Source organism: Capra hircus, unplaced genomic scaffold (assembly GCF_001704415.2).
Source record: "Capra hircus breed San Clemente unplaced genomic scaffold, ASM170441v1, whole genome shotgun sequence".
Taxonomy (NCBI): Eukaryota; Metazoa; Chordata; class Mammalia; order Artiodactyla; family Bovidae; genus Capra; species Capra hircus.
Window position 1 is genome coordinate 12,678 of NW_017189531.1, and position 72,089 is coordinate 84,766.

Below are 72,089 nucleotides of genomic sequence, written 5' to 3' on the forward strand. Positions count from 1 at the left end.
AGCAGCTCTAGTTCAGTTCAGTTCGGTCGCTCTGTCATGTCCGATTCTTTGCGACCTCATGAATTGCAGCATGCCAGGCCTCCCTGTCCATCACCAACTCCCGGAGTTCACTCAAACTCACATCCATCGAGTAGGTGATGCCATCAAGTCATCTTATCCTCTGTCGTCCCCTTCTCCTCCTGCCCCCAATCCCTCCCAGCATCAGAATCTTTTCCAATGAGTCAACTCTTCACATGAGGTGGCCAAAGTATTGGTTTTAGCTTTAGCATCAGTCCTTCCAATGAAAACCCAGGACTGATTTCCTTTAGAATGGACTGGTTGGATCTCCTTGCAGTCCAAGGGACTCTCAAGACTCTTCTCCAACACCACAGTTCAAAAGGATCAATTCTTTGGTGCTCAGCTTTCTTCATAGTCCAACTCTTGATTCCAGCCTGTGCTTCCTCCAGCCCAGCATTTCTCATGATGTACTCTGCATATAAGTTAAATAAGCAGGGTGACAATATACAGCCTTGATGTACTCCTTTTCCTATTTGGAACCAGTCTGTTGTTCCATGTCCAGTTCTAACTGTTGCTTCTTGACCTGCATATAGGTTTCTCAAGAGGCAGGTCAGGTGGTCTGGTATTCCCATTTCTTTCAGAATTTTCCACAGTTTATTGTGATCCACACAGTCAAAGGCTTTGGCAACATCTGGAAGTTCACAGTTCACGTATTGCTGAAGCCTGGCTTGGAGAATTTTGAGCATTACTTTACTAGCATGTGAGATGAGTGCAATTGTGCAGTAGTTTGGGCATTCTTTGGCCTTGCCTTTCTTTGGGATTGGAATGAAAACTGACCTTTTCCAGTCCTGTGGCCACTGCTAAGTTTTCCAAATTTCCTGGCATATTGAGTGCAGCACTTTCACAGCATCATCTTTTAGGATTTGAAATAGCTCCACTGGAATTCCATCACCTCCACTAGCTTTGTTCATAGTGATGCTTTCTAAGGCCCACTTGACTTCACATTCCAGGATGTCTAGCTTTAGGTGAGTGATCACACCATCGTGATTATCTTGGTCATGAATATCTTTTTTGTACAGTTCTTCTGTGTATTCTTGCCACCTCTTCTTAATATCTTCTGCTTCTGTTAGGTCCATACCATTTCTGTCCTTTATCAAGCCCATCTTTGCATGAAATGGCAACCTTCTCCAAGAGGACTTACGCCACACACTGTGCTTCCCAGGACTATTGCTGCCAGAGCCCCTGTCCCCGTGGCAGGCCACTGCTGGCCCATGCCTCTACAGGAGACAGTCAAACACTCAAAGGCAGGTCTGGCTCAGTCTCTTGTGGAGGTCACTGCTCCTTTCTCTGGGTCCTGGTGTGCATGAGGTTTTGTTTGTGCCTTCCAAGCATCTCTGGTGGGCATGAGATTTGATTTTAAACATGTTGCACCCCTTCTACCAACTTGTTGGGCTTCTCCTTTGTCCTTGGATACAGAATATCTTTCTTTTGTGGGGTCCAACATTCTCCTGTCAATAGTTGTTCAGGAGCTAGTTGTGATTTTGGTGAACAGTATGAAAAGGTAAAAATATGTGACACTGAAAAATGAACTTCCCAGGTTGTTAGGTGACCAATATGCTACTGCAGAACAGCAGAAAATAGCTCCAGAAGGAATGAAGAGGCTGAACCAAAGCGGAAACAATGCCCAATTGTGGATGTGTCTGGTGGTGAATGTAAATTCCAATGCTGTAAGAACAATATTGCATAGGAACCTGGAATGCTAGGTTCATGAATCAAGGTAAATTGGAAGTGGCCAAACAGTAGATGGCAAGAATGAACATCGGCATTTTAGGAATCAGTGAACTAAAATGGACCGGAATGGGTGAGTTTAATTCAGATCACCATTATATCTACAACTGTGGTCAAGAATCCCTTAGAAGAAATGGAGTAGCCCTCATAGTCAACAAAAAATCCAAAATGCAGTACTTGAATGCAATCTCAAAATGCCAAAATGATCTCAGTTTCCAAGGCAAACCACTCAATATCACAGTAATCCAAATCTATGCCCCAACAACTAATGCCAAAGAAACTTAAGTTGAACAGTTCTTTGAAGACCTACAATACCTTCTAGAACCAATGCCAAAAAAAGATGCCCTTTTCATCATAGGGGGCTGGAATGCAGGAAGTGAAGAGATACCTGGAGTAACAGGTAACTTGGCTTTGGAGTACAAAATGAAACAGGGCAAAGGCTAACAGAGTTTTGCCAAGAGAAGGCACTGGTCATAGCAAACACCCTCTTCCAACAACACAAGAGATGACTCTACACATGGACATTATCAGATGGTCAATATCAAAATCAGATTCTATTCTTTGCAGCCAAAGATGGAGAAGTTCTATACAGTCAGCAAAAATAAGACTGGGAGCTGACTGTGGCTCAGATCATGAACTCCTTATTGCCAAATTCAGACTTAAATTGAAAAAAGTAGGGAAAACCACTAGGCCATTCAGGTATGATATAAATCAAATCCCTTACAATTACACAGTGGAAGTGACAAATAGATTCAAGGGATAAGATCTGATAGAGTGCCTGAAGAACTATGGATGGAGGTTTGTAACATTGTATAGGAGGTGGTGATCAAAACCATCCCCAAGAAAAAGAAATGCAAAAAGGAAAATTGGTTGTCCGACAAGGGCTTACAGAGAGCTGAGAGAAGAAGAGAGGCTAAAGGCAAAGGAGAAAAGGAAAGATATACCCATCTGAATGCAGAGTTCCAAAGAATAGCAAGGATAGATAAGAAAACCTTCCTAAGTGAACAGTGCAAAGAAACAGTAGAAAGACTAGAGATCTCTTCAGGACAACTAGATATACCAAGGAAATATTTCTTGCAAAGATGGGCACAATAAAGGAGAGAAATGGTATGAACCTAACAGAACCAGAGGATACTAAGATGTGACAATACTACACAGAAGAGCTATACAATAAAGATCTTAATGACCCAGATAACCACAATGGTGTGATCATTCACCTAGAATCAGACATGTTGGAGTGGGAAGTCAAGTGGGCCTTAGGAAGCATCACTACAAATATCTAGCAGAGGTGATGAAACTCCAGCTGAGCTACTTCAAGTCCTAAAAGGTAATGCTATTAAAGTGCTACACTCAATATGCCAGTAAACATGGAAAACTCAGCAGTGACCACAGGACTGAAAAAGGTCAGTTTTTATTCCAACCCCAAAGAAGAGCAATGTCAAAGAATGTTCAAATATCCACATCATCGCACTCATTTCAGTTCAGTTCAGTTGCTCAGTCGTGTCTGACTCTTTGTGACCCCATGAACCGCAGCACGCCAGGCCTCCCTGTCCATCACCAACTCCCAGAGTCCACCCAAACCCATGTCCATTGTGTCAGTGATGCCATCCAACCATCTCATCCTCTGTCATCCCCGTCTCCTCCTGCCCTCAATCTTTCCCAGCATCAGGGTCTTTTCAAATGAGTCAGTGCTCCAGATCAGGTGGCCAAAGTATTGGAGTTTCAGCTTCAACATCAGTCCTTCCAATGAACACCCAGGACTGATCTCCTTTAGGATGGATTGGTTGGATCCCCTTGCAGTCCAAGGGAATCTCAAGGGTCCTCTCCAATGCCGCAGTTCAAAAGCATCAATTCTTTGGCACTCAGCTTTCTTTATAGTCCAACTCTCACATCCATACATGACTACTGGAAAAACCATAGCCTTGACTAGATTGACCTTTGTTGGCAAAGTGATGTCTCTGCTTTTTAATATGCTGTCTAGGTTGGTCATAACTTTCCTTCCAAGGAGAAAGTGTCTTTTAATTTCATGGCTGTAATCACCATCTGCAGTGATTTTGGAGCCCAGAAAAATAAAGTTAGCCGCTGCTACCACTGTTTCCCCATCTATTTGCCATGAAGTGATGGGACTGGATGCGATGATCTTAGTTTTCTGAATGTTGAGCACTCATTTCACATGCTAGCAAAATAATGCTCAAAATCCTCCAAGCTAGGCTTCACAGTATGTGAACCATGAACTTCGAGATGTTCAAGCTGGATTTAGGAAAGGCAGAGGAACAAGAGATCAAATTGCCAACATCCATTGGAACATAGAAAAAGCAAGGGAATTTCAGAAAACAACATTTAGTTCTGCTTCATTGACTATGCTAAGGCCTTTGAGTGTGTGGATCCCAACAAACGGTGGAAAAATCTTAGCGATGGGAATATGAGACCACCTTACCTGCCTCCTGCAAAACCTGTATGCAGGTCAAGAAGCAACAGTTAGAACCAGACATGGAACAACAGACTGGTTCCAAATTGGGAATGGAGTAGTCAAGGCTGTATATTGTCACCCTGTTTATTTAACTTACATGCAGAGTATATCATGCGAAATGTTTGGCTGAATGAAGCACAAGCTGGAATCAAGATTGCCAAGAGAAATATATAAATGACTTCAGATATGCAGATGACACCACCCTTATGACAGATAGTGAGGAGGAACTAATGAGGCTCTGGATAAATATGAAAGAGTAAAAAAGCTGGCTTAAATCTCAACATTCAAACAACTAAGATTATGGCATCCAGTCCCATCACTTCATGCAAACAGATGGGGAAACAATGGAAACGCTGACAGACTTTATTTTCTTGGGCTCTAAAAATCACTGCCAGTGGTGACTGAAGCCAGGAAATTAAAAGACACTTGCTCTTTGGATGAAAAGCTATGACAAACTTAGACAGCATATTAAAAAGCACAGATATTTCTTTTCTGTGGTCCATCTAGTCAAAGCTATGTAGCTTTTTCAATAGTCTTGTATGGATGTAAGAGTTGGTTTATAAAGTAAGCTGAGCACCAAAGAATTGATGCTTTTGAACTGTGGTGTTGGAGAAGACTCTTGAGAGTCCCTTGGAATGAATGAAGATCAAACCAGTCAATCCTATAGGAAATCAATCCTGAGTTTTCATTGGAGGAACTGATGCTGAGGCTGAAGCTCCCATACTTTGGCCACCTGATGCGAAGAGCCAACTCATTGGAAACGACCCTGATGATGAGAAAGATTGAAGACAGGAGGAAAAGTGAATGACAGAGGACAAGATGGTTAGATGGCATCACTGATTCAATGGACATGAGTTTGAGCACACTCCCGGAGATGGTGAAAGCCAGGGAAGCCTGGCTTGCTATAGTCCATTGTGTCATAAAGACACAACTGAGTGACTGAACAGCAACAATGTCTTTGCTCACTGATTTTCGCCCACTAATACCTTTTTTTTTTTTTTTTTTTGCTCTCTACCAATTACATTTTTCACCATTCAAGGCCAAGATCAAACACCACCTATTCCACTATCCTTTGCCTCAAATTAGTAGCTGAAGGAGAACTCTCTGGTTTCTGCAGACAGTGGACCATTTGCAATTTGGATCTTGTCTTTGGTAGCCACCTTTCTGAATAAAGGAAAATAATTTTCCTACTGCAGGAAAGAATGCAGACTTGTTAGTGTCATGTGCAGAGTATAGCCAGCCCTAGGCTCATGGCAATTCCAGTATAGAAGGGAGGGTAGGACATAGGGAGAGAAGAAAGGAAAATAAATGTTAGAAGGAGAGAGGGAGAGAAGGGTTAAAGTTTGGCTTTTTTGGAAGCTGTATTCCCACTAGTCTAGCTTATAGTCAAGATCTAACTGGGAAAACAAAGTACCTGGAAACTGGTGATTGTAATGGGGGATAGGAAGGAAGCTAGATTATCATCTAGGGGCAGTGCCAACAAGAGACTGAAGGCCAAGAGTGAGTTTTCATTCCAGGCACCTCCTCCTCATATCTCCTAGGGAAAGTTGCCTCAGAAGATTCATCATCAGAATTTGAGATGATCCATTTTAACTCCTGGTCTCTTGTCTGGATGGGAAAGAGACCAAGGTACCAGGCCTTAAAGTTGTTTCTGTCCATAGAAGCACAGGCAAGTAGAAGAACAATAGCTCAGGGATCTGGAGAGCTGAGCTACCAATAACATGGGCACTTAATTTTGAAAGGTTCTCAATCTGCTTATCTTGGAAATAGGGCATAGTTTCAGCCTTTCCTCTCTGTCAAGGATTTGATGTGCTCCTACATTCTCATCAAGTGCAAGTCTTCTGGCATGCCAAGAGTATCCACACGTTTTCAAAGGTCAACCAGAGAATCTGTATTCTAGGTGGCACAGGAGAGGCTACTCTGGGCAGGCCCCATTTGAAGGGTGTATTTCCCCAGGGTCCTAAAGTATTGGGCTGGCCAAAAAATTCATTCAGGTTTTTCCATAATATCTTATAGAAAAACCCAAATGAATTTTGCGGCCAACCCAATAGATGGGGCTGCTGAACTTGACTCCAAATCTCCTAAACCTTGACTAAGCGGATGGGAAACAGAGCAAGGAGTGAGGTCCCAGATAACTCACCCATCAGGAACCCAGATTGAAAGAAAGGTAAAAGATACCTGTGGCTCTCTGCCCTGAAGTCTTTGTTTATAGTATATTCCAGTCCTTTACTTCTCGTTTCTTGGACATAAACAGTTGCACTGCTGTCCAACATGCCTTATGCATTTGAAAGTCTGGAAGCTGTGTCAGGCAGGACCTTGGGGATAGATGGCCAGTTTTCATGCTTTCCTTTCTAAAGGCTCTCAAGCACTAGGAGCTAAGGAGTGTGCAGGTGATAAGAAGGAGAGGCAACTAATTTTCGAACCCATTCCTTGCCTCCCATCCTGCATGATAGGAGATAATTATGTAGGGGTGTGGGGGGGTGGGTCTGTCAAGGCAGCTCTCAGGAAAAGCTCTAAACATCAAAAGTACTTCCCACATAGCTATTATCTGGGCTTGCATCCTCTATGCCTTCACCTTGTATCTCTTTAACTGCTCATCCATATCCTCACCCACAACTGTGCAGGAGACATAAAAGAGGGAACTGTGAAAGGATGAAGATTTAGCAAAATTGAAGGTGTCTAGATCTGGATTTGGGTGGCTATCTGTGCTGGTTCAGGTTCCATTTGCCTCCTTCCCCTGTTCTTCTCCACACCATAGGTTGACTGACCACTGCAGGCTGTATTTCCCAGGCTTCCTTGTCAACCATCTTCTGGTTGGGTTCAACCAGTGGAAGGCACTGATGGGAGGGTAAGAAATGTGGGGAAGCCAGGGTACTTAGGCTCTACCTTTTGTGCCTTTGGTGGCATCTCTGCTGTGTCTCTTCTATGGCTTCTGCTGTCAGTATACTTTCAATTCTGCTGTGTGATCCAATTCCTGGCTCAGGTCATACCACCTCCGTCCACTGTCCATTTTTCACCTTGCCCTGCTCTGCCAGATGTTGCAAGAGGGGCTGACCCCTCTAGGTTGTGTTTCCCAAGCTCTCATATTATTTGACCTCTAGTTTTCTCCAGTGAGATACTGGAAGCAGACTGATGGGCAAGAATGACATAAAGGAGAGGGTGTTTATTCCTTTCCTCTTGTTTGGATAATCCATGATAGACCTATGATTTCACTTTCCATCAGGTGACCCAAGTCCCTAGACTCTGGACATACTTCTTCCCTTATCCATTCAGCCTAAGGATGGTGTTAGACTCCTGCTATCACTAATCTATAACTTCCTGTCCTTCTTAGATTCTCTGCCTATCACCTATGTAACCATTTTCCATGTTAAATCTGTTGTCATAAATATTTGTTAATTTGTGTTCCTAGCTAGATCTTGACTATAAAATAGACTAGTGATAATGCAGCCTATGATTCAAGGTGAGTGAATGGGAGACTCCTTGGCCATTTGACTCAAATAAGGTGTTTGGCAACTGTAGGAGACAGGAAGAATAAAAGAAAAGCAGGCCCTGGCAAGGGCTGCAAAAGAAATGTATAATTATTGATAAACTGGATGCTATAAGGAATGAGGCTCTTGGAACAAGTCCAGAGGGAATAGTTCATAATCTTGAAAACAAGATATGATCCTGGGGTTGGAAAACCAACTCCAGACTGTTTCTCAACTGGTGTCTGAGAGTCACATGTTTTATGTATCTGATGGAAAATCTATAGATAAGAATATTAGTCTTAGTTACTGATTTGTTATTGATTACTGTTTCTTAATTAATTAATGGCTAATGATCATTTTGTTCTTTGGCCCTGAATGCCACGTATGTTATAATTTAACTCCCCACATATTCTTTCATTTCACAGCTGAAAGTATAATAAAGCTGGCTTAGATTCAGTTTTGGCACCTTCACCTTGGAGTGCTGTTGGTCCCCTGGTCCTCACTTTTCTCTGAATTCTTGTGCCTTCTCATTTTCTTGCCATATCGCACTTTCGGAAACCCTGCTTGTCGAGCCTGTATCGACAGGCAACAGCCCCTGAAAAGATGGCTTTCATTCACCACAACCTGGTGTCAATAGATTAGTTGTGGACCCATGTTTGGTTCAGTAACAATAGCAGCCAGAGATTCAGTGGAGACACTGGGCTGAACAAGATGATGCTACCTTTATACTTACCTGATTTCTTCAGGACCTTGCTCTTAGGACATTACTGTGCCAATTGTTTCAAGGATCTTGGTGGGGAGGTATAGGCTACTGGGTTAGTTTTATCTTTCAGTAGTGAGGCTCCTATGCCTGTTGAATGCCAGATCAGTATAGTTCTTTCCCATGACCAACCAGACACCTTCCCCCAGTGAACTCTGTGCCCCCCCAACAACCTAACACACACCAGACAAAACAGCCCCCAGGATTTATTTTCTGAGGATTTTATTGTGGAGGATAATACAGGAGAGCAGCTTTGGGTGAGTGTAGAGCTGTAGTTCCCTCCAGATACCTGGGTCCCCAGGTGATTTCTTGGAGGCATTGTAGGTTTCTGGGCAGGCTGTAAGATTACAGTTGGTGTTTGAGGTAGCTAATCAACATGGGGGGAATATCCAGCTGGTCGATGGCCTGTGGCTGGCTGGTGTGGCACAGGGATCTGCGGATAACTAAACGAGCCTGTGATAGTAGTGATCGTGGAGTGGCTACAGTAAGGAAAAACAGGTTTTGAGAAGCAATTCTCAGGATGGTTCTCCCACTCAAGCCTACATCCATCCTACCCTGGCTACTGCAGCCCTAACTGATATTTCCGTTCTAAGAAATGCCCCCCTCCCTGCCCTAAAATGCATGGTACCAATGGGGACACATTGAAGCCTAGAGAGGGCACGTTCAAGGCCACAAAACTGTCATTGGCAGAGCCAGAAACACAAATTGGGATTGTGCAAACCTTACCTCATCTTAGTAAACCTTCCCCTAAAAAGGAATCTGTAACCTCTTCTCAACTGGGGCCCCAAGAAAGGGAAGACAATGGTGCTTTCTCCAATTCACCCCAGAAATATTAACTTAGGGGGTTATTTGTGTTCCTGGGACATCCAAGCCAGGAGACCTATTAGAGCTGGTCTGCTTGACACTCACCTCGGGCCTGTACCAGCAATGCAGTGCCTTTATCATATTGCGAGTTCAGGTCCAGGGAGAGAGATGGAAGGTAGATGTTAGCACCAAAATCAATTAACAGCCGGATGTACTCTGGCTCACAATTATGGTGGAGGCAGATTTCAAGGAGGGTGCGGGGCCGTGAGACTCGAGCCAACAGGTGCTGGTCAGTACAGTTGTAGTCAGGGTCTGCCCCATGGAGCAAAAGCAGGCGGAAACAATCAAGGTGACCATAGACTGCAGCCAAATAGAGGGGGCCAGAACATGAAGCTATGTTCGATGCCCAGACTGGTAGTTTTGCCTTGACATTGACCTCTGCACCATGACGCAGGAGCTCCTGCAGGATGGCAACAGCACCATCACGGGCAGCTGTGAGCACAGGAGAGCAGTTGTTGTAGATGCTACCACCAGGACAGGCACCAGCTTCCAAAAGCACACGCACGCAGTCCAGATGGCCATGACTGACAGCGGTAAAAAGTGGTGTCTGTGCCTTGACGTCTAAGCTATCAACATCAGCACCATGTGCCAGGAGGACCTGCAGGCAGCTAAGGTGGCCATAAGAAGCAGCCAAGCGCAAGGGTGTCCCAGGGACACCCCAGCCACTCCTACTGTTGATAAATCTTTTGTAACGCTCCTGGCACAAAAGCTGGTCCAAAGTATAGGAATCATTGTTGTACACTGCTTGATTGAGAGCTTGTATCTCTCCTGTGTTGGTGTCCTCCTTCTCATCAGGTTGCAGGATGGAGAAGATCTTGGTGATGTCCATGAGGTTTTCACCTTGGCTGATTGGAGCAGAACTATTCTCATTATGAGCAGGAGGATATGCCAGATCTGTGGGTGACAAAAACAGGAGACTGAGGGCTGCCATCAAAAGCCTGGATGCTTGGTCCCCTATCCTGTACTATCAGGCTCTACACTCATTGGCTCTCTGCTTCTAACTCCTACTCCATCTTATTTCAGACCCTAGAGATGGCTGCCAAAATAGATCAGGTCATTTCACAGCCTGGTACTTTTGCATATGTTGTTCTGCCTACCCTTCAAACTCCTACTTCTGGGAAGCCTTCCCTAATCTCTGCCCCTTCTCAGGGTTTCTAAAGGATTACAACTAGGCTTTAGCTATGAACTTTCACATCTTATTTCCACTTATCTGTGCTTCATCAATGTGTAAACTCCAAGGTGAGGACTCCTGTATCCATCTTATTATTCCTCCATTCCCAGCAGAGCCTACATCATGGCTAGGGAGTTGGTAGATGCATCTTAGTTCAGAATGTGTGGGCTAAAGAGGTGGTTCTGGTCTGACAGTTGCTAGGCCAACAGAATGGTGCTTTGTGGTGTCAAGTGGTCATCCCTGAGCATTCTGACAGCAGTCTTATGGGGGCAGGCCCTCAACTCTACCCCTCAGCCTTTTAGATGAGATTCAACAACTTCATGGGCTTCCCTAGTGGCTCAGATGGTAAAGATCTGCCTGCAATAAAGGAGACCTGGGTTTGATCCCTGGGTCAGGAGATCCGCTGGAGAAGGAAATGACAACCCATTCCAGTATTCTTGCCTGGAGAATTCCACGGACAGAGGAACCTGGCAGACTACGATCCATGGGATCACAAAGAGTCTGGCACAACTTTGCAACTAACTTTCACTTTTACTTTTCAATCTCTTTATAGCCCCTCATATGTGATGTCCACTCAGACTCAGGCCCCATGCTTCAGGCAACAGAGTTGCTCAGGAAATGGATGCTGAATGGCATCCACTGATTAAATAAAGAAATGGCATTATAAGAAATACACTTCAAGTAAAACAAACTTAAAGAGATAGTAAGAAATAGTTGAGGTTTCCAGGGCAAGTCCTCCTCTCTGTTGACAACTAGATTTTCCACCAGGACCACTTCAATCTAGGAGTCCCTTTGATTGCCAGCAACTCTTTGGAAACTTTGGCTTCTCCATCTCTCTGCTGTTGTTGTTCATGTCCAACTCTTTGTAACCCCATAGACTATAGCATGCCAGGTTTCCCTGTCTTTCACTATCTCCCAAGGTTTGCTCAAACTCATGTCCATTGAGTTGGTGATGCCACCCAACCATCTCATCCTCTGCTGCCCCTTTCTCCTCCTGCCTTCAATCTTTTTCATCTCTCTGAGTTAAGAATTTTCCCATCCTCCTGCTCTACCCAGCCTGGAGCCTTGCCTCAACCCTCAGCTCTTGTCTCCTCATTACCCCCAGGCTCTACAAAATCACTCATTGCCCAGTGACTGACTCAACCTAATGCTTTGACCTTTCTTGTCCTGTTTGTAATGCTCCAAAGTCAAAGTAACCCATCTCTGTAATGTCATCAGGATTAGCTGGTAGCTTTTTCAGAAGTTGAGTCTTCATCCTCTCCCATACCCTGCAGCCCTGGGCTCAAGGCCACACACCTTTTATTCACTGTAGACCTCAACCCCTCTGTTAGCCTGGGACCTCGAATATACACTTCACAGAATAAATTGTGAGGTGGGTGGATGGGTCTCCCTCAACTTTAGCTCCCCCATAAGTCAGCATCAACTCCATATATTTATTATTTATCCATTGGGGGGGTGCAATTATAACAAGAGGATTTTAGAAATCAGGCAGATCTAAGTTTGCAACTCAGCACCCCTATTTTCTATCTGAGTAACCTTTGGGCAAGTCTCTTCCCTTCTTTGGGATTCAGTTTCCTCATTTATAAGACAGAAATAGTCGTTCCTGCCTCATGGAACTGTTGAGAGAAAGAGTGTGTGTGTGCATGTATGCTTAGTCATTCAGTCATGTCTGATTCTTTGTGACCTCATGGACTGTAGCCCATTAGGCTTCTCTGCCCACAGGATTCTCCAGGAAAGAATACTGGCATGGGTAGCCATTTCCTTTTCCAGGGGATCTTCCTGACTCAGGGATCAAATCCAAGTCTCCTGCATTGCAGGCAAATTCTTTATTGGGTGAGCGACCAGGGAAGCCCCAAGAGAAACAGAGATACCACATATTAGATCTTCAAAGGTGAGCTTCCTCTGTGTCTTCAGTCTCTCCACTGGTTCCTCTCCCTCAGACATCTTTGGAAACAAAACACTTCTATGGTCCTTTGTCCTACTCTAGCTACCTTTCTTTTCTTCTTCACCTCCAAGTCACTTTTCCACCCTCTGCAGTGGCTCCATCCACCCTTAATCACACACTGAATAGTTCTTTAAAAGTCATCCTTGTGGTTAAATCTACTAGCTATTTCTCAGATCTTTCCTTTTCTGACTCTTCTGGAACATCTGACCACTTCTTCCTTTGTGGTCTTCTCTTGGCTTCCTGGCCAGCACACTCTTCTGATTCCCACCCCCTCCTCTGTTCTCCCCTGAAATAGTTTTGTCTTCCATGTTCTCTCCTTCTTCTAGAGCTATAGCTTTCATCTTTATCAGGATGAGTTCAAGCCCACTGCTCCAAGTACCCCAGCTCTCTCTTCAGCAAAGGTATGTATTCATTGAATTCTTTCAGGTACTTAAAAATCAGCAATATCACACCATCACCACTACCATCACCATAACCAAACTAGATCCACATCTCAGTTCCTCATCATCCAACTGGTCAACCAAACCAAATACCCAGACTAATGTCAGGTCTCTTTATCTCTTTCTTCTACCCCCATCTAACTGATTACCAAATCATATGGATTTTACTTCCTAGAGACCTCTATAGGCTACCCCTCTCAGGCTCATACTCATTGCCTGTACTTTATCTAGGCCTCTATCATCTATTGCATCAACTCTTACAGTAGTCTCCTAGCTAGTTTACTTTTTCAATAATTTCTTCTTCTTATGGCTAAAGTGATCACTTAAAAATATAAATCTTGTCTGTGCCAATCCTCTATTTTAAATCCTTTAATGACTCCCCTTTCTTTCAGAGTATAGCCCAGATGCCTTGCCAAACTTACAGGTCCTTCATGAGAAAACCTTGGCCAAAATCTCCAGCCTCACTTTCTACCACTCCTCTACTTATACTCCAAAATCTGTCAATAAGGGAGGAGAAGTTATATATATAACTTGACATATATCATGATATATATCTTGCTATATCATGCTTCCTTCTTTCACATGCAACTTCCTCTGATGGATTACTTCCTTGAGTCTTTCCTCTTATAGCACTATAGCAGTCATCACACTGTATCATAACTCCTGTATGGATCTGTTTTTTTCCCCACTGCAGATTGGGAGTCCCTATATGGAAGTAGTAAAACATGGTCTAGGATTCTGTTTCAATCTCATCTCTACCACTTAGTAGCTGTGTGACCTAGGGCAGATCATTTAATCTCTCTGTGTCTATTCCTTTATCTGTAAAGATAGAGTAATAGTAGTATCTATCTCAGAGGACTATTGTTAGGATTAAATGAGTTAATACATCTTAAGTATTTATAATACCACTTGAATGTAGTACTCAGTAACTATTTTCACTATGATTATTATTATTACTTAGGTCTTCAATTTCTATGACTGCTGCTCCCTCCTGAGGTTAAAGCTCCATAACTTCAATTTAGAGATGGAATAGAAACCAAGTTTCCCTACTCCCCATCCTGTTCTTTCTATTACCACCTGAAAAGCAAACACACATCCCTCCTCCTTGCCTCAAGCAGTTGTATTGTAGCTCCCAGAATCCTCAGGTTTGAGGGTCATGCTGGATTCCAGGACCTTAATCATATGATTTGTAAAGAAATGATTTCTTTATGAAATCATTAAATAAAATAAATCTTACTATTTTACAATATTACTATCTTACTCTTGGGAGAGTGATGTTCAGGGAAATGAAGAGGAAAGGGAGTGTGAAAGGAAATGCTGAAGATCTTACCAAGGTCATATTATGAGCCTACAGCAGGGCCAATATAATGAGCCTCCAGAGGGAGAACAAGACATAAACCCCAGCAGCCTTGGATACTTGAGTGAACTGTACCTCATTTCATTAGATAGGGTAAGAAAATCTAACTCATCTATTGTCTAACCTCACCATACTATTGTTTATTAATCAGAGTTATTATGTGTGGCCATTCTGTGCAAGGATCCTTCTCCTGATCCCCAAAGTGCAGGGGTTTTAAACTCTTTTTTGGTGACATCAGCCCCTGTGACAATCTTGTTAAGTCTCTGGCCCCATCTCAGAATGATTTTTAATTTTTTCTTTCGTTTTTAGATTAATTATCTATTTTAATTGGAGGATACTTATTTTATAATATTGTGATGGTTTTTTGCCATACATTAACATGAATCAGCCACAGGCATATGTGTCCCTCCATCCATAAGATATATAGAATTAAAGGAAACCAATTATATTGAAAAATAGCTATCAAAATATTTTTAAAATTGCATGACATAGTAATAAAAGTTCTTTATTAACACATTAAATAACAACTTATACTAATAATTTCTAAGTTATAATGAGCACAAATGACATTTCTAGATCTCTGTCACAACTGTAATATGAAAGGAAATATCTATGATTTCTTCTGGTGACCAAGTTACAGGAACTAGTAATATGATTGCTATTTGCTGCCTGCATTCATCCTTGAAGGAAGTAGTAAATTTCAGTTAGATTAGGGGAAAACAAAAGTGTTTGTTCATATCATCTGTATTTTTGGACTCTTTGAATTCTATCTAAGGCCCTCTTGTGGGGGTGTCTCTGAATCTAGGTTAAGAACTCCTTTGGGAGAGTGGCTGGTTTCAGTGGGCCCCAGAATAGTCTGCCAAGCATTAATAGACTATTTTTAATGCTCATTTTCCCCTCCTCCCCACATCGAGGAGCTCTGCCTTTCTGTCCTTGAGTCTATCCTTCTGCATCCACACATACTCACAAATACTAAACAAGGACACAAAGACAAACAAACCTTCTCCCTTCCTGTATTGCATAACTGCAGCAATTTCCCTGTAAGAAGTAGGACCATTTGAATCCCAGAGCCCAGGCAGACATACTTTCCTGGGACAAACACAGCAGGAACCCGTCCTTCTCTCTGTGGGGAGGTTTCCTCACTGACCTCCCAAGCACCGACAGAAACCAGACCCAGTGGAAACAGACTACAAAGGGTGGTGATCATAGGTTCACCAGCCAGCAGCCCTAAGAGTTCACTTGTTCCTGATAGCATTGTCATATTCTAGGCTCCAGGTACTTACCAGGCTGCCCCAACACCTCTGCGAAGCACTGGGCCTTGGTGGCCCCTCCAAGGGGAGCCCCCTACTTGCCCCAGGGGCTGGAGCAGGCAGAGCCCCCAGTTTCCACTATTAATAACACTGCCTGCAGTCTGGCTGGATAGATCCAGAGGGCTAATTTTAGGCTACCCTCCACCCCGCCTCCACCTTGCTCTGAAGGCCGTGTTATCTTACTAATGCCATTCTGGGAGAGATCCCTTTGAGAACAGGGCCATCCATGGGGAAGTCTTGGAAGGACTGACTGACAGGTGTCTGGCTGTGCTGAGACTTAGGCTCCTAGTGTGTCCCAGGGTACCCCTCCCCACCATTAAAATAGGCTACAAGGCCAGACTCCTGGCTGTGGGTGTTCCTATCCTTTCACCAAGGGTCCAGAGAAGGCCCAGTCTTCCTTAGCACACCTTCCTCTGGTCCCAGGCCTCTTCTTTTTCTCTTTCTAACTTAGCCTCTTTGGATTTCCTATTTCCTTTTTTGAACAACCAACAACAGATTGCCCTCTACTTCCCTCACCCAAATACCCCTACTCCCAAGAGTGAGGAGGATGGTGGGAAGCAGAAAATGCCATACTGGAACATATATGAACAAGGTTTGCCAAAGTTTAGAAGGCCCTATGTGTGCTAAGTCATTAAGTTGGCCCTGATCATTTATAAATGCCTCCCCCATCCACCAACCCACCAGACTCAGCTTAAAGAAAATATCCACAGCCTTCCCACCCTTTTCACACTTAATACATCAAACTAGATTCATGTGTCCAGCACTAGGAACTCTGTCAAAAGCTCAGATCTTTAAAGTGTTTTAGCTCTCTGGTTGCCATTAAATGAAGGAAATGGTAGAGAGATATCTTTAGAAATAGTCACATTATCTACCTTAGATGTCACCCAAAAAAGCAAGTGGAAGCGAGCACCTTCTTCCTCCTAGGAAGAAATGCCAGCCTAGCATTTGTTATACAAACTACACCACAAACCATCTGATCATGCCTGAGAAACATTTTATGGAGAAACTATTGAGAAGCCACTATGTGTAACATTCTAGATGTAGGAAGAATTAAAAAAAAAAAACTGTAAAATATGGTATCCTTGAAAGAGTTCACAGTTTATTAGGAAAAACAGACATGAAAGCAATTGGTATTTCTCATAATGCAACAATGGTTATCTTGTGTCCATATCAATCTCTCAGATTAGTCCAGGGGGTAAATGCAGGGTTCTGTGTCCCTACATGCCACAAAAAACAATAAAACTTGATTTTTCCTGAAGAGATTACAGTCTATATAGAACATTGATCCCAAGACCTCAGAGTGCTTTTTTTCCCTTCCAATTATCACAGAAGAGAAGGTTTCAGTCAGGAAAAACAGAAAAGTCATTGAGGGAACGAGAGATGTGTTGCAATTAAATACCAGCAGCTGTGTTTTACATGATTACTTTGGTATTAGAATCTGCATATTGAAAGGAATGTCCACATTTCTGAGATGTTCAATGACTTCTGCTTAAATGATTCCAAAAATAGGACACTCTACATCCCAAAGTAGTACATCTCATTATTGGACAGTTCAGTTGGTCCTTCTTTCTGCCAAGCCTCTATCTGCATGTATAAAGCAATCCTGACGTCAACTGTTGATCCAATCTTCACTTACCATTAGAACCTCAGACAACACAGTCACTTTGTTTGTCCCAAAACAGCCCTCTGGGGATCTGATCCCAGATATCACCCCATTATTTTATCTCAGTGGAAACAGCTCAGTTTCATCAACTGCTTATTTCAGATCAGTTCAGTTCAGCTCAGTCACTCAGTCATGTCCCACTCTTTGCGAACCCATGACTCGCAGCATGCCAGGCCTCCCTGTCCATCACCATCTCCCAGAGTTCACTCAAACTCACGTCGATTGAGTTGGTGATGTCATCTAGCCATGTCATCCTCTGTAGTCCCCTTTTCCTCCTGCCCCCAATCCCTCCCAGCATCAAAGTCTTTTCCAATGAGTCAGCTCTTCGCATGAGGTGGCCAAAGTACTGGAGTTTCAGCTTTAGCATCATTCCTTCCAAAGAACACCCAGGGCTGATCTCGTTCAGAATGGACTGGTTGGATCTCCTTGCAGTCCAAGGGACTCTCAAGAGTCTTCTCCAACACCACAGTTCAAAAGCATCAATTCTTTGCCACTCAGCTTTCTTCACAGTCCAAATCTCACATTCATACATGACCACTGGAAAAACCATAGCCTTGACTAGATGGACCTTTGTTGGCAAAGTAATGTCTCTGCTTTTCAATATGCTATCTAGGTTGGTCATAACTTTTCTTCCAAGGAGCAAGTGTCTTTTAATTTCATGGCTGCAATCACCATCTGCAGTGATTTTGGAGCACTCAGAAATAAAGTCTGACACTGTTTCCACTGTTTCCCCATCTATTTCCCATGAAGTGATGGGACCGGATGCCATGATCTTCGTTTTCTGAATGTTGAGCTTTAAGCCAACTTTTTCACTCTCCTCTTTCACTTTCATCAAGAGGCTTTTTAGTTCCTCTTCACTTTCTGCCATAAGGGTGGTGTCATCTGCATATCTGAGGTTATTGATATTTCTCCCAGAAATCTTGATTCCAGCTTGTGCTTCTTTCAGCCCAGCTTTTCTCATGATGTACTCTGCATAGAAGTTAAATAAGCAGGGTGACAATATACAGCCTTGATGTACTCCTTTTCCTATTTGGAACCAGTCTGTTGTTCCATGTCCAGTTCTAACTGTTGCTTCCTGACCTGCATATAGGTTTCTCAAGAGGCAGGTCAGGTGGTCTGGTATTCCCATCTCTTTCAGCATTTTCCACAGTTTATTGTGATCCACACAGTCAAAGCCTTTGGCATAGTCAATAAAACACAAATAGATGTTTTTCTGGAACTCTCTTGATTTTTCAATGATCCAGCAGATGTTGGCAATTTGATCTCTGGTTTCTCTGCCTTTTCTAAAACCAGCTTGGGCATCTGGAAGTTCATGGTTCACATATTGCTGAAGCCTGGCTTGGAGAATTTTAAGCATTACTTTACTAGCATGTGAGATGAGTGCAATTGTGCAGTAGTTTGAGCATTCTTTGGCATTGCCTTTCTTTGGGATTGGAATGAAAACTGACCTTTTCCAGTCCTGTGGCCACTGCTGAGTTTTCCAAATTTGCTGGCATATAGAGTGCAGCACTTTCACAGCATGATCTTCCAGGATTTGAAATAGCTCAACTGGAATGCCATCACCACCACTAGCTTTGTTTGTAGTGATGCTTTCTAAGGCCCACTTGACTTCACATTCCAGGATGTCTGGCTCTTGGTGAGTGTGAGTGTTCACATCATCGTGATTATCTGGGTCGTGAAGATCTTTTTTGTACAGTACTTCTGTGTATTCTTGCCATCTCTTCTTAATATCTTCTGCTTCTGTTAGGTCCATACCATTTCTGTCCTTTATCGAGCCCATCTTTGCATGAAATGTTCCCTTGGTATCTCTAATTTTCTTGAAGAGATCTCTAGTCTTTCCCACCCTGCTGTTTTCCTCTATTTCTTTGCATTGATCACTGAGGAAGACTTTCTTATCTCTTCTTGCTGTTCTTTGAAAGTCTGCATTCAGATGTTTATATCTTTCCTTTTATCCTTTGCTTTTCACTTCTCTTCTCACAGTTATTTGTAAGGCCTCCCCAGACAACCATTTTGCTTTTTTGCATTTCTTTTCCATGGGGATGGTCTTGATCCCTGTCTCCTGTACGTCACGAATCTCAGTCCATAGTTCATCAGGCACTCTATCTATCAGAACTAGTCCCTTAAATCTATTTCTCACTTCCACTGTATAATCATAAGGGATTTGATTTAGGTCATACCTGAATGGTCTAGTGGTTTTCCCTACTCTCTTCAATTTAGGTCTGAATTTGGCAATAAGGAGCTCATGATCTGAGCCACAGTCAGCTCCTGGTCTTATTTTTACTCACTATATAGAGCATCTCCCTCTTTGGCTGCAAAGAATATAATCAGTCTGATTTTGCTGTTGACCATCTGGTGATGTCCATGTGTAGAGTCTTCTCTTGTGTTGTTGGAAGAGGGTGTTTGCTATGACCAATGCGTTCTCTTGGCAAAACTCTATTAACCTTTGCCCTGCTTCATTGCATATTCCAATGCCAAATTTGCCTGTTACTCCAGGTGTTTCTTGACTTCCTACTTTTTCATTCCAGTCTACTGACAGAATGTGGTCCACTGGAGAAGGGAATGGGAAACCACTTCAGTATTTTTGCCCTGAGAACCCCATGAACAGTATGGAAAGGCAAAATGATAGGATATTGAAAGAGGAACTCCCCAGGTCAGTAGGTGCCCAATATGCTACTGGAGATCAGTGGAGAAATAACTCCAGAAAGAATGAAGGGATGGAGCCAAAGCAAAAACAGTACCCAGCTGTGGATGTGACTGGTGATAGAAGCAAGATCCGGTGCTGTAAAGAGCAATATTGAATAGGAACCTGGTCCTATTCAGGTCCCTGGATCAAGGCAAATTGGAAGTGGTCAAACAGGAGATGGCAAGAGTGAACATTGGCATTCTAGGAATCAGCGAACTAAAATGGACTGGAATGGGTGAATTTAACCCAGATGACCATTATATCTACTACTGCAGGCAGGACTCCCTTAGAAGAAATGGAGTAACCATCATGGTCAACAAGAGAGCCCGAAATGCAGTACTTGGATGCAATCTCAAAAATGACAGAATGATCTCTGTTTGTTTCCAAGGCAAACCATTCAATATCACAGTAATCCAAGTCTATTCCCCAACCAGTAACCGTGAAGAAGCTGAAGTTGAACGGTTCTATGAAGACCTAAAAGACCTTTTAGAACTAACACCCAAAAAAGATGTCCTTTTCATTTATTTAAAATCTATCCAATCCCTTCCCAAGTCTTGTCTGCCAATTCATGAACTGGTAGTGCAGCCTGTTTACACATTAACAGCATCAGGGAGTTCACCGGAGGTCAGATAACTCCTTAGGAAAGTGTCAAGTGTGTCCCAGTGTGATCAATGACTGACATTGGAAACATCAAAAAGCCTATCTCCTTCAGCTTGGTTTGAGGCAGTGGCCTGTAGCTGTTTATTACCTGAGGTTTCATGCAAACCTGATTAGTAGCCAACAAACAAGTTATTTATGATTCAGTATTATTCTTGGAAAAAAATAGTAGGATTTTTTTAATAGAAAATTTTGGAGATAATTGCATATTAACATACAGAGATCCCCTATAGACTTTACTATTTTCTCCAATGGTAGAATTTTGTAAGACAATGCAGTGTCTTATGTAGAATTTTGACATTGATTCACCTGTCTTATTCAGATTTCCCAAGTTTACCTGTAGTCATGTGTGTCTCAGTGTTTGTTTACTTCTATACAGTTTATCACATAGTAGGTGATAAACTCACCTCAGATTTCCTTTTTAAAGCTATATCTATTTCTTTCCCACTCTCTCTCCTTGGTCCTTAACCTAGCAATCTCTAATCTCTTTTCCATTTCTATAATTTAGACATTTCAAAATTATATAAATGAAACCGTACCCTTTGCAAGTAGCTTTTTTTCCACCCAGCATGCCCATGGGACTCATCCAAGTTGTTTCCTGCATCATTTGTTTCTGTGGTATGTATGTACCATGATTTGTTTAACCATTGACCCAATGAAAGATATCTAGATTGCATGTAGTTATTTGGCTATTAAGGAAAAACATTCTATGAACATCTGTGCACAGGTCTTTATCACTCCAGTTATATCATAGGATTTATGAGTAAAGTGATTACCCTAACCCTAACCCTAAAGTGATTACTCCCATTTACTCTTCCATGTCAGGATTGTTTTAGCTATACTAGGACCTGTAGCTTTTCATTATCAATACCATTTAGAATTAGCTTGCCTATGTCTACAAAAAATAGCTGAGACTTTGGTAGAAACTGTGTTAAGTCTATATAATAATTTCAGAAGAATTGACTGCTTTACTGTGTTGAACCCATGGTATTTTTATTTTTTTACTTATTGCAGTATAGTTGACTTACACTGTTGTGGTAGTTTCAGGTGTATAGCAAAGTGAATCAGTTATACTTATACATATATCCACTCTTTTTTAGATTCTTTTCTCATATAGGCCATTACAGAGTATTGGGTAGACTTCCCTGTGCTACAGAGTAGGTCCTTATTATTTATTTTTATATATAGTATTGTGTATTTGTCAATCCCATTCTCCCAATTTATCCCCATCCCTCCTTCCTCGCTGGTAACCATACACTAGTTTTCTACATCAGTAACTGTTTTGTAGATAAGTTCCTTTGTATCCTTTCTTTAGATTCACATATAAGTGATATTTTATGATATTTGTCTTTTCTACACATGGTATGTTTTTACAGTTATTTAAGTCCTTAATTTCTTTCATCACATTTTGTAGTTTTTAGCATATGTATCATGTACATATTTTATTAAGTGTATATCTAAGTATTTGAATTTCTTTGGATACATTGTAAACTACATTGGGTTTTGATTTTGGTTTCTATGTATTCATGTAGAAATATGATGTGTGTGTATGTGTGTTTTGATTTTATATCTTGCCACAGTGCTGAATTTACTAGTTGCAGTGTTTTTGCTTTTTGTATATTCCTTTGGATTTTCTATGTAGTCAATCATCTCATCTGCAAATAGGGACAACTTTATTTCTTCCTTTCCAATCTGTATGCCTTATTTCCTCTTCTTGTTTTATTGTAGTGGTTAGAACTTCCAGAATTATATTGAGTAAGAGTGGTGAGAGTGGACATCTTTGCTTTTTCCCAGTCTTGTGGGGAAACATTTAGTCTTTCATCACTAGGTATGATGTTAACTATAGGTTTTTTATTTTTATTTTTTAATTTAAATTTGTTTATTTTAATTGGAGGCTAACTACTTTACAATATTTTATTGGTTTGTTAAATAGATGCCCTTAGTCTAGGTTCAGGAACTTCCCTTCTATTCATAGAATTTTTTTTTTTTTTTGAAGTTGCTCAGTCATGTCCGACTCTTTGTGACCCCATGAACTATAGCCTACCAGGCTTCTCCGTCCATAGGATTCCAGGCAAGAATACTGGAGTGGGTTACCATTTCCTTCTCCAGGGGATCTTTGTGACCCAGGGATAGAACCCGGGTCTCTCTCATTGGAGGCAGACGCTTTAACCTCTGAGCCACCAGGGAAGCCTATAGCTTACTGAGTGTTTATATCAGGAATGTACTTTGGATTTTGTTAAATACTTTTTCTACATCAACTGATGTGGTCATATAAGTTTTCTTCTTTAACCTGTTCATATGGTGGATTAACATCATTGATTTTGAAATGCTGAATCACTTTCATCCTTGAAATAAATTCCACTTGGAAATGGTGAATAATTTTTAGTGCCTCATGGGCTTAGGTTCCTGGAGGAGGGCATGGCAACCCACTCCAGTATTCTTGTCTGGAGAATCCCATGGACAGAGGAGCCTGGTGGGCTACAGTTCATAGGGTTGCAAAGAGCTGGACACAACTGAAGCAACTTAGCATGCACAGGGTTACGTTTGCCAATATTTTGGTAAGGAATTTTATGTTTAGGTTGATGAAAAATAATGGTTTGTAGATTTCTTTTTTCTTTCTCTCTTTGATTTTGGTATCAGGGTAACACTGACCTCATTAATTGAGTTTAGAAATCTCTTTTCTTCCATTTCTGGAAGAAATTGTGTAAATTCATAAGATTGGTGTTAATTCCTTAAATGTTTGGTAGAATTCTCCAGTGAAACCATCTGGACCCAGAGATTTTTTGGGGAGGGGAGTTTTTACATAATGAATTGCACTTCTTTAATGGATACAGAACTATTCATATCAGTTATTTAATTTTTATTAAATTTTTGGTAGTTGATGGATTTTGAAGGTCAATTTTCTCTAAATTGTCGTGATTACAAGTGTGAAGTTGTTTGTAGCATTTCCTTTTAAAACTAATCAGTCATTTTAAAATTGATATTTATTTACCATCTTACTTAAAAAAAAAACAATATTTTGAGAAGTCTTATGTTCACAGCAAAATTGAGAGGATGGTACATAGATTTCCCCAATATTCTGTCCCTATGCACAAATAGTCTTCCCCATTATCAACATTCCCTACCAGAGTGGGCTATTTATAACAACTGATGACCTTACATTGACACATCATAATGAGCCTAAGTTCATAGTTTGCATGAGAGTTCATCCTCTGTGTTGTATGTTCTATGGATTTGGTCAAATATTGATATCTAATGATATGTAACCATCATTATAGTATCATTCAGAGTATTCTCATTGCCTCAAAAATCCTCTGTGCTCCACCTATCCATCCTACCCCTACCCAAGCTCAGGAACACTGATATTTTTATTATCTCCATAGTTTTGCCTTTTTTAGAATGCAGCATTTTCAGATTGGCTTCTTGCACTTAGTAATGTTCATTTAAGATTCTGTTGACCTAAAACAAGTAGACTGTCAGATATCTCTCAAGCAAAAATGAGTTTATTCAATATCAGCAGAGAATTGCAATTTGGAGTCAGTAACCATGGTGAGTTATGTGGAAGTCCTCCAAGGAAGGAGAACACTTTTATAGAGAGGAAAAGAAAGTTGGGAGAGCTATAGTAAACAGAATTCATGACTTTTCTTTGTCAGAGTTTTTGCCAGGAAAGAGTCCTTCTTTTCTTTCCATTGGGCTCTGCTATCCTCACAGGGCATGAGAGCTCCTCCTTCTAGTCTCCCAACTCTATTTAATTGAGGGTTCTGTGGTTTTGTTTTTGTTTTCACAGTTCCTGTATGTCTTTATATTACTTAACATCTCATTTCTTTTCAGTGCTGAAGAATTTTCCAATGTCTGCATCTTCCAAAGTTTATTTGTAAGTTCAGCTATTGAATATTTTGGTGACTTTTAAGTTTGGCAGATTACAAATAAAGCTGCTAGAAACATCTCTGTGCAGGTTTTGTACAAAAAAAAGTACTGAAAAGTGTTACTCACTCACTTGTGTCAGACTCTTTGTGACCCAGACTGTAGCCCACCAGGCTCCTCTGTCCATGGAATTCTCCAGGCAAGAATACTGGAGTGGGGAGTCATTCCCTTCTCCAGGGGATCTTCCTGACCCAGGGATTGAACCCATGTCTCCTGAATTGCAGATGGATACTTTACTGTCTGAGCAACCAGGGAACCCCATCTGAGGGAATATAAATTATCAATTCCTTTGGGTAAACTCAGAGTTTGATTGATGGAATTGTATGGTAAAATTATATTTAGCTTTGTAAGAAACTTCCAAAGTGTCTGTACCATTTTGCATTCCCACTAGCAGTGAACAAGAGTTCCTATTATTCCAGATCCTTCTCAGCATTTGGTGTTGTCAATATTCAGGGTTTTGGCCATTCTAATAGGTGTGCAGTAGTATCTTATTGTTTAATTTTGCATTTCCCTGATGAATAAGACATAAGCATTTTTTATATGCATATTTGCCATTTTTATACCTTCTTTGGCAAGGTGAGGTGTCTGTTATGATGTTTGTCACATTTTTTAATTAGGTTGTTTGTTTTCTTATTGTTGACTTTAAGAGTTATTTTTGTAATTTCTATGTAAGTCTTTTATCATAGGTATCTCTTAAAATTTTTATTGGAGTATAGTTGCTTTACAGTGTTGTATTACTTTCTATTGTACAGATGTCTCTTTTGTAAAAATTTTCTCCAAGTCTTTGGCTTCTCATTCTTTTACCAGTGTCTTTCGCCTATCAGACTTAAAAAAATTAAGTTAGCTTATCAATAACTTTTTTCATGGATCCTGCCTTTGGTGTTGTACCTAAAAAGTCATTGCCATACCCAAGGTCATCGAGGTTTTCTTCTAGGTTATCTTCCAGGAATTTTATAGTTTTCCATTTTACACATAGGTCTGTGACCCATCTTTAGTTAATTTTTGTCAAAGTGTGAGGTCTTTATCTAGATTTATTTATTTTTTTTACATGTGGATATCCAGTTGTTTCAGCACCATTTGTTGAAAAGACTATCTTTGCTCCATAGTATTGCCTTTACTACTTTGTCAAAGATCAGTTGATTATATTTACGTGGATATACTTCTAAGCTTTCCATTGATCTATTTGTCTATTATTTGCCAATAATACACTTTCTTGGTTACTATAGCTTTATAGTAAGTCTTGAAGTTGAATAGTGTCAGCCCTCCATTGTTCTTCTCTTTCAATATTGTGTCAGTTATTATGGATCTTTTGCTCCTCTATATGAAATTTATAATAACTTTATAATCAGTTTGTTGATATTCACAAAATAACTTCATGAGATTTTGATTGAGATTGCATTGAATCTATAGATCAAGTTGGATAGAACCGAAAACTTGACATTTTGTCTTCTATCCATTAACAAGCACTCTCTCTCCATTTATTTCCTTCTTCTTTGATTTCATACATCAGGGTTTTGTAGTTTTACTCAAGTAGATCTTGTATATATTTTGATAAACCTGTCTCTATGTATTTTTTGGTGCTAATGTAAATGGTATTATGTTTTGAATTTCTAAATTCTTCTTATTCATTGCTGATATATAGGAAAATGGTTGGCTTTTGTAGATTAACCTTGTGTCCTGAAAGCTTGCTATAATTGCTTATTAGTTCCAGGAGTTGTTCCATCCATTATTTTGGATTTTCTATATGCAATAATGTCATCTAGTACATAGACAGTTTTATATCTCCCTTCTGAATCTTTATAACTTTTATTTTCTTTTCTTAGCTAGGACTTCCAGTATGATGTAGAAAAGGAGTAGTAAGAAGAGATATCCTTGCCTTCTTGCTAATCAATATCTATGGTATTGATATCTATCTATCAATATCTATTGATATTGATTCCTTCATAGGAATGCTTTGAGGTTCTTACCATTAGGTATGATGTTTGCTGCAGGCTTCTCAGATATTGTTTATCAAATTGAGGAAGTTTCCCTGCACTATTTCAATGTTTTTTTTTTAATCATAAATGAGTGTTTGATATCACAAATGTTTTTTTCTGCATCTATTGATATGATGATGTGATTTTTATTTATCAGTGTGTTGCTATGATGAATTACATTAATTGATTTTCAAATGTTGAACCAAACTTGTGGTCATTCCACCTGTTTTATTCTTTTTAAACATTGTTTGATTTAATTTGCTAATATTTTGTTGAGGGGTTTTACAGCTATGTTCATGATAGATATTGATTTGTAGTTTTCCTATGAAGTTTTTTTTGTCTAGATTTGGTATTAGTATAATGCTGGCCTCATTGAGTATGTGTGTGTGTGTGTGTGTGTGTGTGTGTGTGTGTGCGCACAATTAGCCGTGTCCAACTCTTTGTGACCCCATAGACTATAGACTGCCAGGCTTCTCTGTACACAGAATTTTCTAGAAAAGAATACTGAAATGGGTTGTCATTTCCTACTCCAGGGGATCTTCCTGACTCAGGGATCAAATCCGTGTCTCCTGCATGGCAGGCAGATTCTTTACCACTGCTGCCACCTATGGTAAACCCTTCATAGAGTGAAGTAAGTATTCCCTCTGCTTCAATTTTTTGAAGAAACTGTAGATAATTGGTATATTTTGTTTTTCCCTTATTGTCCGATAGAGTCCACCAGTGAACCCATCTAAGACTAGTGATTTGCTTTGTAAGGTTATTAATCTTTTTAGAAATTATAATTGATATACAATGTTTTATGAGTTACAAGTATAGAATAGTGATTCACAATACTGTAAAGTAATTAACCTCCAATTAAAATAAATAAAATTATATTAAAAGAAAGAATAGTGATTCACTATTTTTATAAATTATAAAATGATGACTATGATAGATCTAGTTACCATCTGTCACCAGTCATTACAATATCATTAACTATATTCCCTATACTGTACTTTATATTCTCATGACTTATTTATTTTATAGCTGGAAATTTGTATCTTTTGATCCCCTTTATCTTTTTGCCCATCCCCCAACACACCTCCCCTCTGGCAACCACCAATTTGTTCTTCATACCTATGAGTCTGTTTGTTTTACTTTGTTTGTTCATCTGTTCTCTTTTATAGATTACAAAATGTATAAGTGAAATCATATAATATTCATCTTTCTCTGACATTTCTCTCCATCCACATTGTTGCAAATGGCAAGATTTCATTCTTTTTTATGGATGAATAATATTCCATTATTTATATATACTACCTTTTCTTTATCTATTTGTCTATCAGTGGACACTTTGGTGGTTTCCATATCTTGGCTATTGTAAATAGTATTACAATGAATATAGGGGTTCAGTTCAGTTCAGCTGCTCAGTCGTGCCCGACTCTTTGAGACCCCATGAACTGCAGCACGCCAGGCCTCCCTGTCCATCACCAACTCCCGGAGTTCTCCCAAACTCATGTCCATCCAGTCGGTGATGCCATCCAGTCATCTCATCCTCTATTGTCCCCTTCTCCTCCTGCCCTCAATCCCTCCCAGCATCAGAGTCTTTTCCAATGAGTCAACTCTTCGCATGAGGTGACCAAAGTATTGGAGTTTCCGCTTTAGCATCAGTCCTTCCAAAGTCTATTTGAATTAGTTTTGGTTCTTCAAATAAGTGCTCAGAAGTAGAATTGTGGATTAGATAGTAGTTCTATTTTTAGTTTCTTGAGGATTATCCATACTGTTTTCCATACTTGGTGTTCCAATTTACATTCCCACCAACAGTGTATGAGTGTTCTCTTTTTTCTACATGCTCACCAACTGTTTCTTGTTTTTTTGGTAATAGCCATTCTGAAAGGTGTGAGGTGTGGTGTTTTTTTGTGGTTTTGATTTGCATTTCCCTGATGGTTAGTGATGTTGAGCATATTGTCATGTGCCTGTTGGCCATTTTTATGCTTTCCCTGGTGAAAAAAAGAGTCTATTCATCACTACTGCAATTTTTAATAGGGTTGTTGGTATTTTGATATTGAGTTGTATAAATTTTCTATATAGTTTTGATATCAACCCCTTATTGGTTATATTGTTTACAAATGTCTTCTCCCATTCGGTAGATTGCCTTTTTGCTTTGTTAATAGTTTTTTTCACTGTAAAAGGCATTTTACTTTTCTCTCCTGGTGTGCATCTCTGCCTTGCTTCTATCTTAACTAAACAAAGCATTACTCTTTGTGCCCTCCCACTTGTTGTTGTGCTGTGTCTTTAGTAATAAACTTTGTACCTGCAAAAAAAAAATAGGCATTTTAGTTTTTATTCTCATTTACTTTTTCTTTTGTTGCCCTTGGCTGAAAACACATGTCAAAAAATATTGCTAAAACCAATGTCAAAGAGCATACTGCCTGTTTTATTGTAGGAGGTTTATAGTTTCAGGTTTTACATTTAAGTCTTTAATCCATTTTTAGTTTATTTCTGTATATGGTGTAATGAAGTGGTCCTGTTTCATTCTTTTGCATGTAGCAGTCTAGTTTTTTCAGTACCATTATTGAAGAGACTGTCTTTTCCCCATTGTCTCCTTTCTTGTAGATTAATTGAACATATAATAATGCTTTATTTAATTATGGTTTATTTCTAGGCTCTCTGTTTTATTATTTCTTGATTTAATAGTTATAGGCCCATTCAGATTGTCTATTTCTTTTTGTGTGAATTTTTGTTGATTTTGTCTTTCAAGAAATTGGTCTGTTTCATCTAGGTTATCAAATCTGTGAACATAGAGTTGTTCATAATATTCTCTTATTACCCTTTTATTGTCCAAATAATAATTTATATCTTCTCTCTTCTTCACACAGTTAACTTGGCTAGAGGGTTAGCAATTTTAGTAATCTTTGCAAAGAACAAGCTTTGGGTTTTGTTATTTTCTTTATTGAGTTTCTGTCTTATTTTATCTTTACAATTTTATTCAATGTCTGCTCTATTTTTTTTTCCTCCTCCTTTTGGTTTAATTTGCTCTTTTGTTTCCTAGTTTCCTAATGTGGAATCATATTATTTACTTTAGTTCTTTCTTCTTTTCTAATTTAATACTATAATTTCTCTCAATGCATTACTTTCCCTGGATTTTGATAACTTGTATTTTTAATTTTCACTTACAAACATTTAAAATTTCTTTTCAAGCTTCTTCTCTGCCTCATGTGTTATTTAGAAATGTGTTGTTTAATCTCCTTATATACTAGACTTTTTTGGCTACATTTTGATGATCAATTGGTGGTATAATTCTATTGTGGTCTTACAGTATACTTTTATAACTTCTATTTTTCAATTTATTGTTTCAGCTTTTTGTGATGTAACTGACATATAAAATTATGTAAATTAAGGTATACAATGTGATGATTTGATACACATATATAATGTAGAATATCTATGAAAATAAGGTTAGTTAAAACTCCTTTCAGCTCCCATACTCATCATTTTGTTATGGTGAGAAAAATAAAACTCTATTCTCATAGAAACTTTCAAGTATAGAATATAGTATTATTAACTGTATTTACCATTCTGTACCTTAGATCCCCTGAACTTATTAATCTTGTAATTGAAAGTTTGTACACTTTGACCAATCTCTCTCAATTTCCCTTATCCCTTAGGCAACCACAATTCTACTGTTTCTATGAGTTGAATGATTTTAGATTTCACATGTATGTGAGATCATTCAATATGTCTCTCTGACATTTCACTTAGGATAATGCCCTCAAGGTCCATCTGTGTTGTCATAGTTGACAGGATTTCTTTCTTTTTAATGGCTGCATACTATTATGTGTCGATATCTAAAATTTTTGTTTATCTATTTATCTGTTGGCAGAGATGGAAAGAGAGGCTGCCTGCAATGTGAGTGACCTGGGTTCGATCCCTGGTTTGGGAAGATCCCCTGGAGGAGGGCATGGCAACCCATTCCGGTATTCTTGCCTGGAGAATCCCCATGGACAGAGGAGCATGGTGGGCTATAGTCCCTGGGGTCTCAAAAGAGTCAGACAGGACTGTGCGACTAAGCACAACATAGAACACTTAGGTTGCCTCCATGTCTTGGCTATTGTGAATAATGCTGCTGTGAACATGACAGTACAGAGGCCTCTTTGAGGCAATGATTTAGTATCCTTTGGATATACACTTAAAAGTGAAATTATTGGATCATATGGTAGTTTTGCTTTTAATCTTTTGAGTAACCATACTTTTTTTTTTAAAACCAAGGACCTTTTATGGATAGAAATGATACTGTTTTTATTAGTGGCTCTACTAATTTATATTCCCACCAGCTGTGCACCAGGGTTCCCTTTCTCCACATCCTTGCCAGCATTTATTACTTCTTGTCTTTTTGGTAATAGTCCTTTTGACAGGTGTGAAATGGTATCTCATTGTGGTTTTGATTTGCATTTCCCTGATGAGTGACACTGAACACCTTTCATGTACTTATTATCATTTGTATATCTTCTTTAGAGTCATGTCTGTTTAAGTTCTTTGCCCATTTTTAATCAGGTTCATTTTGTTGTTTTTGTGTTTAAGTACGAATCCCTTATCAGATATATGGTTCACAAATATTTTCTCTCATTTCATGTTTTGCCTTTTCATTCTCAGTAATAGTTTTTTTATAGACCAAGTTTTTTATTTCGGTGAAATCCATTTATACATTTTTTTTCTTTTGTTGTCTCTACTTCTGATGACATATACAAGAAACAATTGCTATATCAAATATCATGAAACTTTCCACTATAATTTCCAATTCGATTCTTTGGTATGTGGATATAATTTTACCAACACCATTTGTTGAAAAGACATCTTTTCATCCCTTCTCTGTTGAATGATCTTAGTGCTTCTATTGAGAATCATTTGATCATATGTATGAGAGTTTCTGCTTTGGCCCAGCTGAGAACCAAGAACTTCTAGATGTACAAGCTGGGTTTAGAAAGGGCAGAGGAACCAGAGATCAAATTGTCAACCTCATTGGATCATAGAGTAAGCAAGGGAATGCCAGAAAAAAAAATCTGCTTCTCCTTTATTGATCACACTGAAGACTTTGACTGTGTGGATCAGAGCAAATTGTGGAAAATTCTAAAAGAGATGGGAATATCAGACTACCTTACCTATCCTCTGAGAAACCTGCATGCAGGTCAAGAAACTATTAGAACCAAACCTGGAACAACTGACTGGTTCAAAATTGGGGAAGGAGTACGTCAAGGCCATATATTGTCACCTTGTTTATTTAACTTATATGCAGAGTACATCATGCAAAATGCTGGGCTGGATGAATCATGAGCTGGAATCAAGATGGCTGGGAGAAATAACAAAAACCTCACATATGCAGATGATATCATTCTAATGGCAGAAAAGTGAAGAGGAACTAAAGAGCCTCTTGATGTGGGTGAAAGAGGAGAGTGAAAAAGCTGACTTAAAACTCAACATTAAAAATTAAAAAAAAGAAACACATATGTACACCCGTGGCTGATTCATGTTGATGTATGGCAAAAACCATCACAATATTGTAAAGTAATTATCCTCCAATTAAATAATTAAAAATATGATCATGGCATCCAGTCCCATCACTTTGTGGCAAATAGATAGGAAAAAAATAAAAACAGTGGCAGATGTTATTTTCTTGAGATCCAAAATCACTGCAGATGGTGACTGCAGTCATGAAATTAAAAGATACTTGTTCTTTGGAAGAAAATCGATGGCAAATCTAGACAGTGTATTAAAAAGCAGAAATATCACTTTGCTGAAAAAGGTCCATATGATCAAAGCATCCAGTAGTCATGTACGGATGTGAGAGCTGGATCATGAAAAAGGTTGAGTGCCAAAGAATTGATGCTTTTGAACTGTGGTGCTGGAGAAGACTCTTGAGAGTCTGTTGGACAGCAAGGAGATCAAACTAATCAATCCTAAAGGAAATCAACCCTGAATATTCATTGGAAAGACTAATGCTGCAGCTGAAGCTCCAATGTGTTAGCCACATTATGTAGAGGTGACTCACTGGAAAAGACCCTGATGCTGGGAAAGATCGAGGGCAAAAGGAGAAGAGGGTGGCAGAGGATGAGATGGTTAGATAGCATCACCAAGTCAATGGACACGAATTTGAGCAAACTACAGGAGATAGTGAAGGACAGGGAAACCTGGCATGCTGCAGTCCATGGCGTCACAGAGTCAGACATGATTTAGCAACTGAACAACAACATGAGAGTTTATTTCTTGACATTCTATTCCATTAGTGTATTTCCCTATATAAGTACCACATTGTTTTGATTATTGTAGCTTTCTATATATAATGAAATCAGGAAGTGTGAGGTTTTGAGCTTTGTTTTTATTTTTCAAGATATTTTTGTCTCTCTGGGAATACTCAAAATTCCATATGAATTTTGGGATGGAATTTTCTCTTTCTGCCAAGAAAATGCCTCTAAAATTTTGATAGGGATTGCATTGAACTTGTGGATTACTTTGGGTAGTATTGACACTTAACAAAATTAGTTCTTCCAGTCCATGAATAGGAATGTCTTTCTATTTGTGTCTTATTTCTTTCAGCATCCTTTCATGGTTTCAGTGTACATTTCTTTGACCTCCTTCATTAAATTTACTCCCAAGTATTTTATTATTATATATGGCTTTGTAAATGGAATTGATTTCTTAATTTCCTTTTCAAATTGTTCATTATTAGCACATAGAAGTGCAAATGATTTTTTGTATGTTGATTTTGTATCCTGCAATCTTGTTAGACTCACTTATCAGTCCTAACGCAATATTATCTATTTTATTTATTTTAAATATTTATATCTTCAAACATATTTTGCCTCTTCCTTTCCAGTTTGTATCCCTTTCATATATATATTTTCTTGCCAATTGCTGTGGTTAAAACTTCCAGTACAATGCTGAGTAGGAAATGGTGCAAGCAGTCACTACTCTCTGGTTGTTCACTTTAGAGAAAAAGATTTTACCATTGAGTATGATGTCAGCTCTGGATTTTTTGTATGTGGCCTTTATTGTGTTGAGATAGTTTCCTTCTATTCCCAGTTTAGTGAGGTTTTTTTTTTTTTTAATATCATGAAATAGTGTTGATTTTTTTAAAAATGTTTTTTTCTTCATGAATTGAAAAGATAATATGATTTTCTCCATTTTATTAATGTAACAGGGAAGAGCAAATCTGACTACTTATTAGACCTGTTCCTTTTACTTTGTGTGAGAGTTGCTCAATCGTGTCTTCCTCTTTGCAACCCCATGGACTATACAGTCCATGTAATTCTCCACTCCAGAATACTGGAATGGGTAGCCTTTCCTTTCTCCAGGGGATCTTCCTAACCCAGGGATTGAACCCAGGTCTACCCGCATTGCAGGTGGATTCTTTACCAGCTTAGCCACAAGGGAAGCCCTAGAATTCTGGAGTGAGTAGCCTATTCTTTCTGTAGTGGATCTTCCTGGCCAAGGAATCGAACTGGGGTCTCCTGCTTTGCAGGCAGATTCTTTACCAACTGAGCCATCAGGGAAGCCCTGATACCTTACTTTTACTTTTAACCCTGATACTTTCCTTTTACTTTAACCTTACGTTAATTTTTTAAAATTTATTTATTTTAATTGGAGGCTAATTACTTTATAATATTGTAGTGGTTTTTGCCATACATTTACTTTAATCTTTATACTCTGTTGCCTGTGCTTAGTCATGCTGGCTCTGCACCTTTTCTAAAAGAATGTTGCCTATAGCTAGAAAAATACAAAATAGCCTGATCATGACCTGACTTGAACAGAGAATAGTTTGTCTTGTTGGAGGTTTACAGGAACCTTGTGACCTGACCTTGGGTTGACCTACCTGGACAGCTGCAAGAACAAAGGAGCCTACACCAAGGAGTTTGCAACAACTAACTACACTGTTCCCTCACCTTGCCTCTAAAAGTGCTTTGCTAGAATATCTTTTCCCAGCCCTCCACTTTCGGTCTGTATGTGTTCCTTGTTTTGAGGTGGGTCTCTTGTAGACAACATATATAGGGGTCTTATTTTTGTATCCATTCAGCCAGTCTTTGTCTTTTGGTTGGGGCATTCAACCCATTTATGTTTAAGGTAATTATTGGTAAGTATGATCCCGTTGCCATTTACTTTACTGTTTTGGGTTCTGGTTTATACACCCTTTTTGCAACTCTTGCAGCTCAATTCCAAAAAAATAAAGGACTCAATCAAAAAATGGGCCAAAGAACTAAATAGACATTTCTCCAAAGAAGACATACAGATGGCTAACAAACACATGAAAAGATGCTCAACATCACTCATTATCAGAGAAATGCAAATCAAAACCACAATGAGGTACCATGTCACACCAGTCAGAATGGCTGCTATCCAAAAGTCTACAAGCAATAAATGCTGGAGAGGGTGTGGAGAAAAGGGAAGCCTCTTACACTGTTGGTGAGAATGCAAACTAGTTCAGCCACTATGGAGAACATTGTGAAGATTCCTTAAAAAAACTGGAAATAGAACTGCCTTGTGACCCAGCAATCTCACTGCTGGGCATACACACTGAGGAAACCAGAATTGAAAGAGACACGTGTACCCCAATGTTCATTGCAGCACTGTTTATAATAGCCAGGACATGGAAGCAACCTAGATGTCCATCAGCAGATGAATGGATAAGAAAGCTGTGGTTCATATACACAATGGAGTATTACTCAGCCATTAGAAAGAATACTTTTGAATCAGTTCTAATGAGGTGGATGAAACTGGAGCCAATTATACAGAGTGAAGTAAGCCAGAAAGAAAAACACCAATACAGTATACTAACACATATATATGGAATTTAGAAAGATGGTAACGATAACCCTGTATGCAAGACAGCAAAAGAGACACAGATGTATAGAACAGTCTTATGGACTCTGTGGGAGAGGGAGAGGGTGGGATGATTTGGGAGAATGGCATTGAAACATGTATAATATCATATAAGAAACGAATCACCAGTCTAGGTTTGATGCAGGATACAGGATGCTTGGGGCTGATGCACTAGGATGACCCAAAGAGATGGTATGGGGAGGGAGGTGTGAGGAGGGTTCAGGATTGGGAACACGTGTACACCTGTAGCGGATTCATTTTGATGTATGGCAAAACCAGTACAGTATTGTAAAGTAAAATAAAACAATAAAGAAAAAGAAATATCCCTTAAAAATAAATAAAACAAAACTTTGCGGGAAAAAAATAAATACATAAAAGTGCTTTGCTGAAAGCCTTAGAGAGTCCAGGCTTTTTAAGGCATGAGCTATCAGTTTCCTTGCATGGCCCTTCAATAAAACTTTCTCTGCTCCAAACTCTGACATTTTAGTATTGTTTGGCCTCACTCAGCATTGGGAACACAGACTTGTATTCTGTAACATAAATGTGATATATTACCTTGATTGATTTTAGTATGTTGAACTATTCTTATTTCTGGTAGCTTTGGGTTATATCTTTCTAATGAATTGACCCTTTTAGTATTATATACTGTCCTTCTTTGCTTTTTGTAACAGTTTTTATGTTAAAATCTATTTTGTCTAAGAGTACTATAGTCACCTCTCCTCTCTTTCGGTTACTATTTGCATGAAATATCTTTTCCAACATTTTTCAATCTATGCATGCCCTTGGATCTAAGTTTGGTCCCTTGCTGATAGCATACAATTAGATTCTGTTTTTTTTTTTAATCCATTTGTCAATATATGTCTTTCTATTGGGGAGTTTAATTTATTTACATTTAAAGTAATTGCTTTTGGTGAAAAGCTTGCTATCTCAATTTTATTGTTTTCTACATCTTATGCCTTTAATGAACCTCACTTTCTCCATTATTGCCTTCCTTTGTGTTCAGTTGACTTTTTTTGTAGTGACACATTTTGATTCCTTTCTCATTGCCTTTTGTATATCTTCTATATTTTCTTTGTGGTTACCATGGCAATAACAAAAACATCTTAAAGTTATAACAATCAATTTTAAATTGTTACCACCTTAACTTTAACTGCATACAGAAACTACCCTTTACATCTCTGCCTCCCTTACTTTATGTTAGTGTTGTCACAAGCTACATCTTTATACAGTGTAACCTACTGACATAGATTTCCAATTATTTTTTAGGCATTTCTCTTTTAAATAGTGTAGAAAATGAAAAGCTGAGTTTTAAACCTAATCACAGTAATACTGGTTTTTATATTTGTCTACATATTCACCTTCAATGGAGAACTTTATTTTTTGTATGACTTTGAACTCCTTTCAAGAATTCTTTCACTTCAACTTGAAGGACCTCTATTTAGTATTTCTTGTAGGTCAAGTGTTGTGCTAACAAATAGCTGCTTATAAATATAATAACTTCCCCGAGAATTAACATCCTAATTTCTCAAGGTCTTTGCTTTTATATTGTATTCCTCTACCAGTATTTTCTTGCCTGCATTATCTGTGGCTCTGTAGTCTTTCTGTGGCTTTCATGAACTGTGCTCTCTGTTTCATATGGTTTTTCCTAGCCTGGTATCTGAGATCCATTTTAAACAATACAGAGACCAGTCCTTCCTGCAGCCCCCAGGAAGGTAACAACATTGCAAATTAATTCTACTCTGCTTTCTCTGGTTTGAAGAAATAACTGGGGACTGGGCCACCGCTTTCCTGCATCCACACCATGCTAGGGAGAGAGTAGATCAAGGATGAGTAAAAACATCACAATTTTTTTTCTAGCTTTTTGAATGGGGCTTTTTCTTGATTGGGCATTTGCTTAGATGTTACAGATATCTGTCTGATTTCCAGAAACCTTGTAAAGTCATTTTATTTACTCTCTAGTTTTAAAAAATGCTCCTATGGGAGAATGAGGATTAGGATCTTCCTATTCTAACATCTTGGTTTAAGCTTTTATCTTCTTCACATTGGAAGAATAATTTCACTGGTACAGAATTTTAGATTGGTTGTTTTCTCCTTTTAATGCTTTAAATATTTTATTCTATTCTGTGTGTGCTTGCAAGACTGTGAAGAGAAGTTTGATATAACTCTTACCCTTGCTTTGTTATAGGTATAGCAATTCTCCCTCTCTGGTTCCTTTCAAGAATTTGTCTTTGATCTTCTGCATTTTAAATATGATTTACATATGTGTAGACTTTCCTGGTACTTATTCTTTTTGGTATTCCATGAGCTTCCTGGGTCTGTGGGTTGGTGTCTACCATTAATTTTCAGAAATTCTTAGTCATTATTGCTTCAAATATTGCTTGTCTTCCTCCTTCCCTCCCTCCTTTCCTTTTTCCTCCCTTCTTTTTCTTTCTTGTCTTTCTTCTTCTATATTCCCCTTACACCCACGTTATACCTTATGTAACTGTTTCACAATTTTTGGTTATCCTGTTTTCTAACTTCCATTTTTAACATCCCTTGGGATTTCAGTTTTGGACGATTCTACTGATGTTTCTTCAAGTCACTGATTCTTTCCTTGGTTGTGTCCAATCTGTTGATGAGCCAATCAAAGGTGTTCTTCATTTCTATTACATTATGCTTCATTTCCAACACTTCTTTTTCATTCTTCCTCAGAGTTACCATCTATCAACTTAAATTACCCATCTGTTCTTGCATGTTGTTCATTTCTTCTTTCTGTTGAAGAGCTTCATTTAAGAGTAGGTACAACAAATTCTTTTATTTTGCCTTCATCTGAGGATGTCTTTTTCCTATGCATTCCTGAAGGATAGTTTCAATGAGTACAGCATTTCCAGTTGGCAATTTTTTTTTCCTTTCAGCAGTTGAAAAAATATCAACTATTTTTTGGCTTCCACAGCTTCATATGAAAATTCACTCTCACCTGAAATGGTAGCTCCGACAGATAATGTATCATTTCACTCTGGCTGTTCTGAATATTTTTTAATCTTTAGTTTTTAGAAGTTTAATTATTATGTGTCCTGGCATAGATTTCTTTGGGTTTATTCAATTTGGGGTTTGCTCAGTTGAAATCCTTAGGTTTGCACTTTTCACCAAATTTGGGAAGTTTTCAGCCATTACTGCTTCACATACTCCTTCAGCCCCATTCTCTTTCTACTTTCTTTCTCTGAGTCCAAAGATATGAATGTTGGCTTAAAAAATGTTACACAGGCCCCTGAGGCTCTGCTTATTTATTTTTAAAGCCATTTTTAAATGTTTTTCAGATTGGGTAAATTATATTAACTTGTCCTTAAGTTCACAAATTTTATCCTGTTATATTAATTTTTTCATATATTCATGTTTTCTTTTGTTTCAAAATAATTTCTTTGCCTTTTTAATAGTACCAATGATGACAGTTTTAAATCCTTTTCAGATAATCTGATTCATTTCAGTGTTGATATCAGCTGTTTATCTTTTCTTATTCAAATTGTTATTTTCCTGGCTTGGTATTATGAGCGACTTTCTGTTGTATCCTGAACATTTCAGTTTAGTATGTTAGGAGACTCTGGGTCCTATTTAAATCTTTTTTTAGTAGGCAGTCACCTTAATTTTAGCATGCTGATTCTGGCCTACTTTTGTCAGCTGTGGTTACAATGGAAGTTTAGGCTTCAGAGCCTTTGTAGTGCTTTTTTCTTCCTGACTTATCTGGTATAATGAGTGTTACCAGTGCTTTCTGCTTGTGTTAGTTCAGAGAGTGGAAGGGCTTTCCCCAGGCCTGTTGCCTTGTGTCTCTCACTAGGGAATGGAAATTTCAGGTCTTCAAGGACAAAGAGGCTTCCCTGGCTGTTCCTTTATTTTTAGTGTTCTCCCTGCCTGTGGAAATGGAGGGAGCTTCCTGGGATGAGCACTTGTTGTGGCAAGGCATCTCTTGTTGATACCTCCTGGCTACTACAGTGTCTCTCAGTGGGAAAGGCAGGGATGGAAAGCCCTTCACCTAGTTTATTATTATTAGCAGGGGATAGGGTCTTAATCAATCCCTTTTGCTGATGCTGCCATGCTCACCTGTCACAGGGACTCTTTTTCAATCTGGGGGAGAAATTAGCCTCCCTGGGCTGCCCTTCTGTTCTTAAGTTAGAGGTCAAGAAATAGCTAAGTTGGACTGCCTTCTTCTTTTGGGTTGTTGCTCCCGTCCTGGAGTTCCAAACCAGTTCTCTTACCACCTTTCAGAGTCTTGCTTTGGTTGGCTCTTGTGTTATTCACAGGGTTTAAAACTGGGACAACCCAGAGGGATGGTACAGGGAGGGAGGAGGGAGGGGGGTTCAGGATGGGGAACACGTGTATACTTGTGGTGGATTCATGTTGATGTATGGCAAAACCAATACAATATTGTAAAGTAATTGACCTCCAATTAAAATAAATAAATTTATATTTAAAAAGTTGTACTTAATTGGCAGGAGGAGTGACAAATGAGTCTACAACATCCTTTCTGGACCAGAAGTCCAATAAACAGGATTTTAGAGTACCAAATTCTGAAGAGAGATAAAATTTTAAGGCGGCCTTGGGTTCCAAATAACTTACATCCTCGCTTGGTGTCTTACACAGGATTTCAGTTATTTAAGCCACATGAAATACATTTAAAGCTCCTACCTCAAGGCCTGACACAGATGAGTCATTCAATAGGTATTTAAAATCTTTCCCTAGAAATCATCTAGTTCAAACCACCTGTTTTAAACACAAGGCAAAGAGGTCTAGAGAAATGAAGAAGCCTTTCAAATGTGCTGTGACTCACATATATCCAAGTGACATTTTCCCCTTAAAGAAATGACATTGCCAATTCTTGATTATTTGGTTCCTTGCTTCAATGCAATAGCTTCTATGTGGTTCAGTTTGACAGGATTTGCCAATTTATATATGAAAAACACCTCCAAATTTACAAAATGCTTTTGCACTTACAACTTCCCTTGCTTTCCACAATCATAGTGTGAAACTCACAGGAAAGAGATGATTAGTATTTTGCAAATAAGAAAACATAGTAAGTTGAGGGGCTGAGACTTATCCAGAAGTGATTTCCCAACCAGGGCCTTCCATTGATACCTTTCCCCCTGTGAAACCAGATCTCTATGGGTGACAGGAGGCTGTGGAAATAGCTGATTTAAGGGGACTTGGCTTGCCATGTCCTCAGCTACAACTAATGCAATAAGTTACCATGGGACTATACAGTGGATAAATTCCAAGTACAAACTTATATTCCATATAATACCCTGATTTATAGATAAAATTACCCTTAGAGAATCTGTTAGTAAAAAATCCTGCCAGATAGATGAAATTATCCATTTGAAGAGGTCATCTCAGGGAAGAGGGTATGTTATATCAGAAAAGAGGTTGAGGATTCCAATAGAGGGAAACAGGCTATACGTGAATGAATAAAATGTGTTGTCAGACAGTATGGTTTATGAGTTAAGTGGATGTCAGTCTTGCTCTCCCAGCTCATCAAAGCTAGCTAGACTCTGCACTCCATAGTGCTGTCCAGAGCCAGGCATCCTCTCTGATACTTGTCTTATTTTAACATTTAATCTACCTGCAGATTTTGTCTTTATAATGAGGTTCATTCATTAAGGCTAGGTCAGTGTACCTTTCTTTTTTGAAAGTATGACACTTTTCCTCTAATTTGTAACTATTACATGGTAACCTCACACACATAAAAAATTGATGCTTTTAAATTCTAGGTCAAAAAACTGTTATCAATCAAATATCTTCAAATTGGACACAAGTGCAAAATTGGGCCAGTGAACAATTTAACACTGGACTAAAGAAATGACAGTGAATATTTTTACAGCATCACACACTCATACCTCACTGGTATGACAGGTTCAAGATAACACACAATAGGAAGTTTAAAGTCAATCATATACACTGCTGTACCTTATAAAGTTCAGACTTGAGCTGCTGTGATAGTCATTCTGTAAACCTGAGGCTAATGAAAAGTCAGGTTTTCAAGAAGCTACACAGCCTGGGTTCTGATTTATGTATCAGTTACACGACATTCATGCAGGTATATGGCTAATATTATCACACTACAGGTAACAGTGGTCATATATTTGAATGGTATTCTAAAGATGCCTGATTGATACAGTGAAAAGGACAGTTGCTTCACCATCTCTTTGGTTTGTATGTCTGGCTTAACATGTCCTAAAGTTCTATGGCACTCATCTGGACAATATCAAAGTTAGAGTACATGCATGCTTGCTAAGTCACTTCAGTTAAGTCCAACTCTTTGCAACCCTATGAACTTCCCACCAGGCTCATCTGTCCATGGGATTCTCCAGGCAAGAATACTGGAGTGGGTTGCTGTGCCCTCCTCCAGGGGATCTTCCTGACCCAAGGATTGAACCTGCATTTCCTGTGGCTCCTGCATTGCAGTAGGATTCTTAACCTTTGAGCCACCAGGGAAACCCCATAGTTAGGGGTCTAGAACTAAAGCAGATTTTTATTCTTGGATAAATTCTTTTCATCTGAATGAATGCCCAAATAACCTGTTCAACCAGATGCTACTAAAGTTACAGTAAACACATACACATATACAAACTCTGAGTTACATTCTAAAAAGACTGAATTTGTTACCTGTTCCTAAGCCTGATACACTGTTAACTAGAATATAGGACATGCTCTATTTCAAAACTAGGGGAAAAAATTAGGATACATGCTCTGTAGCATTCCTATTGACATTTGCAAAATACAGAAACAACCCTGTCAGCAAATGTGAGGTGGAGACATAGAAAGACTTTATGTGAACTGGTGTGGCCAACTGAATGAGAGGTGGGATCAGAGATGTGAGTCTTTGAACAGTGATCACCTAGTGACTTTGGTGTATATAGTCTCATCTGACTCAGGGAGAAGGCTGTCAAGTGGTGGTTTATCTACAAAGAGGCAAAGAAGGAACTCAGGACGCATAAACCTTGGAGACATATTGATGGGAGAGGATACCACCTACCATCCTTTACCCTTTAAAAGAAAAGAAAACCCAGGATCACATACCCTAGAAGTGAAAATTGTCGAGACACAGAAAATACACAGAGCATTCTAAAGGAAAAAAATTCTACCAGTGTAAAATATAACCTTAAAAGAAAATATGTCAGCCATAATACTAACTGGAAAAGAAGCCCTAGTCTGGACCTTATTGGAGCACATTCAATCTTAATTAATTGGCATGCTGGTCATCCTGGACTGCCATATGCTCTTTTTGATTAACTGGCCAGGTGTATTTCTATACCTTCTCTTTCCTCCTTCTTTTCTTCTACCTTCTCCACAACTGGTATTCTATAAAGGCTAGTGTACAGCTCTCTAAGAGTCAGAGTACAAAGTCATGAAAATGGTTGAAAGGCAACAAAGCTTTGGAAGAGAAAGAGGCTTTTAGGTAATCCCCAAAGCTTTAGAAAATGCCCCAGTAAGACACATGGGCCTAAATTAGATAGCTTTCAAAGAGTACTTGCCTTTTGTGAAGACAAGTCACAATCACAGAGCATGTAACACACTTCTACTTGCACTGACATTGAAAGGAGACATGGGTTGCTGTGATTGGTGATGAAATCAATACTTCCCGTTTAAGAGGAAGGCGAAGACTGTCAAGTCTCACAGCCAGGGAATCAGAGAAGACATGTTCTGTATGAGTTGAAAATCCTTTTTTTTTTTTTTTTTGCCTTGAAAAAGCTTCTATTGCTGCCATCAAATGCTGTGAAAACAGAACTTCCTCCAAAAGGGCAACAAACTAAGAGTCCTTTACGACCCCAAATCTTTTCTCTTATGCTTTTCCTATTTGGTTTCATCTAAGTCGTCATCTCTTTACATTATATTAAAAAAGTAACCTCATAGGAAAAAAATTTAAGACTTAATCCATTTCTAATTTTTCTTTTGAAATGTCTATATAAAATGTCAGGTCTAGATTTGGCACTTAGAAGAAAGTAACCAGATTTGGTTATAATCATATCTGCCTGTATCATACATAGAATTCTGGGAAGGAGAGGCCTGAGGGTGGGGGAACCATTTGGTACAAGAGACATCATTAAATCATTTACTTTGGAAATTGAGAGAGAAAGTGAGAACAATCTTCCTAGGAAGAAACCAATCTGAAATATAATATTCCCCTTTTGAAACAACTTTACCTTTTCCCACACACCTGTTTTTTAAAAAAGCCACTTTATAAAATGTTCTCATAGAAAGATTTCCCAGTGGTATATCAATGCTTAATAGCATCAAGAAAAGGTGTTATGTGTTAATAAAAATCACTATGTAACAAAGATCTGATATAGTTATTAAACTTCTCTTTCTGCTAAATTCAGGCCAAGCTTAAATATTTACAAATTTTAGTTGAAAACATCTCTTAAAAAGACTCTGATTCCTTCTTGTTGGAAGTGTTCAAGGAAAGATTTCACTTTCAGTGAAGTTTGAGGTGTGTCTCAGAAAAAATATGTCGATGCATGTTAACAGGCATGACAACTATCTTGGTAGTAATTGAACACAGTTTCTAGGGTGATTTTCCAAAAGATACCTGTGCCTAATACATGTACCATAAGCTTTCTAGTCTTGCCAAATTAGTGCTAAATAAATCTTTTTTTTTTTTAATAGTTAGGGTCTTACTTTATTTTTTTTTTAAATTTTAAAATCTTTAATTCTTACATGCGTTCCCAAACATGAACCCCCCTCCCACCTCCCTCCCCATAACATCTTGCTTTCTTTCATATAGCAAACCCCAGCCTTAATTTTTTTCTTTAAAAACTTGGACTATTAACTGTTACTTAGGTTTGTTATTTAGGATTGTTTTACTTATTACCATGAGGAATCTGTTATTCTATAAACTGATAATGAATTTATTTTAAAAAAGTATTCATGTAAAATCTAAGAATGGCCACAATCCCAGGCACAAAGACTGCCTCAGGCTTGGAAAAGATAAGCAGTGACCCCAGACCTGTGAAAACTGCATAGGAAACAGGCAGATGTCAGGTTCATGCATAAGACAGTGGCAGGTGGTTAAATGCCTTCCTATTTAAATGGGGCAGTCACAGGAGAATGGAATTTTCTGCTCAGGGAACTGGAAGGGTAGGGCAGTAGTAGAGGGAGTCACATTTCTTTAACAGCATAGATGCTATATGAGGATATGAAATGAAAGCCATTAATAGATGATCTTTTCTAGTACACTCAGTAACTTTCCTTCAGGACTTTCCCCTCTATTGCTAGGCTCTTGACTACAGATAGCTACTGGGTTTTTACCAGTGCATAAATATTTGGATTCTACTGAACATTTTTCCTTCCTCAGATTTTCAAATCCAACTATAAAACAGTAGGTGCTAGGTGTTGAGAGTAAACAGGGGATTTTTGCAAGGTTTTCCTTAGTTCTGTGTATGGCATATACAAGTAATATAGGACATATTGAGGAATAAACATAATAAACACCAAACAAGTTGACTGGAAACACTGCGTGTTTCTTCACCACTTCTCAGTTTAGAATTGTATTGAACAAAACTTGTCACTAATGATTAATTTTGTTTTGGATCTAAGAAATAAAGTTTGGTATTATGTACACCCTTGTACAGGTCTGTAGAAATAAATATGAGACTTTAATTTTTATAGGATTTGCAAAAGTCATTTGCCTTTTTCTTTTCTATAGAAAACTCTTAACACACTATTGGAAATATCATGCTAGTTAATGAACTATAAAATTCAGATTGAGATGTGGGAGAAAGTCTTTGGTATAAAGCAAAATCCAGAATAAACTCACTTGTGGCAGACGATTGGTATTGTCATTGTCTTTGACATCCTCCTTATTGTCAATGTCTTTGATATCCCCCTTCACAGAGCCAGAGTTAGATGGAGCTTCCAGATCAAAATGACTTGCACAAATCCCATTTATTTCAAGAAGTAACAAGTCAAATGACAACTGGCAACATCTGATGATTTATGTTATATAAGCCAAATATCCCTGGGCTTCCCTGGTAGCTTAGTTGGTAAAGAATCTGCCTGCAATGCAGAAGACCTAGGTTCGAACCCTGATTTGGGAAGGTCCCCTGGAGGAGGGCATGGCAACCCACTCTAGTATTCTCTAGAACCCCCATGGACAGAGAAGACTGGCAAGCAGCAGTCCATGGGGTCACAAACAGTCACAGATGACTGAGCAATTAAGCACATAAGTCAAAGATCAAATAGTGGAAAGAGGGGGATCAGCGAAGATACAATAGGAAGTCACATTGATGTTTTAACATTAAAGGAAGAAAGCAGCTATCAAGAAGAGGCAAGTAGAAAAATGGCTCCTATTTACATATAAAAAAAGACAACCAAATGCCTTAAGAGTTCTTCTAAGTAGGACTATTTTTTTTTTGTCCATAGTTTAGCTCTTTGCTATTTCTAACACTTTGATTAAAAGGCCTACCTTTCTTATAGAGTAACTAATGAGGTGATCCTTTAGAGATGTCTGTATTTACAAATGGATGTGATAGTAACAGAGATGGCTCTTTCACTAAGAATCTCAGGGTGTTTTTTTTAGCTTAAATCAAATACATGGTATACAAAATAGACATCCTGGGTGAAGATATGGATTCTACTGCCAAAGGAAATTCTGAAAATGATGACAATATATTGCATGACCCAAACTAGGGCTTATCCTACCCCAACATGTGGAAGTGGGTAAACTATGACTGTATATCCAATAGGAAAGTGTACAGCAAGTGTATCAACCCCTAATTGGGGAAAGTTTAGTTTCCCCTTCCCCTGGAGCATCTGAGCATGCCTTAAGAACAGACTTTTTTCAAAAATCTTCATTAGTACAAGGTGTTAAGCCTACCAGATTTTAAAAGTAGTGCCAATTATGTCGAAAAATCCACAAACTGATGTGATGTCTAGAGAAGTAAAACCACTGATCTTCATAAAAATGCCTAAGAAGAGGGACTTCCCTGGCAGTCCAATGATTAAGATTCCACAATTCCACTGCAGAGGGAATGGGTTTGATCCCTGTACAGAACTAAGATCCCACAGGCCATGTCGTTTGGGAAAAAAAAACAAAAAACAAAAAACAAAAACAAAAACAAGAAGAGTCTTGTTTTAGGAAAACTTAGGTGGGCACATATGCCATGTATAAGCCAGGGTCTAAAGCATGAAGATTTTCAGTTGTCTCCTGAACTGATGTTGAAAATGCTATTGATCAACATTATTAGTTCAGACCCCATTGTTTTGGAATTTATCATTTTAGAATGTAGTGGATTCAAGTTTATTGATGGGCTATCTATAAAAAAGGGAGTTGGATAAGTGAGTATTATAAGACCTAGCTAGGGAGCGAATTGGGAAAATTTTCCTTATATGTTCTAAACCACCAAGTACCCATGTACCATTTTTATTTATTTCTCAGGCAAATGTTGGGGGTCTCTAACGGCAATAACATGAGCTTACATTGTATGACTATATATACCTTCAAGTAAAATTTTCTTTCAAGTCATTCTGCAATTCAGTTACCTTTGCACATACCATCCCTTCAACAGGGTCTTAATTTTTCACTATGACAATATTTCTACTTGTTCTTGTGATAGAATAGTAAGGGTGGAAAAGTAAGGGAGACTGACCTTTAAAGAAAATGGAATAATGGAACCAATCTAATATCTCAGCTGAAAAGCAAGATATTATATTTTTAAAGCTAAATCCCATTCTAGAACTATAACGTACTTTTTCTTTTGCCTATATTCTAGGCTGCTTGACATGCATATGTTGTTTGTTCTTGTTTAGTTGCTAAAAAGTCATGTCTGACTCTTTTGACCCTATGTTCTGGAGCCCATTAGGCTCCTTTGTCCATGGGATTTCTCAGACAAGAATACTGGAGTGGGTTGCCATTTCCTTCTCCAGAGGATCTTCCCAATCCAGGGACTGAACCCACGTCTCCTGCATTGGCAGGTGGATTCATTACCACTGAGCCACCAGGGAAGCCCTGAGGTACATATACTGATTGCTTAACTGGTTAAGGCCCTAAATCCCCTTCTAATATCTTAAGCCTCAGTCATTTAATCCAGTTAGAAAAGCACCACAGCCTTTTTTGAGACAAGGATCATTGTGGGTGTTGTAGGTACAACTAACATGGAAACAGATGAATAGCTCACTGTTGCTTAGAGAAGCCTATCTTGGTGCTGCCCTTAGACAGCCCTATGTCTTCAGAGATGCCCATGTTCCCAGAGAAGCTCATGGTCTCAGAGATGCTGGTATCTTCATAGAAGCCCATAGCCTCAGTGGTGCCCATGTTGTCAGAGATGCCCAAGACCCCAGAGATGCCTGTGTCTCCAGAGAAGCCCACATCTCTAGAAATCTTTATGGCCCTAAGGTTGCCCATGATCTCATAATAGTCATGGTGGAGGTCTGCACACTGACTTTTTACTTGATCCATCTGAACTAGAGGGCTTCCTTCTCTAGAAAGAGTGCCATTCTCCATCAAGTATTCAGGTCTCCATCAGTACCCATAAAACAGACAGGATTTGTCAAAGGAGTTCCCAGGTGCTGAGATAATAAATGCCCTAATTGAGAGCAGGTACAGACTTCTGGTGGCTCATCATGGGCTTTCAGTTTCTGTCATGGGAGCAAGGAATGGTTGAAAAGAATTAGAAACTGGAGTAAAACTAGGCAAATATCACACTGACATATAGGGATCCTGTCAGCTGTCACTTATATGGTAGCCAATGACTTTTTGTCCCCTCCTCCTCCTCAAACATCTTTTATTCATCACTTAACATAGTGCTTTAAAAGCCCTACCTCTAAATATCCTCAAAGGTCTTATATCTATAAAAGTTCCCTTTTCTGATAAATGCAATTTTATTACTGAAAACAGGGAAGGCAAGGGAAAGGATCACTAACATTTATTGATTACTTCCATGTGCCAACCACTATAGTATTTCATGTTATGCTAAAGTCCTATTAGTTAAGTATTAGCTATATTCTACAGATGAGGAAACTGAGGTTCAGAGAATTTAAGTAAGTTCACCCAAATTCACACATTTAAGAAGTGGCAGAGCTGGGATCTGACCCTGCCTCTCCTTAATGCCAAAGTCTATGACCTGTCTACTACTTCATGCTGTCTCCAATAGATATTTTCACTTTTGGGGATAATAATGATTCACTGATATTTTACAATAGTGATTCTTAGCTTTCTCAGGAGGTCACATACACCTTTGAAAATCTGGAGTAAATGATGAACCTTCTTCTCAGAAAATCACATGCAGGCACAAATGAATGAATGAGATGGCACACAAACAGTCTTTAGGGATAATTTCAGGGGTTTCACAGATCCCTTGAAGGTCATCTGTGGACATCTATGGGTTTATGGACTCCAGTTAAGAGCTCCTGCCTTAGGGATAAGCATACCATTCTTATTTTCCTGGAAGTCACAAAATCATACACACACACACACACACACACACGTATACAGTGGTAACACTTGGAGAAAGAAACTGACTGCATAGGTGGCTGGGAGAGTTTTTTCAACATTTCATTTTGTACACTTTTGTATTGTGCATATTCTAACTTTATACTTGTACTGCCTTTTAAAAAACATCAACAGGGTATCTGTAATATAATATGGGCTGCTTTTGTTTTTCTTCTCTGTATTAAAAAAGGAATGTTAATAATAGTTATTAACCTTTTTGTTTTCCTTTTCTTTTTCTTTAATTGGAGGATAATTGCTTTAAAATATTGTATTGGTTATTTTAAAAGGAAGCCTTACTTACTTTTTAACTTTAGAATCAGAGAGTGATATGACTCTGTCTATTAACAGAATGAATCTGATTCTGTTAGGAATTAAATAGGAATAAATAAAAGGGCTAGGTTTATAATAGGGGACTTGGTCTGGAGACCCTGTGGAGAAGGTTCCTAATAGGTAAAAGAGGAGTCAGGAGAAAGGTTCCTTACTTCTCAGTTCTGCCTAGAGCTTCTTTCCTGGGGCTGCTTGTTTCCTTTGTTTCCTGATTTTAAGTCATACTTCAGTTTTCTTCCTTCCCCTCCCTCTCTTCATCTTTTTTTTTTTTATTTTAATGGAACTAAGTAACTGACTGTTGCTTTTCAAGAGGACATTCAAAAGTTTAGGATCTGATGCAACCACAATACATTTATTTAAAAAATAAAAGGATATTTGTTTACTTACAGGGAGCAGCAGAAATGCTATGACTTATTTGGAAAGGAGGTTCACGCCCAGTTCCTAAACAGCACACCCTTTCTAAGAATTCTTTTCTAAGAAGTATCCCTCCCCTTTACTTCAAACATATCCTAGGGACCTCTGGATTCCAGAAGCAGCTCAGCATTTTCCATTTTTTTTTTTGAAAATAAATCCCTGCTGACTTGTTCAACTCTAATTAAAAACAAGTGTGTGACTTTGGTTTTGCTGGTATCATAAAGGAAATCAACACATAATCATATCCTAAAGCAAAAGAACCATTCAATGAATAGAGTTTATCATCTGCATGGGAAGGAAATCATATTTTTTAAAAGGTTTTGATTGTTGGAAATAGCAATGTCATCGTTCTCATTAGTACACCCAAGAAGTTGTACTTATTTTCTTGATGGATAACAAAACTTGCATTATTTCCCTGAAATTCCCTCTTTTCCTCCTCATAATTCCATCCAGATTAAAAAAGGGAACAAACTGGCTTAACTAGCTAACTGTGATATTTACCACTTAATATGGGCGGTTACAGAGAAGGCAATGGCAACCCACTCCAGTACTCTTGCCTGAAAAATCCCATGGGCAGAGGAGCCTGGTAGGCTGCAGTCCATGCGGTCGCAGAGTCGGACACGACTGAAGCGACTTAGCAGCAGCAGCAGCATGGGAGGTTAAAAAAAAAAAAAGAGCTGTGCATCAGAGCTTTATAGACACAGGATGCTTGGAAAGCAGAGAGGATAACAAGCCAGCCAGGTAGCTTCTCACAAGTACCAAATCAATTCCAAGTGAGTTAGGACTACTCAGAAGGTGTAAGAGATTCTCTTTTTGAGATTCAACTTTTCACCTTTTCTAGTTTGTGCACATCTGCCTCCAGCATTGATCTCTGCTTCTTAATTTCCAGGAGGCTCTCTAGCATACTCTGCTTGGGCTGCAACCCTTTGTCAAAGCGGTTATACATCCCACACCAGAACCTTGAATAAACAAAAAGAAAAAAAAGTGGGTTAGTTTAGCTAGAGAAATCGATTATTTTATGTTTTGTTCATGTCAAGAAAATATCAGCTTAGTAGTTAGGCAGATCTCAAAAGTAAGGTAACTATGATAACATTAAAAACACAGGACATGCTCATAATTTAAAAGTAATGTTCTTAGCAGAAACATCTCTGCTGAAGACAGGCTGCCTAAAGTTGTACTGAGCTCATAGCCACATCTAACACACACGCCTTGACATACTCTGCCTACCCCAAAGTATAAGACCCAGCTCCACCCACTAGTGGGCAGGCACAAGCCCCATGATCAACCTCATCCACCAGAAAGCAGACACTAAAAGAAAGAAGAGCTATAGCCCTGCAAGCATACAGAAAGGAAACTACAAATACAGAAAATCAGGCAAAATGAGATGGCAAAGAAGTATGTTCCAGATGAAGGAACAAGATAAAACTGCAGAAAAACAACTAAATCAGGTGGAGGTAGACAATCTACCTAAAAGAATTCAGAGTAATGATAATAAAAGTGTTTCAAAATCTTGGAAAAGGAATGGAGGTAGACTGAGAAGATAAAATAAAAATTTAACAAAAAGCTATAAGATTTAAAGAACAAACAGATAAATAATATTATTACTGGGATAAAAAAATACACTAGAAGGAATCAGTGGCATAATAAATGAGGTAGAAGAACTAATGAATGAGCTAGAAAACAGTGGGGGAAATCACTGCCATGAAACAGAATAAAGAAAAAAGAATGAAAACAAATGAGAACAGTCTCAGAGACCTTTGGGACAATGTTAAAAGCACCAATATTTACATTATAGGAGTCCTAGAAGGAGAAGAAAGAGAAAAAGAGTCTTAGAAAATATTTGAATAGATAATAGCCAAAAACTTCTCTATTATGAGAAAAAAAAAAAACACTCACTCAAGTCCAAGAAGTACAGAGTACCATACAGGATAAACACAAGGAGGAACATGCTGAGACACATATTAATCAAACTGACAGAAATTAAAAAAACAAAAAGAAAATACTGAAAGCAACAAGGGAAAAGCAACAGATAACATACATATATACAGCTGATTTTTCAGTAGAAACTACAGGCCAGAAGCTTGTGATATGATATATGTAAAGTGATGAAAGGGAAAAACTTCCAAACAAGAATATTCTACCCAGCAAGGCTCTTATTCAGATTTGACAGAGAAATCAAAACTTTTGCAGACAATCAAAGCTAAGAGAATTTAGCATCACCAAAAAAGCTTTACAACAGATGCTAAAGGAACTTCTCTAGGAAGAAATGAAAAGTCCACAACTAAGACAATAAAATTACAAATGGGAAGGCTCCGTGGTAAAGGCAAACATGAATCTAGTAAAGTTGTAGGATACAAAATTAATACAAAGAAGTCTCTTCCATTCATATACACTAACAATGAAAGATCAGAAAGAGAAATTAAGGAAACAATCACATTTAACATCACACCAAAAAGAATGGAATACCTGGGAGCAAACCTACTTAAGGAGGGAAAAGAATCTGTACTCTGAAAACTATAAGACAACAATGAAAGAAATTGAAGATGACACAGACAGATGGATAGATATGCCATGTTCTTGGATTGGAGGAATCAAAATTGTGAAAATGACTATATTACTCAAGGCAATCTACAGATTCAAAACAATCCCTATCAAATTACCAATGGCATTTTTCAGAGAACTACAACAAACTTTAACAGTATGTATGTAAACATAGAAGACTCCAAATACCCAAAGAAGTGAAGTGAAGTCGCTCAGTCATTTCCGACTCTTTGCGACCCCATGGACTGTAGCCTACCAGGCTCTTCCCTCCATGGGATTCTCCAGGCAAGAGTACTGGAGTGGGTTGCCATTTTCCTTCTCCAGGGGATCTTCCTGACCCAGGGATCGAACCCTGGTCTCCCGCATTCCAGGCGGATGCTTTAACCTCTAAGCCACCAGGGAAGCCTCCAAATAGCCAAAGCAATCTTGAAATAAGCAGAGCTGGAGGAATCAGGCTCCCTGACTTCAGACTGTACTATGAAGCTACAGTAATCAAGACAGTGTGGATCATACTGGCACAAAAACAGAAATATTGATCACTGGAACAGGACAGAAAGCCCAGAGGTAAATCCACACACCTATGGTCAACATATCTTTGATAAAGGAAGCAAGAATATATAATGGAGAAAAGACAGCCTCTTCAATGAGTGGTGCTGTGAAAACAGGACAGCTACATTTAAAAGAATGGAATGAGAACATTCTCTAACACCATACACAAAAATTAAACTCAAAGTGGATCAAAGACCTAAATTTAAGGCCAGACACTATAAAATTAGAGAAAAACAGGGAGAACACTCTGACATGAGATTAGCTCAAGATGGTGGAATAGAAGGAGATGAGCTCACACCTTTTTATGAGAACACCAAAATCACAACTAACTGCTAAACAACCAGCAACAACAACAACAACAAACAAATAAACAAACATTGCAACCTATGAAAAAAGATACCCTACATCCAAAAACAAAGAAGTCACAAGGAGATGGTAGGAGGGTGCAATCACAATAAAATCAAATCCCATTCCTGCTGAGTGGGCAACCCACAAACTGCTAAACAATTATAGTACAGAAGTTCTCTCACAGGAGTGAAATTTCTGAGCTGAACATCAGACTTCCCAGTCTGATGGTCTGGCACTGGGAGAATCCCCCAGAAGATCTGATTCTAAGGGCCACTGGGATTTGATCAAGGAATTCCATAGGACTAGGGGAAACAAACTCCACTCTTGGAGGATGCACAAATGTTCTTGTGTGTACCAGGACACAGGAGAAAAAAAGTACTGACCATATAAGTGACTGGGCCAGACCTACCTGCTAATATTAGAGGACCTCCTGTGGAGGCAGGGGTGGCTGTGGCTCACTCTGGGGACAAAGACACTGGCAGCAGCAGTTCTGCGGAGAACTCATTGGTATGAGCCCTCCTGGACGTTAGCTTCACCAAACAGCCTGTAGGCTCCAGTGCTAGAATGCCTCAGGCCAAACAACCAACAGGGTAAGAACACAGGCTCACCCATCAGCAGAGAAGTAGCTTAAAGTCTTCTGGAGCACAGCCCTGCAAATCAGAGAGACAAGACCCAGCTCTCCACACCACTGGGCAGGAACCAGAATATCAAAGCAATATTTTTTTATTTACCTCCTAAAGTAATGAGGATGAAAACAAAAATTTAAAAAGTGGGACTAATTAAAATTAAAAGCTTTTGTACAGCAAAGGAAACCATAAACAAAATGAAAAGGCAACATACAGAATGGGAGGAAATCTTTGTGAGTGACAAGGGATTAATCTCCAAAATATACAAAGAACTCATGCAGTTCTACGTCACAAAAACAAACAACCCAATTAAAAAATGGACAGAAGATCTAAATAGACATTTTTTCAAAGAAGACATACACATAGTCAAAAAAGTATGTGAAAAAATGCTCAGCATCACTAATTGTCAGAGAAATGCCAATCAAAACTACAATGAAGTATCCCCTCACACTGGTCAGAATGGCCATCATTAAAAATTCTATAAACAACTAATGCTAGACAGAGTGGGAAGAAAGTGTACCCTCCTACAGTGTTGATGGAATGTGCTGATAAGTTGGAACAACCAGTATGGAGACCAGTACGAACATTCATGAAAAAATTAAATACAGATGTACCATATGATCCAGCAATTCTAATATATATATATATCTCCCCAGAGAAAAACACAATTTGAAAAGATACATGCACAGCAATGTTCATTGCAGCGCTATTTACAAAAGTCAAGACAAGGAAGTCACTTAAATATCCATTGACAGAGCAATGGATAAAGACATAGTACATATATACAATGGAATATTACTCAGCCATAAAAAGAACAAAATGATGCCACCTGAAGCAACATGGCATAAACCTAGAGATTATCATATTAAGTGCAGTCAGACAAAGACAAATATCATATGAAATCATGCAGGGGCTTCCCAGGTGGCTCAGAAGGTAAATAAACTGCCTGCAATGCAGGAACCCCAGGTTCAATCCCTGGGTTGGGAAGAACCCCTGGAGAAGGAAATGGCAACCCACTCTAGTGTTCTTGCCTGGGTAATTCCACAGACAGAAGAGCCTGGCATTGGGCTACAGTCCATGGGGTTGCAAAGAGTTGGACACAACTGGGCAACTAAAATGAACTCACAGATCTCACAGATTTCAAAAACAAACCAATGGTTACCTAAGGGGAAACATGTAGGGGGAGGGATAAATTACGATCCTGGGATTAACATACATACACAACTATAGATAAAATAGATAACCAAAAACAGCCTACTGTACAGCACAGGAAACTGTACTGAATAGTCTATAGTAACCTATATGAGGGAAGAATCTGAAAAAGAAAAAAATATATGCGTATGCATAACTGAACCACTATGCTGTATACTTGAAACCAATACAACACTGTAAACTAACTATACTCCAATTTAAAAAAGGACCTGAATAGACAATTTTTCCAAATAAGAGATACATATGGACACTAAGCATACAAAGATATCATCACTAATCATTAGGGTATCACATGCTATCATGGTAATGTTCAAAATCCTTTAAGCTAGGCTTCAGCAGTATGTGAACAAAGAACTTTCAGATGTACAAGCTGGATTTAGAAAAGGCAAAGGAATCACAAATCAAATTGCCAACATCCACTGGATCAAAGAAAAAGCGAGGGAATTCCAGAAAAAGCATCTACTTCTGCTTCATTGACTAAGTGAAAGCCTTTGACTGCATGGATCACAACAAACTCTGGAAAATTCTTAAAGAGATAGGAATACCAGATCACCTTACCTGTCTCCTGAGAAATCTGTATGCAGGTCAAGAAGCAACAGTTAGAACTGGACGTAGAACAACAGACTGGTTCAAAATTGGGAAAGGAATACGTCAAAGCCATATATTATCTTGTGCTCCAAAATCATTGCGGATGGTGACTGCAGCCACGAAATTAAAAGACATTTGCTCCTTGGAAGGAAAGCTATGACAAGCCTAGACAGTGTATTAAAAAGCAGAGACATCACTGCTGATAAAGGTCCCTACAGTCAAAGCTATGGTTTTTCCAGTAGTCATGTATGTTTGTGAGAGTTGGACCATAGAGAAGGCTGAGTGCCGAAAAACTGATGCTTTTGAACTGTGGTGTTGGAGAAGACTCTTGAGAATCTTTTGGACTGCAAGGAGATCAAACCAGTCAATCCTAAAGGAAATCAACCCTGAATATTCAGTGGAAGGACTGATGCTGAACTTGAAACTCCAATAATTTGGCCACCTGATGCAAAGAGCTGACTCATTGGAAAAGACCCTGATGCTGGGAAAGACTGAGGGCAGGAGGAGAAGGGGGCAACCAGATAAGATGGTTGGATGGCATCACCGACTCAATGGACTTGAGTTTGAGGAAAGTTCAGGAAATAGTGAAAGACAGGGATGCCTGGCATGGTGCAGTCCATGGAGTCGCAAAGAGTTGGACATGACTTACTGACTGAACCACAGCAACCCACTAGGTAAATGAAAACTAAAACCATGACATATCATCTCATACCCATTAGAATGGCTAGTATTTCAAAACAAGCAAACAAACAAACTATTGGCAAAAATGTGGAGAAATTGGAACTGTTTGTGTCGTGGTACAGCTTCTATGGAAAATACAATGGTTATTCCTCAAAAAAACTAAAAATAGATTTACCATATGATCCATTAATTCTACTTTTCAGTATATATCCAAGAGAATTTGAAAAGAGGGCCTCAAAAATACTTTTAAGCCAATGTTCATAGAAGCATTAATTTCAAAAACCAAGAGGTAGAAGTTATACAGTTGTTTATATACAGGTGAATGAATAAACACAATGTGATATGCAATCAATGAAATATTACTCAGCCTTAAAAGAGAATGAAAATTCTGACAGAAGTTTCACATGGATGAACCTTGAGGACATCATATTAAATGAAACAAACTGGGCATGAAAGAACATATATGGTTCTACTCATATGAGGTATCTAGAGTGTTCAGATTCACAGAGACAGAAAGTAGAATGATAGTTGTTAGGGGATGGAGTGAGAGGGAAATAGAAAACTTAATGGGTACAGATGATTGAACAATTCAGATATACTTAACATTACTAAAGCGTACACTTAAAAATGATCATTGTGCTAAGTCACTTTAGTTGTGTCCGACTGTGTGACCCCATGGTCTGTAGACCACCAGGCTCCTCTGTCCATGGGATTCACCAGGCACAAATACTGGATTGAGTTGCCAATTTCTTCTCCAGGGGATCTTCCTGACCTAGGGATCAAACTTGCATCTAGTACGTCACCTGCACTGGCAGCTGGGTTCTTTACAATTAGTGCTACCTGGGAAGCCCCTAAAAATGGTTAAGATGGTGAATTTTGTGCTATATGTATTTTACCACAATTTTAAAAAAGAATAGTAAAGAGTAATCCCCCAAAAGCTGTATCCAGTTTCCTCACTGGATAACTGTAGTATAATATCACAACTAGGCTATATGATATATTCAAGATAACAATTCCTTTATAAGGAATACTGCTACTGTACTTTTATAGCCACACACAGCTCTGTACCTTCTATCCCTCAACCCTGTCCTTAACCCTTGGTAATCATTATCTTAACCATTTACTATTAATTTTGCCTCTCAAGAAATTTTATAAATGGATACATAGAGTATATAATATTTTGAGATTAGCTTTAAAATTTCATCACAATTCTCTGCAAGGTGTTGCATGTATCAATACTTCATTTTTAAATTTAAATTTATTTATTTTAATTGGAGGCTAATTACTTTATAATATTGTATTGGTTCTGTCATACATCAACATTCTTTACTGCTGAGTAATAATCACTGGCATTGATGTACCAGTTTGTTTACATATGAACAATTTACTTATTGAAGGAAACTTGGGGTGTTTTAAGTTTTTGGCTATTTTGTATAACACTGCTATGAACACTAATGTATAGGTTTCTTGTGAACGAAATTTTTTATTTGTTTGGGATATATGTCCAGAAGTGCAATTAGTGCAATTGTTAGATCAAATGGTAGTTGCATGTTTAGCTTTTTAGGAAATTGAAAAACTGATTTCCACAGTGATTATACTATTATACATTACTGTTATATAAATGAGCAAAAAAAGGCCTCTACATATGGCTCTATATTGTTTACTTCTTCATAGAAGGCTGGGACCTGTTAGCTGCAAAGCCCGTCAGTGCCAAACTCAAAATTTTACCCATCCAGTCATTTTCAACATAGCCCAAATAAGCAGTTTTTAGTTATTTAATGCCTACTTGCTTTGTATACCCTGAGAAAGTGCACTCAGTATCTGCAAGCCATAAATAAGATGAATTTCTATACAATAACTAAACAGGTGCTTCCGAGCTCAACTAGCTATGTGTTGAGTTCTGCCAGAGGGAGCTTATCACCAGAACACTGCCTAAAGATGAGGTAGAAGATTAAACTTCTGGGGGAGATGAAATGGAAGGTAGGACCCTATGAAGTTTCCACTAGAGAGAAAGGCAACATAGTACCATCATGTTAATGATGAGGATAACTTACCCTGTTGTCCTGGTAACCAATTGCAAAAGTAAGAGATATTGAAATAGCAAAAGGGAAGGGGCTAAAAGGAGGGGCCAGATCTCAGTTGGATAGAGAGACATGCCATCTCTTTTCCCCTGAGGCCTCAGGTCAGTCGAGTTGCTCAGTAGCATATGACTCTTTGTGACACCATGGACTACAGAAAGCTAGGCTTCCCTGTCCATCACCAACTCCCAAAGCTTGCTCAAACTCAGGTCTATCGAGTCGGTGATGCCATCCAACCATCTCATCCTCTGTTGTTCCCTTCTCCTCCTGCGTTCAACCTTTCCCAGCATCAGGGTCTTATCCAATGAGTCCATTCTTCGCATCAGGAGGCCAAAGTATTGGAGCTTCAGTTTCAGCATCAGTCCTTCCAATGAATATTCAGGACTGATTTCCTTTAGGATGGACTGGTTGGATCTCCTTGAAGTCCAAGTGACTCTCAAGAGTCTTCTCCAACACCACAGTTCAAAAGCATCAATTCTTCGGTGCTCAGCTTTCTTTATGGTTCAACTCTCACATCCACACAAGAGTACTAAAAAACATAGCATTGACTAGATGGAACTTTGTTGGCAAAGTAACGTCTCTGCTTTTTAATATGCGGTCTACTTTTGTCATACTTTTCTTCCAAAGAGCGGCTTCTTGTAATTTCATGGATGCAGTCACCACCTGCAGTGATTTCAGAGCCCAATAAAATAATGTCTGTCACCGTTTCCATTGTTTCCCCACCTATTTGCCATGGAAGTGATAGGACCAGATGCCATGATCTTGGTTTTTGAATGCTGAATTTTAAGCCAGCCTTTTCACTCTAGCCTTTCACTGTCATCACGGGCCTCTTTAGCTCCTCTTCAATTTTCTGCTATAAGAACGGTATCATCTGCATATCAGAGGTTATTGATATTTCTCCCAGCAATCTTGATTCCAGCTTGTGCTTCATCCAGCCTGGCATTTCGCATGATGTACTCTTCATATAAGTTAAACAAGCAGGGTGAGAACATACAGACTTGATGTACTCCCTTCCTAATTTGGAACGATTCTGTTGTTCCATCTTCAGTTCTAACTGTTGCTTCTTGACCTGGATACAGATTTCTTAGGAGGCAGGTCAGGTGGTCTGGTATTCCCATGTCTTTAATAATTTTCCATAGTTTGTTGTGATCCACGCAGACAATGCTTTGGCATAGTCAATAAAGCAGAAGTAGATGTCTTTCTGGAACTCTCTTGTTTTTTCTGTGATCAAACCCGATGTTGGCAATATGATCTCTGGTTCCTCTGCCTTTTCTAAATCCAGCTTGAATATCTGGAAGTTCTCAGTCCATGTACTGTTGAAGCCTGGCTTGGAGAATTTGGGGCCTTACTTTACTAGCGTGTAAGATGAGTGCAATTGTGTGGTAGTTTGAACATTCTTTGGCATTACATATCTTTGGTATTGGAATGCAAACTGACCATTTCCAGTCCTGTGGCCACTGCTGAGTTTTCCAAATTTGCTGGCATATTGAGTGTAGCACTTTAACAGCAGCGTATTTTAAGATTTGAAATAGCTCTCCTGGAATTCCATCATCTCCACTAGCTTTGCTCATAGTGATGCTTCCTAAGGCCCACTTGACTTGAACATTCCAGTATGTATGGCTCTAGGTGAGTGATCACACCATTGTGGTTATCTGGGTCATGAAGATCTTTTTTGTATAGTTCTGTGTATTCTTGCCACCTCTTCTTAATATCTTCTGCTTCTATTAGGTGCATATCATTTCTGTCCTTTATTGTTCCTATGTTTGCATGAAATGTTCCCCTGGTATCTCTAATTTTTTTGAAGAGATCTCTAGTCTTCCCCATTCTATTGTTTTCCCGTATTACTTTGCAGTAATCACTGAGGTAGGCTTTCTTATCTCTCCTTGCTATTCTTTGAAACTCTGCGTTCAAATAGGCATATCTTTCCTTTTCTTCTTTGCCTTTTGCATCTCTTCTTTTCTCAGCTATTTGTAAGGCCTCATCAGACAACCACTGTTCCTTTTTGCACTTCTTTTTCTTGGGGATAGTCTTCATCACTGCCTCCTGTACATTGTCACGAATCTTCATCCATAGTTCTTCTGGTACTCTTGTCTATTAGATCTTATCCCTTGAATCTGTTACTTTCACTGCATAATTGTAACGGATTTGATTTAGGTCATACCTGAATGGTCTAGTGGTTTTCCCTACTTTCTTCAATTTAAGTCTGAATTTGGCAGTAAACTGTTCATGATCTGAGCCACAGTCAGCTCCTGGTCTTGTTTTTGCTGACTGTAAAGAGCTTCTCCATCTTCAGCTGCAAAGAATATAATCAATCTGATTTAGGTATTGACTATCTGGTCATGTCCATGTGTGGAGTCATCTCTTGTGTTGTTGGAAGAGGGTGTTTGCTATGACCAGTGTGTTCTCTTCACAAAATTCTGTTAGCCTTTTCCCTGCTTCAATTTTTACTCTAAGGCCACACTTACCTGCTACTCCAGGCATCTCCTGACTTCCTATTTTTGCATTCCAGTCCACTATGATGAAAAGGACTTTTTTTGGGGTGTTAGTTCTAGAAGACCTCATAGGTCATCATAGATCTATTCAACTTCAGATTATTTGGCATTACTGGCTGGGAAATAGACTCGGATTTCTGTGATATTGAATGGTTTTCCTTGGAAAGAACAGAGATCATTCTGTCATTTTTGAGACTTCACCTAAAATACTGCATGTCAGACTCTTTTGTTGACTATGAGGGCTACTCCAATCCTCTAAGGGATTCTTGCCCACTGTAGTAGATATAATGGTCATGTGAATTAAATTCACCCATTCCAATCCATTTTAGTTCACTGATTCCTAAATTGTCAATGACCACTTCCAATTTGCCTTGATTTATGGACCTAACATTCCAGGTTCCTATGCAATATTGTTCTTTACAGCATTGGACTTTACTTCCAACACCAGTCACACTGACAACTGGGTATTGTTTTCCCTTTGGTGCCGTCTCTTCATTCTTTCTGGATTCATTTGTCCACTCTTCTTCAGTACCACAATGAGCACCTACAGACCTGGGCAGTTCTTATTTCAGTGTCCTATCTTTTTCCTTCTCATACTGTTCATGGGGTTCTCAACCCAGGAATACTGAAGTGGTTTGCCATTCCCTTCTCCAGTGGAGCATGTTTTGTCAGAACTCTCCACCATGACCCATCCATCTTTGGTGGCCCTACACAGAATGGCTTATAGTTTCATTAAGTTAGAGAAGGCTGCAATCCACGTGATCAATTTGGTCAGTTTTCTATGATTGTGGTTTTCATTGTGTCTGCCCTTTGATGGATAAGGATAAGAGGCTTGTTGAAGCTTCCTGATGGGAGAGACTGATTGAAGGGAAGCTGGATTTAGAAAAGGCAGAGAAACCAGAGATCAAATTGCCAATATCTGCTGGATCATCAAAAAAGCAGGAGAATTTCAGAAAAACATCTATTTCTGTTTTATTGACTATGCCAAAGCCTTTGACTTGGTGGATCACAATAAACTGTGGAAAATTCTGAAGGAGATGGGAATACCAGGCCACCTGACCTACCTCTTGAGAAACCTGTATGCAGGTCAGGAAGCAACAGTTAGAACTGGACATGGAACAACTGACTTGTTCCAAATCGGGAAAGGAGTACGTCAAGGCTGTATATTGTCATCCTGCTTATTTAACTTATATGCAGAGTACATCATGAGAAATGCTGGGCTGGAGGAAGCACAGGCTGGAATCAAGATTGCCAGGAGAGATATCAGTAACATCAGATACACAGATGACATTACCCTTATGGCAGAAAGTGAAGAAGAACTAAAGAGCCTCTTGATGAAAGTGAAACAGGAGAGTAAAAAAGTTGGCTGAAGACTCAACATTCAGAAAAGTAAGATCATGGCATCTGGTCCTATCATTTCATGGCAAATAGATGGGAAATAGTGACAGGCTTTACTTTCTTGGGTTCCAAAATCATTGCAGATGGTTATTGCAGTCATGAAATTAAAAGATGCTTACTCCTTGGAAGAAAAGTTATGACCAACCTAGACAGCATATTAAAAAGCAGAGACATTACTTTGCTGACAAAGGTCCATCTAGTCAAGGCTGTGGTTTTTCCAATAGTCATGTATAGATGTGAGAGTTGGACTATAAAGAAAGCTGAGCACTGAAGAATTGATGCTTTTGAACTGTGGTGTTGGAGAAGACTGTTGACAGTACCTTAGACAGCAAGGAGATCCATCCTAAAGGAAATCAGTCCTGAATATTCATTGGAAGAACTGATGCTGAAGCTGAAACTCCAATACTTTGGCCACCTGATTTGAAGAACTGATTCATTTGAAAAAACCCTGATGCTAGGAAAAATTGAAGGTGGGAGGACAAGGGGATGACAGAGGATGAGATGGTTGATGCTAGGAAAAATTGAAGGTGGGAGGACAAGGGGATGACAGAGGATGAGATGGTTGGATGGCATCACCAACTCAATGGACATGAGTTTGAGGAACCTCTTGGAGTTGTGATGGACAGGGAGGCCTAGCATTCTGCAGTCCATGATGTTGCAAAGAGTTCGACATGACTGAGTGATTGAACTGAACTTAGTATTTTCTATGTATGTATCATGTCATCTACAAAGAGTGACAGCTTTACTTCTTTTCTAACTTGGAGTCCTTTTATTTTTTTTCTTCTTGATTCCCATAGTAGGACTTTTAAAACTATCTTGAATAAAAGTGATAACAGTGGACATCCTTGTCTTGTTCCTGACCTTAGAGAAAATGTATTCAGTTTTTCATGGTTAAGTATGATGTTAGTTCTAGATTTGTCATATATGGGTTTATTATGCTGAAGTAGTCCATGGAGTTCATGGAGTTCACAAACAGTCAGACACACACACATACATACATACATACACTACTATGTGGAAGTAGGTTCTCTCTATGCCCACTTTCTGGTGTGTTTTCATCATAAATGTATGTTGAATTTTGTCAAAAGTTTTCTTCTGCACATATTACAGAAGATGATCATGTGGTTTTTATTATTTAATTTGTTAACATAGTACATGACACTGATTAGTCTGTGAATATTGAAAATTCTTTGTATCCCAAGGAAAACTCCCATTTGATCATAGTGTATGATCCTTTCAATATATTGTTGAATTCAGTTTGATGGTATTTTGTTAGACTGTTACATCCATATTCATCAGTGATACTCGCCTGTAATTTTCTTTTTTTTTTTTCCCCTTTGGTATCCTTGTTTGGTTTTGGTATCAGGGTGATGGTGGTTTGAAAAAAACAAACGACCCAATCAAAAAATGGAGAGAATACCTAAACAGACATTTTGCCAAAGAAGACGTACATATAGCCAGGAGGCACAAGAAAAGATGTTCAGCATTGCTAATTATTGTTGTTGTTTAGCTGTGAAGTTGTGTCTGACTCTTTTGTAAGCCAATGGATCGTAGCCTGCCAGGCAATTCTGTCCATGGGATTTCCCAGGCAAGAATAGTGGAGTTGGTTGCCATTTCCTTCTCTAGGGGATCTTCCTGACCTAAGGATTGAACCCCATCTCCTGCAAGTCTCTTGCACTGCAGGTGGATTCTTTACCACTGAGCCACTGAAAAATGCAAATCAAAACTACAATGAGATGTCACCTCACAACAGTCAGAATAGCCATCATCAAAAAGTCTTCAAACAGTAAATGCTGGAGAGGGTGTAGAGAAAAGGTAACCCTCCTACACTTTACAAACTGGTAGAGCCACTACAGAGAATAGTATGAGAGTTCTTTAAAAAACCAAAAATAGAGCTACCATGTGATCCAGCAATCCCACTCCTGGGCATATATCCAGAGAAAACCATGGTTCAAAATGATACATGCACCCCAATGTTTGCTGCAGCACTGTTTACAATAGCCAGGATATTGAAGCAATCTAAATGTCCATCTACAGATGAACTGATAAAGAAGGTGTGGTACATATGTACAATGGAGACTCAGCCATTAAATAGCATGAAATAACGCTGTTTTTGGCAACATGGGTGGATCTGGAGATTATTATACTAAGTGGAGTAAGTCAGAGAGAGAAAGACAAATATCATATAATATCACTTATTTGTGGAATAAAAAAATAAAAGATACAAATGAACATATATACAAAACAGAAAGATACTTGCAGACATAGAAAACAAAGTTTTGGTTTCCAGGAAAGAAGGGTGGGGGTGGTAGGGATAGATTGGGTGTTTGGGATTGACATATACACACTCCTATATTTAGAATAGATAACCAACAAGACCTATGGTATAGCAGAGGGAATTCTGTTCAATATTCTGTAATAAACTAAATAGGAAAATAATTGGAAAAAGAATAGATATGTGTATAACTGAATCACTTTGCTGTACATTTGAAACTAACATAACATTGCAAACCAACTATAGTCCAATAGTTAAAAATTAAAAAAAAAAAAAAACAACTATAGTTCTGTATTTAAAAATCTAACCACCACTTGCTGGCTCTGTTGCACATGGTTTTTCAAACCTCCTTTATCCCAGAAATCACTCATGTTTTAAAGGGACCCCTCAACTCTCCTCCCAACACTGGAGGTGATCAGCTTGGGAGGAGGAAAGATTAAGGTAATAATTACCCACTTATCTATTAAAATTAACCCAGTTCCGCAAAAAAAAAAAAAAAAAAAAAGTTTGGTTGTAACTGCTGTTTCTTCTGCCAAGACTATCCCTCTATCCATTACTGGAATGGAGTTCTTCAGTTAGCAATATTTCAAGGAACAAACTACAGACTTTTTTGCTATTGGTGGGCACTGCAGGATTATGGCTTGACTTAAAGAATGGATACTGATTCCCCCTATCTCACATTTCAATTCCCTGGTATGACCTGTGCTATAAAGCCCCTACTAATAAGTGGAGGCTAGTTATAGACTATAGAGAGTTGAACAAGGCAGCTCCCTTTTTTAGAGCATCACTACCAGATATCTTCACCTTAACATTCAAAGAAATATAGATAAACAGTTTGAAGTAACAGACTTGACTAATACGTTCTATTCATTAAAAATATTACAGAAGAGTAAAAATTCATCAGAGGGCAGACACACAAACCATAATCACAGAAAACTAGTCAATCTAATTACATGGACCACAGCGTTGTCTAACTCAATGAAACTAAGCCATGGCGTGTGGGGCCACCCAAGATGGGCAGGTCATGGTGGAGACATCTGACAAAATGTGGTCCATTGGAGAAGGGAATGGCAAATCACTTCAGTATTCTTCCTTGAGAACCCCATGAACAGTATGAAAAGGCAAAATGATAGGATACAGAAAGAGGAACTCCCAAGGTCGGTAGGTGCCCAGTATGTTACTGGAGAACAGTGGAGAAATAACTCCAGAAAGAATGAAGAGATAGAGCCAAAGCAAACACAATACCCAGTTGTGGATGTGATTGGTGACAGAAGCAAGGTCTGGTGCTGTAAAGAGCAATGTTGAATAGGAACCTGGAATGTCAGGTCCATGAATCAGGGCAAAATGGAAGTGATCAAACAGGAGATGCCAAGAGTGAACGTCAACATTCTAGGAATCAGCAAACTAAAATGGACTGGAATGGGTGAATTTAACTCAGATGACCATTATATCTACTATTGCGGGCAGGAATCCCTTAGAAGAAATGGAGTAGCCATCATGGTCAACAAAAGAGTCCGAAATGCAGTACTTGGATGCAATCTCAAAAATGACAGAATGATCTCTGTTTGTTTCCAAGGCAAACCATTCAATATCACAGAATCCAAGTCTATGCCCCAACCAGTAACGCTGAAGAAGCTGAAGTTGAACGGTTTTATGAAGACCTACAAGACCTTTTAGAACTAACACCCAAAAAAGATGTCTTTTTCATTATAGGGGACTGGAACGCAAAAGTAGGAAGTCAAAAAACACCCGGAGTAACAGGAAAATTTGGCCTTGGAATACGGAATGAAGCAGGGCAAAGACTAATAGAGTCTTGCCAAGAAAATGCACTGGTCATAGCAAACACCCTCTTCCAACAACGCAAGAGAAGACTCTACACATGGACATCACCAGATGGTCAACACTGAAATCAGATTGATTATATTCATTGCAGCCAAAGATGGAGAAGCTCTATACAGTCAGCAAAAACAAGACTGGGAGCTGACTATGGCTCAGATCATGAACTCCTCATTGCCAAATTCAGACTGAAATTGAAGAAAGTAGGGAAAACCACTAGACGATTCAGGTATGACCTAAATCAGATTCCTTATGATTATACAGTGGAAGTGATAAATAGATTTAAGGGACTAGATCTGATAGATAGAGTGCCTCATGAACTACGGATGGAGGTTTGTGACATTGTACAGAGACAGGGATCAAAACAATCCCCATGGAAAAGAAAGGCAAAAAAGCAAAATCACTGTCTGGGGAAGCATTACAAATAGCTGTGAAAAGAAGAGAAGCAAAAAGCAAAGGAAAGGAAAGATAAAGCATCTAACTGCACAGTTCCAAAGAATAGCAAGAAGAGATAAGAAAGCCTTCCTCAGCAATCAATGCAAAGAAATAGAGGAAAACAACAGAATGGGAAAGACTAGAGATCTCTTTAAGAAAATTAGAGATACTAAGGGAACACTTTATGCAAAGATGGGCTCGATAGAGGACAGAAATGGTATGGACCTAACAGAAGCAGAAGATATTAAGAAGAGGTGGCAAGAGTACACAGAAGAACTGTACAAAAAAGATCTTCACGACCAAGATAATCACAATGGTGTGATCAATCACTTAAAGCCAGACATCCTGGAATGGGAAGTCAAGTGGGCCTTAGAAAGCATCACTAGGAACAAAGCTAGTGGAGGTGATGGAATTCCAGTTGAGCTATTCCAAATCCTGAAAGATGATTCTGTGAAAGTGCTGCACTCAATATGCCAGCAAATTTGGAAAACTCAGCAGTGGCCACAGGACTGGAAAAGTTCAGTTTTCATTCCAATTCCAAAGAAAGGCAATGCCAAAGAATGCTCAAACTACCACACAACTGCACTCATCTGACACTCTAGTAAAGTAATGCTCAAAATTCTCCAAGCCAGGCTTCAGCAATATGTGAACCATGAACTTCCAGATGCCCAAGCTCGTTTTAGAAATGGCAGAGGAACCAGAGATCATATTGCTAACATCAGCTGGATCATGGAAAAAGTAAGAGAGTTCCAGAAAACATTTATTTCTGCTTTATTGACTATGCCGAGGGTTTGACTGTGTGGATCACAGTAAACTGTGGAAAATTCTGAAAGAGATGGGCATACCAGACCACCTGACTGGCCTCTTGAGAAACCTATATGCAGGTCAGGAAGCACCAGTTAGAACTGGACATGGGAAAACAGACTGGTTCAAATAGGAAAAGAGGTACGTGAAGGCTGTATATTGCCACACTGCTTATTTAACTTATATGCAGAGTACATCATGAGAAACGCTAGACTGGAAGAAGCACAAGCTGGAATCAAGATTGCCAGGAGAAATATCAGTAACCTCAGATATGCAGATGACACCACCCTTATGACAGAAAGTGAAGAGGAACTAAAAAGCCTCTTGATGAAAGTGAAAGAGGAGAGTGAAAAAGTTGGCTTAAACTCAACATTCAGAAAACGAAGATCATGGCATCTGGTCCCATCACTTCATGGGAAATAGATGGGGAAACAGTAGAAACAGTGTCAGACTTTATTTTTTTGAGCTCCAAAATCACTGCAGATGGTGATTGCAGCCATGACATTAAAAGACGCTTACTCCTTGTAATGATAGTTATGACCAACCTAGATAGTATATTGAAAAGCTGAGACATTACTTTGCCAAGAAAGGTCCATCTAGTCAAGGCTATGGTTTTTCCAGTGGTCATGTATGGATGTGAGAGTTGGACTGTGAAGAAAGCTGAGTGCTGAAAAATTGATGCTTTTGAACTGTGTTGGAGAAGACTCTTGAGAGTCCCTTGGACTGCAAGGAGATCCAACCAGTCCATTCTAAAGGAGATCAGTCCTGTGTATCCTTAGGATGGACTGATGCTGAAGCTGAATCTCCAATACTTCGGCCACCTCATGCGAAGAGTTGACTCATTGGAAAAGACTGTGATGCTGGGAGGGATTGGTGACAGGATGAGAAGGGGACGACAGAGGATGAAATGGCTGGGTGGCATCACCGACTCGATGGACAAGAGTTTGGGTGAACTCTGGGAGTTGGTGATGAACAGGGAGGCCTGGCGTGCTGCAGTTCATGGGGTTGCAAAGAGTCAGACACGACTGATCGACTGAACTGAACTGAACTGAGCAATTCATCTTCACCTTTCAGGGTCGAAGGTATCTTTTCTTGTTTGCCTATGGGATATGTAAATAATCTTGTAATAGTACATGTGCTTTGCAGATAGGACCTAGATCCTTGCTGCACATCCCACTAGAAATTCAGCTCTGCCATTATATTGATGACATCCTCTTCACTGAACCTGACGAAGTCTCTGTTTTTTAGGCCATCACAACTGTGAGCAAACTTGTCACAGACAGGGGATGTGCAAGTATACTGCATAAGGCATAAGACCTCTTCCAATCTGTTGACATTTTGGGACTACATTTGGAATTCAGAAAGCTATTACCAACCTAGATAGCATATTGAAAAGCAGAGACATTACTTTGCCAACAAAGGTCCGTCTAGTCAAGGCTATGGTTTTACCAGTGGTCATGTATGGATGTGAAAAGTTGGACTGTGAAGAAGGCTGAGCACCAAAGAATTGATGCTTTTGAACTGTGGTGTTGAAGAAGACTCTTGAGAGTCCCTTGGACTGCAAGGAGATCCAACCAGTCCATTCTGAAGGAGATCAGCCCTGGGATTTCTTTGGAAAGAATGATGCTAAAGCTGAAACTCCAGTACTTTGGCTACCTCATGCGAAGAGTTCTCATTGGAAAAGACTCTGATGCTGGGAGGGACTGAGGGCAGGAGGAGAAGGGGATGACAGAGGATGAGATGGCTGGATGGCATCACTGACTCGATGGACGTGAGTCTGAGTGAACTCCAGGAGTTGATGATGGACAGGGAGGCCTGGTGTGCTGTAATTCATGGGGTCGCACAGAGTTGGACATGACTGAGCAACTGAACTGAACTGAACTGAACTGAAACTATTTCCCAACCTAGTAAAAGACAAGATCCTAGCACTTCAATCTCCCATACTGTAAAGAAGGTCGAACATTTGATAGGAATGTTTGGACTCTTGCTTTAATACATTTCTTACCACCAATATTTGCTGGTCCCCTGCTATCATGTCACCTGTGAATATCTACTTCTTAGTGTGGATCTGAGCAACAACAGGTACTAGATAAACTAGTAGGGTAGACCTCAAAATTGGAAGTTTCTTGACACCTGTGATTTTGCTTCTTGGATCCTCTTGACCAGACAGATAAATGTCTCTCCATGATCTTTAGGGTAAGCAAATTCCCAAACTCAGCCCATAAGTATTCACCACAAGAGAGGAAACTCCTAGTGGTGTATTAGGCATTTATCAAAATGAAGCTCTTACTAGAGCAGAGGCTTTCACTCTGTAGATCAATATTCCTATTATGACCTGAGTAATGGAAAAAGTTCCCTGCAAAACTGGATCAGTGATAGAGGTTTACTAATTAAAACAGACATGGTATCTGCAAGATAAGGCTAAACCCAGTTCTAATGGAGTGTCACAATTCCATGAAGAAACAACAGTCACAAACCTTGCCACTGAGGTTAACTTGTCATAACCCCAAGAAATGTCTCTGACTTTTGCTAGCCAAGGAATTAAGTGGGAATCATCAGCACTCATGGAACAAGAAAAGCAATAGTATTTCTTTGCTGATGGATTGAGCATAGAGCATAAGGTGGCCAGACACTTCAATGCATAAAATCTACCCTTTTTAAACACTCCGATTTCCAAACAGGGATAGACAAATGTATCCAATTGGCTAAGCAATATGCAACACTTCTAGCAATAGAGCATGCCCTTGACAGACATTTTCCTAAGGTTCATATTTTCACTGATCCCTGGTTGATGGCTTGTGTGCTAACTACTTGATCAAGGCTGGAAAACATAGGCTGAAACATTTGGGGGTAAACAGTTCTAAAAATCACCACATTGGCTACCACTCTGAAGATATTCATGCATCATATCTTGTCTCATATCAAACAAGACACAGATGGGGCACAATATAATGCTGAAGCTTACTAACTAATCAAAGCAGCAATTCAGGTAACCACTTAAAGAAGGGACAGTCCCCAAAACTTTGGGAGGAGCCACCCTACTACTTCCATTTGTAAGCATACCAGAAGTCAGTCAAGGCATTTGGGTATCATGGGGTTGCAAAAATAGATTGTTAATAGAGGAGTCAAATCAGCAGAGAAACATTTACACAAAGCTATTATTGTACCACGTGCCAGAAATCTAGACTCTGGGCCTGTGGCATGGAAGGAGCAATTTATAGTAATGATCACATCAGAACTAGCAAACCAGTTTCACTGGGCCTCTCCATGTAGCAGACTTAGCCATTATATATGTGTTAACAATGATGGATACCTACAGAGGCCTTCTATTGGCTTCCCTATGCAAAGATAAAATGCTAATGTTATGAGGGGTTAACAAAACAACTTTTACAGTCTTTGGGTGTGCCACAGTTACATAGTTCAAGGCACTCACTTCATCATAAAGCAAATGTAGCAGCGGGCACTACAAAATAATATTGCGTGGGTTTTTCACCTACCCCATTGTTCTATGACAGCAGATATCACAGAAGGAAATAGAGAGCTTTTAAAACAAGGGCTCTTGAGAGATCTTTAGAGGACAATGATCCTCCAAGTGGCCAAAACTATTGCACATAGTCTTGCTTACATTAACCCACCCCCACACCCTTATGGCATAACTACACCATGTTGACATCTTCAACAAATGAAGGGAACACCAACAGAGATGCTGCAACCCTTGCTGATATATATACTCACACCAGATACAACACAATTGGCACTTTTCTTGGACTTTGAAGCCCTGATATTGCTATCTACAGCAAAGTAATATCTTCCCTGTACTTTCACCCTTCTCTTCTCCCTCATAGAAAAATCTAGAGCCTAGTTACTTCCCCATCAGTCGTAACAAGGACCTAACTTGAACCATTGATTCTGGGACCATCCTCAGCTTGTGTTCACTCATGACTCAATGTAAGCTAAGCAAACCACCTACCATTGTCTGGAGATGTGACTTCATATGCTGCCCACTAAAAGCACTGTGGAACAAACCAGAACTTACTTCCAACATCTAAGAGGTTAGAACTAATCACCCCTGGACTGATTAATACCATTTGGGTGATACCCAGTGTGCAATCATATTCCTTAGTGCTGGCTGCAGGTGACATCTAACTTTAATCCCTAGTCTGTTGCCATGCCACTCCTACTGTCACCAGTGTCAACTACACATTGATCACTTAACCCTGGACCATACATTCCATGGTTGACAAAGTATGTTTGGAAACAGCATGCCACATACACACCGTTGGAAACACACAACATGGGTCAGATTGAGGACAACAGACACCATGCTATTTTACTGTCTGGGTCAGTCAATCCCACTAACACAATCACAAACATCAATACTGAGGCTAACCTTCCTCCTCAAGTCTAGTCTACTACTATTGATAACATACATTCTGACTAAGCCAACTTTAAAATATCACTTGTGACTCATAAATGACTTGTAAGCCCTATGTGCTAAGTTTTACTTCAAATCAGATGAATCCCACTATTATTAAGGCCATCGAACAGAGCAGCAGGTCACGACCTATTGGGTTTTATTTATGGAATTCCTAGAAACAGTATGTACCTAATATTACAATCAGTATGCTCGAGATTGGTGTAATCAAATAAAAAATGCTGTAATGCAGAGTCAATACCAACAAACTCTGTGGGATTACAGAGATAAAA

At 39.1% G+C, this 72,089-nt stretch overlaps 1 protein-coding gene across 2 annotated transcripts; it reads right to left on the minus strand.

Annotated features, from left to right (window-relative positions):
- Positions 1-8,687: 8,687 nt before the first annotated feature.
- Positions 8,688-50,479, minus strand: ASB12 (ankyrin repeat and SOCS box containing 12). Of its 2 annotated transcripts, none has more exons than XM_005701468.3 (3): positions 50,352-50,479; positions 9,392-10,240; positions 8,688-8,961 (listed from the first exon to the last, which is right to left on the minus strand). In XM_005701468.3, exons 2-3 carry the CDS (start codon positions 10,173-10,175, stop codon positions 8,828-8,830), a joined length of 918 nt encoding a protein of 305 aa, XP_005701525.2. In that variant the 5' UTR covers positions 10,176-10,240; positions 50,352-50,479; the 3' UTR covers positions 8,688-8,827. The 2 variants fall into 2 exon arrangements, with proteins under 2 accessions (XP_005701525.2, XP_017899904.1); XM_018044415.1 differs by lacking the exon at positions 50,352-50,479 and adding an exon at positions 15,543-15,665.
- Between the last annotated feature and the right edge of the window lie 21,610 nt (positions 50,480-72,089).

Excerpts from the sequence above, each read along its gene's own strand:
- ASB12 (XM_005701468.3), bottom strand. The coding sequence starts at position 10,175 with ATGGACATCACCAAGATCTTCTCCATCCTGCAACCTGATGAGAAGGAG. Across the intron at positions 8,962-9,391 it reads ATTGCTGGTACAGGCCCGAG|CCACTCCACGATCACTACTA; the intron begins GTGAGTGTCAAG and ends TCCTTACTGTAG.